Here is a 67785-nt window from a genome sequence, read left to right as displayed (position 1 = left end):
GTCATCATGCAGGTTCTGGAACTGCCCGTCACAGTTTTTTTGGTCACGAGTGGACGCATCGAACCGCCCAAATCTTGGTCCACCTTGCGAGTGGCCTACTTGTCCTGTAATAGAAGTATTGAAATGTAAATGTTGTTGTTAAATAAAGCAAAACAAACTTACCCGGCTATCCGAAAGCTCGAACTGTTAAAAGTTTCCCGAAACTACCGGCGGTTGCAGCCATCCTTTGCCCTCGATAAGGACACGGATTGTGCATCTCAATTCTTGTTCCGTTGGCCGGAAATCGCTCACAGCAAATGGGGAACAGATTTTCCCGACGCTCAAAATTACAAGTTTGAACGTGTTTGACGTTTCATTCAAAAATTGTCAGTTGTTCTTCACACACACACTGACAACAAAACCGCTTCGGCGAATCGCGGCGAAATGTCATCAAGGTTCCGCCGTACACCAGCAGGTGTCGCCCCTGTGCAAAAATGCTCAAACGGAATCGAAGCGGAACCCAATCAGACAATCCGTTTAGAAAATTTCGAAACAATTTTCGAAGCGGAATTCGAAGCGGAATGAACCCGTCATGCGGAAAACGATTTGATTGGGAATCTCCCCTAGCCTACTTTTTGTACACTGAAAATACGCCACACTTTTTAGTCAAGTGCCCAAACACTTGAATGATTCAATAAAGCCACATCTTAAATCTAATTTGTTTGTGTTTGAATTTCAATCCAATCCATTATCAAATTCAAGTGTTTAGCGATTGACTTTTTGGTATTTTTTGACACCTTATTTTCATTCGGGTGGATCAAACTTTTCAAGTGTTTTGCTCATGAATTTGCCCCACTGTGCTGAACTATTCAAAGTGATGAGGAAAACACTTGAAATTGATCTTGTTTTGATTTGAAATGCAGTTTCGTGGCAGCTTCGGCAGACTTTGCTTCGTTTCTTCATTTGTGTTTTGGCGGTCCGGTGTGTTCGTTTTTCGCAGGCTTGAATGACCGCGTGAGTTCGCTGCCGCCATGTTCCTGTCCAGCAAATTGCTTGCCCGGTTTGTGGCCGCGAAGACGAGCAACGTCACAAGGCTGTGTCCGTATAGCCAGCGGAAGGGCTCGGTCTCCCGGACCCGGAAAGAGGCCAACTTTGACGATAGAGGTGCTTTCCGCAGATTCACCCACTTGGTGAGTGGGGAGAAAGATTTTTTTTGTGGGGTTTTGTTTTGATTTTGGGATCTATTTTGTGTGATTTGCAGGAAGGATGCGATTGAGCTGCAGATGCCGTACCAGGAAGCGTTTGATGAAATTAAGGAAAACACCCGCCTGGTGCTGGAGAATCGGTGAGAAGCTGGATTCGAATGCATTCCACCCAGGGGCCAAGCAATGCGTCATTCAGATGGTCAAGGCACAGTTTGATTAGATGGAACCGACCGCGGTTCCGAATCAACAAGAAGATTCCCCGGGGGCCTCCATCTCCGCAGAAAGCGGTGGTGGCGAACAACCCGAACCTGACCAGGAGGACGATCCTGAGAGCAGGGACAACCAGAAGAAGAGACAATTCAACAACAAAAAAAACAAATTTCCATTTTTGACAAGCAAAGTTGATAGAAAATAAAAGCTGTCAAATTAATTTTATGACGCAACTTCTTCTATTTTTAACAAACCGAAATCCTTTTCTATTTCACACAAACATGGATTGATTATAGAAGGAAACACCATTTAAAACCGATAGATATAATGTAGTTTTTCATGTGACACAACACATCAAATTCAAGTGTTGTGCTATTGAATTGACAGCATCTTAAGGTGCCCAAAATTCAAGTGTTTTGCGATTGATTTTTGAGTGCTCTGTACAGCAGGGCCAGATCATGTGTAGAACACTTCGTTAAGCTGTGTAAGTTTTGCTCAGTGTAAGGGCCAAATCAACCCAACTGAAGCAAACACAACCCAAAATTTACAAAGGGCGAAGGACGCGCAAAAAGGCAACTACCTCAATCCGAACAATATCGCGGATTTGCTCGACCAGATTAACGTTCCGCTCGTCTTCCGCGATATTACGCAAGGTGCTCTTTTCCTTGGCACACAATCGACAAATGCTCTCGAAATCCATTATTTTATTTTTAAACAAAAATTTAGAAGGCTAATTTCGTTACTGTTGCCGATTCCGCCATTTGCGAAAAACTATACCAACAATAACAAATCGCTGTCAGATTCCTGCGTAGTGACAGTTAAAGGGGGTAATCCCCGACCGACAATGTCGACTCGGTTTTGCCGACCCGTCCCGTTGACCAGAAAGCGTCAAAATCAATTTGTTTGTACACAAAGTGTTTCTGGAGTGTTGTTTTTCCTAATTTTTACGGTAAAAACCCGGCCCCGTGATGGCCAATTCCAAGCTGCGGATGTGCCGGATGTGTCTGTCGACCGGCGCAATCTTGCGCAGCCTGTTCACCATTTTCCAGGATCACAACCTTGTGTTCATCATCAGGGACTACGTTCGGCTGGAGGTAAAAAATGCTATCTTTATATCTATTGGAACCGATTTAACTTCCGGCTTCTCTCACTGTATCCAGATCGATCAGAACGACAATCTGCCGCAGATGGTGTGCAAATCGTGCGCCGTCAAGCTGATTCGAGTGCGTGAAAACGTTTCGTTGTTCGTGGAGAGTGACCGGAAGCTTCGGGAGAAGCTACAGGATGGAACGGTGGCTGCGGAAGAGATCCACAAGCTGGGTCAGGATCGCCGGAAGTACGCCCGGAAGTCGGCGGACGAGGACGAGCATGGCTGGGGTGCTGATCCCAAGGACGGGGATGTTTCGAAAAAGGAACTCCCTAAAGAAGCGAAAGATCTTGGAGGTGGTGCAGATGTAGGGTGAGTGCCACTAAAGATTGTTTGAGAGTCGATCATTTTTTTTACTGGGTGTCGTTCCGATTTCTGGTTGATGTCGGGTCGACATACGCTTGATACGACCAAACACCTGAATAACCAACCCATTTTCATTTTTTTTTTTGTTTGTGTCGAATGAGTAATTTCGTTTAAATTCACCTGTGACCTGATTTAAATAAACAACACTGTTTTAATTATTTACTAAATCATGATTTAACAAATGATACATTTTCTGTATTTAAAATTAAATCAGCAGCATTATCTGGACAGCCGGATATAAACAGACTCCTCTACCTTTTAGCAACTTCGAATTCAACGAAGTCAAGCACGAACTGCTGGACAGCGAATCCGATGAAGATATTCCGTTGAAGATTCTTAAAAAAGTGGTAAACGATGTTGAGGCCGAATCCGATGTTAAACCACCGGTGATCCCGGTAGCACCGGCCGTTGTGGTGCTACAGGATCATAAAGAAGAACCGGAGGACTTTGATGAATTTGGCCCAGCCGATGCCCCTAGTCCGTTCCAATCCGATAGTGAATCGGAGGAGGAGAAACCACCTAGGAAGAAGGCTAAGAAGGAAAATGTAACTAATGATAGTGGTTCAAGGAGAGTCAGCAGGAGGCAAACAAAGACACCTAAAATTGAGGTACTGTCGGACGACGAACCGCTTAGCGATCATGACGATGAAGATACGGATAAAACGTTCGAGTTGAAGGACGCCAAGAAAGAGGAGGATCCGGATGAATCGTTTGATGCTCCTAAAATACCTAAAAAGAGGGGAAGGAAGAAGCGGGTCCATACAGACGGTGACGCTCCGAAGCCTAAGAAAGCTCCGAAGAAGCCGGGACCAAAGCCTGGGCCTAAACTGGAAAAGCCAAAACCTTCGCTGCACGATTTCAAGTGTTACGTTTGCAAAAGCGAATCGCTGGGCAGTCAACAAGCCCTTATTGAGCATCTCTCGACACATGTAAGTCAAATTCCGTACACGTGCAAGGAATGCGTGATGGAGACGGTTGTCCTGACGAGAGTTCGTACGTTGAATACACACATGAAGATGCACGAACAGCCGGTCAAGTGCGACTATTGCGATCGAAGATACAGTAACGCAGCTGGAAAGTACTATCACCTGCAAACCTTCCACCTGGGCGGCGCTGCACCATGTCTGGTGAATTGTGAAGTGTGCGGCAAAACTTGCGGATCTCAAAACGCGCTCAAGATTCACATGAAGTACCACACGACTAAGCTGAAGTGCAGTCACTGCGACATGGTGTTCAACCACCCGAACAAGAAACGGAACCACGAACGGACGCACGATCAGAATCGGGGCATCGAGTGCGTGGTTTGTAAGAAAATCCTGCTTACAGTAGAATCCTACGACGTCCATCTCAAGAAACACACCCACGAACGTAGCTACGCCTGCCATCTGTGCTCGAAGAAGTTCAACACGTCGTGCAATCTGATTACGCATTTGAAGGTTAGAGTTTGATAAATATCTTGATAGAATTCTTTCAAATTTATTTATTCGATCAACAGGTCCACGAAAAGAACGACAACTACCGGCCCGCCAAGTCCTGGGTCGATCACTACACCGTGCTGAGCCGCGATCCGCTCCACTTCAAGTGCAACCACTGCGACCGGTACAACACGGACAAGGTGAACAACATGATATCCCATCTGCAGGCGCACTTCAAGGAGTACGAGTGCGACCAGTGCCAGCACAAATTTGCCACCGCAAAACAGCTCAGAGCTCACTACACTACGCACACCGGAGAAAAACCGGAAAAGTGCAAGCACTGCGGGAAGGTCTTCTCCACCAAGAACAACCTGCGCATTCATCTGAAGGCGGCGCACCCGGAGTGGGCGCCACAGCGTTCGACGCCGGTGCCAATGGTGGATTCTCCGCTGCAGCAGCGGACGACGACCGAGGTCGCGTTGGACCAGTACGCCGGTAGTTCGTCAGCCATGAGCAGTAGCTCGTTCGGTATGGTCATTCCGCAGCAGCAGCAGCAGCCGCCGCTGGTTCAGGGAATGAACGTGCTGAGAAGCTGAACTGGGTGTGGGTAAGTGGCATTTGTTTGATTTAATATAGCTATATGAGTGATAAATCTAGCAAACTCTGGAACACTTGGCTTAGAAAGTGATGTATCACAGCCATAATTGTCTTAATTTTTCACATTCTTGGATATTGAAAAGATATTCATGTTGAAACCATGACGTTTCTTTATACGTCGTATCATGTCAAGAGCACAATTTTTCGTCGATTTTTGGCCATAGGGGAATTTTATAAAATCGTCGGAATAAAGTTCCGGTAAAAATCCAGTCATGTCTCGGATCCCCGTGATCCACCCAAGATGAAACCCCTTCCAATCGATTCCCAGGACTTTACTAAAATAAGAAACGTCCTGGCAGGGCTTGGGGAACTAGCCGCGTTCCAAGATGTGGACGTACCTAATCGTCTTTTTCCCGATTTTACTGGTTTTTGGCAACAACTCAACCAATCGAGACAATTCACTTTACAGAGATGTGTGCGGAGGTTGAACACTGAAACGCCCAACGCTTGTCCAACTTACACGGACGCCCAAGCCTCTCAAAAAAGTTGGAACGGTAACTTCAACTCGCTGGTTCTCGGACAAAACTCAATCAATCGGGACGATACTTTTTTTAGTGATTGTTAAGGATGTCAAGATGATCCTTAAACTTTGCAGAACTCGATTTGATCAAATTTGTAATTTTTAAGATCAAAAACATCGTTCCGACTATTTTTTACGCGCTTGCTTCCGCGGAATTTAGGCGAGTTTTTTTTTTTTACACCTGCAAAGATGTTTTGATCGTAAAAATTACAGCTTTGATCAAATCGAGTTCTGCAAATTCCTAGAATCATCCAGGAAAAAAATAATCGTCCCGATTGATTGATTTATATCCGAGAATCAGCGAGTTGAAGTTACCGTTCCAACTTTTTTAAGCGGTTGGGAGTTGGAATATTAAATAAGACTAGAGTTGGTCACATCAAGTTCTACAAAATTCTACACTAAGTAATTAAGTTATCTTTAGATAAAAAAATTATCCAGATTGGTTAAGGGTACGTTATCCATTAGTGGACCCCTTTCCTATCGTGGACCCTCTGAAGGGTTTTTGATGAAAAATTCAATAGAATCACAATTTCAAGCGTGTTGTTGTCTACAAATCTTTTATTTGGCATGTTCAGCATCATTTAAAACAATGTTGGTTGTCATTGACGTGTCCTTTCAGCCAAAATAAGTGTTTTGTGTTCGACATCTGAAATTAGCAATGGCCACTAGCATTTTCACAATAAAACTGCATTTATATTTTATGATTGAATTAACTATCCAATCATTTTTTGACTGATTATTCAACTTCAGCAAGTCGAAATAATGTAAGTTTAAGGAACTTTACTAAAATAAAGCGAAAAACTGCTCATTTTCTATCAAAAATTAAGGGGGTCCAATATAGGACAACGAAAATCCAAACTTTTCCAAAAGTGGACCCCTGTTAATTTAACTTACAAAAATAAAGAAAACTGTGTATTTAAGCAAAAGTTTCTCTTAAACATACAATAAATGCTTGTTGTTATCAACCTAAACGCATATTTTTTTCAATTATGAGTATAAATATAGCTGTTTTCATGTTAAAAGTACCAAATATGCTGAAGCCAAAAGAATTTATAATTAATCAAAACTTTAGTTAATGGTACTTAACTGAAGCATCATAGTTGCAGTTTGAAATGATATTTTATAATAATAAATCAATAACAAAACATTATTTTTAAATAAACATGCGTGGTTTTATCAGCAACTGTAAACAAATCTATTGTTTAGTTTCGGTCAATCATTTATGTAATTAATATGGAAAAATTGCATCAAAATTACTTTTTTAAATTATTTGTATGTTTACAGTGGTTTTTGAAACGTTTTCTCTGATCTTTTTCGGAAATAATGTCTGTTAGGTTTTTTGCTGTTTAAAGCCACATTTGTTAACAAAACATACTTGTTCATGATGAAAAGTGAGCAAAATCCATCTTTTATTCATTATATCTATCATTAGACCTACACCATGCATCAAAACATCAAATATCGGTTAAATTTGGTATAAAAATAACAGTTTGCCTATAGTGGACCCGGGTCCACAATCGGATTATGGACCCGGGTCCACTATAGGAAAAGTGGGTCCATAACAGGCAAAACAAACTTTTTTTTCAAATGGCTATTTTTCTGCTTAAAAACAAATAACTGATGAAACAAATACTTAAAATTGTTCAAAAGATTCCAGATTCCATTATTTTGTACAAAGGGTTATGAAAAAGTGCATAAAATATTGAAAATTTGTGATAAATGTGCTTCGGCTCTACTAGGGGGTCCACTAATGGTTAAAATACCCTAGTTATTTACCATTCCAAGTGATTCGTTTTGATTGGGTTTTGAAGTGTTAAACTGGATGCTGAGGTCGACATTAAACCCACCGCCATTCCAGTCGACAAAGTCGACGAACAATTTCCTACCGGGTTAGCGGCTTGTTTTGTTGTTGTCGATGTGACGTCATCGGGACGGGACGCAGTTGTTTTGAACCCCGAAACCAAGCGCGTCGCTTTTCGTTCGATTTTTGCACGAAATTCCACAGGTGGTTCCGTGTCGTTCCGGGTTCCGGACAGTGTGGGTGCGCAAAATGGCCCCGAAAAATACCAGGAGTACGGTGAGTTTGGGGGAGGTTTTTTTTTTCGATTTGGGTTTTGGATAATCAGCTTGGGATTGCTTCCAGATCGTCAACAAAGCTTCGCCGAAGGACAGTGCAGTCAGCGATGAATGTTGCGTGGTTCCGGGCTGTAAGGCCATCTCCGAGCGGTCCCAGATTGTGCTGTTTAGCATGGCGTTTGGGGATTTGATCCACTGGTGGCGGAGCACGTCCTGGGTCACCAAGTTTCAAACGGAGCTGCCGGAGAATGGCCGGATCTGCGAGGTGCATTTTGAGGAGCGGTTCATCGACCGAACGAGGAAGAAACCGAGGCTGTACCCGGGAACGGTTCCAACGCTGCAGCTCGGAGTGATGGAATACCGGCAGGGTGTCGAGGAAAAGGACGACTTTGAATCGAAGGACTACTTTTGCCGTTTCTGTGCCAAGAAGGAGGACAAACCGATGAAGCACTCGCTGAGTCAGCTGAACAACATGCCGGAGATTGTGGCCTGCTGTATGGGCACGCACCAGGAGCGGCCAGACCTGCCGAATGGGGTGTGCAATGATTGCATCGCGGTGATGCTTCAGTTTCAGAAGTTTGTCAAGAAATGTGACCTGGCGCAAAAGCGGCTGCTGAAGCTCGAAGAAGAGCTGCTGAGTACGGCCACGGCGGACAAGGAGAACGCCGACGAGAATACTGAGCCTCAATTTGAGCTGGTTGATTTGTCTATGGAGACGGAGGAAACGATTCCACAGCAGGAAGACGTCGAAGTTGAACAGGAAAACGTCGAAATTCTGCAGGAAGAAACGCTGAAGAAAATCGAAAAGGTCAAGCAGCGATGTCTCCGCTGTGACAAGGACTTCACCAGCCTGGTTCAGTACCGTAACCACATGAAGACTGGCCACCGCGAGGAAGGCTACGAGTGTCAGATCTGCAACAAAAAGTTCTCCGAACGAAGTCGCCTTCGGTTTCACCTGGAAAAGGTCCACGAGAACCGTCGCTTCAAGTGCCCCGAGTGCAAACCTCCGCGCTGGTTCAACTGGCAATGCTCGCTCAACACCCACATGAAGGTGCACCAGTACAAGTTCAACTGCGACGACTGCTGGAGAACCTTCCCGACCGACGAAAAGCTGCAGGAACATCGCGTAACGCACGACGATAAGAAGAACTTCAAGTGCCTCGAATGTGGAACCAAGTTCAAGACAAAGTGGCGCATGGAGGCACACAAGGAGCGCGTCCACAAGACGCTATCGACGGTGAAAAAGTACGAGCACGTCGGCGCGTCCAAGGAGGACATTACCGTGACTAAACGTGAAATTGTCGTTGCCGCCGCTCCGGTCCTCGCCGACACAACCCAGATTGACCTAGATGAGGAGAAGATCGAGTCCGTCCGTTCAGAATGATATGTATTTCCCTTAAATATTAATAAACGATTATTTTTTTAATAACATACAACAACAAAAACTTGATAACGATTCAACCCGCAACCTCCCAATCCTCCAGCAGCTGCTCCGGCATGTCCGCGCCAAACATTTCCTCCACCGTCGTGGGCGCCTTCTTGAAGAACAGCTTCGACAGCGGATGATCGCGGTGCTTCTTCGTTTTCAAATGCGTCAGCAACAGCTTCCTCACCGAGAACTCCTTCTCGCAGATCGGACACCGGTGCGCCTTCCCCTTCTCGTGTTCCGCCACGTGGATCGCGTAGCTAGCCTTCGACCCGAACTCGGCCTCGCACACACCGCAGCGATACTTTTGCGGAAAGTGCGCCGAAGTCATGTGCGGTCCAATCGCGCCCACGATCGCCTGGCACAGAGTGCACTGCTTCTTCTTGGCGCCACCCTCCCCGGAATCGATCAGCGTGTAGTACTGCGTCCACCGGTTGCTCGCCTGGTAACCTGCATCCTTCGCGTGCTTCTTCTCGTGAAAACGGCGCGATTGATCCGAGCTGTAGCTCCTCTCGCAAAAGCCGCACTTGAACTCCTGCTCCGAATGTTTGATCTTCATGTGCGACTGCACCGCCAGCAGCGTGGCAAACTCCTTCCCACAAACCTTGCACGAAAACTCCTTCTCCGTCGCGTGCTTCCGGCGGATGTGCTCGCGCAGCTTGTGCCGCCCCGTGAACAACTTCCCACAAAACTCGCAACCCAGCGCACGCGTGTGCAACTTCTCGTGAGTTCTCAGCGCCGGCAGCGAAGGACAAACCTTCCCGCACTGGCCACACTCCACCGGCTGGGCCACATTCTCCCCCAGATGGTGCAACTGGACGTGCAACTCCACGGCACGCGCATTATGATACCTCCGGTCACAATATCCACACTTGACCGGATTCTCGTGCATCCGCTTGTGCACGTTCAGCTGCGTAACGCTCCGGATCACGACCCGTTCCATCACGCAGCTCGAGCACGTGTACGGCAGCTCGTCGGCGTGTGAGTTCAAGTGGGCGTACAGGGCTTCCGCCGATCCCAGCGACTCACTCTTGCACACGTAACACCGGAAGTCGTTCTTGCGCGGCCGTTCCGGATCATCACGCCTTTGGCGCTTGCGAGGCGGCGGAGGAGGACTTACGAGACGTTTGCGCGGGCGCTTTTTGGGCTTGTCCTTGTTGGTCTCTTCGAGGTCGGTCGAAACGTGTCCCGAGTCGGACGATTCTTGCTGGACGATGGTGTGGGATTCTTCTTGATCCGTTGGGCAAAGTTCTGATTCAGAAGCGTGATCATCAGCGTCCGAGAGGATCCATTCTTCCAACACTTCCTCGATGATTACGTTTTCATCAACGATTCCCTCGACGTCCTCGCATGAGTCTATGAGTTGATCTTCGATGGCAAATTCAGTCAGAAGATCGACTTGCCTATACATAAAGTAGTAGAACAAAAAAAGAATGATTTTTAATAAAGTTTGTAAACAAAAAAGCAAGATGAGTCGATCACAAGATGATCATTTGGTGATCATCTTGAGATTGACTCATAGGTATACTCTCTGGAGCGCTCAGTAATCAGTCATTCGTGAGCAAACCTGAACAATCTTGCTGAAAAATGCCTCGAAATGATCATTTGCATCCTTCAGTAAAATGTTCAATCTACCATCGACAAATCGACGATTTATACCAACGAGAAATTACGCTCGACATTTCATTATTGAGAAATCTCGCTCGTGGATCGAGAAATTACGATCAAAATTTGTAATAGCAATTTTAAAAATATCAATACTATATAGATTTTCTGGAATTAAAAAAATACTGAATTTTCAATATTTCAAAGTTTTCAAAAAGTATAAATATTTTACAAAACTAAAAATTTCTAATTGATTACACAAAATTTGAAGTTTTGATGTTTTTTTTTTTTTGTTAAAAATATTACAAAAACATATTTATTTTTTTTAATTTGCTGATTTCCACAGATTTCAAAAATCTTAAAAAAAACTAAACTTAAAAATAATAATCTTAAAAAACATGATTTTTAAGGTTTTGAAAAAAACTTAAAAATTTTAGAAGATAATTGTTTTAATTTATAAATGTTAACAATTTTGCAATTCTTCAAAACAACAAAAAAAATTTTTGAAAAAAACAATTAAACATAAAAAATCTTTAAAAAAAAATTATGATTTTTAACACAGCTGAAAAATTTAAAGAAAATACACAATTAACCAAACAAAATAGAAAAAATTGCAAATTTTCAGGTTAAGAAATATGAATTTATTTAAATGTTGAAAATTTTATAAATAAGACAGATGCAAATATTTTTCAAAACTTTTCTCCCTCGGTCGAGGTCGAGACAAAAACTTTGAATAAAATGTGCAACAGCCTTATTTATAAAAATTTCAACATTTTCAAACTTTTCAAATTTCTGAACCTTTAAAATAAGCAAATCTTACTATTTTTTGTTTGTTTTAATTGTGTTGTTTAATTTTGAAGAATTATTAAAATTTTAACAATTCTTTTTGTTCAAGCTAAAAAGATTTTTTCAAAAATTTAAAAAATATTTTATTAAAGGTTTTTTTATGATTTATTTTTTAAGATTTTTAAAATTTGGGTCATTCCATCTGAAGCGGAACAGCATTTGAAAATTACCCTCTCCGATCCTGTTCAAATTTGGCAGGGCTGTTGATACTATCAAAACATGCAAGAATCCCGAATTTCATCCAAATCGGACCACCCCCTCCATTTTTGTACCTCCCCAAAAAATCGACTTTTTGGCGATTTTAGAGCGAACCTCCTAGTTTCAAACGGCGATAGCTCAGGAACCACAAATCTTAGAAGGTCGGTCTTAGACTTAATTTTGAAGTAAATTGGTCGTAGAATCCATTTCCGTGATCAAAATTTTGATTAATTTATTTTTTCTACCTGTATTGCGCAATTGAAAACTTTAAACGGCCGTATCTCAAAACACCCCAACTTATTTTTTTGATTTGACCTCACCATCGTATTCCCCGGGCAATTTTAAATAAGAATCACTTATCGACAGAAATGAATATGTTTCGTTCCAGAGATATCGAATTTCAAAGTTTTGAGTATTTGAGATTACCGAGATTACCTACATCAGCTTCATTGGCCGCATCTGCTAGAAGCACACAGGGAGGGTAATTTTCAAATTTGCACTTTTTCGTGCACAGTTGAGATGGAATGACCCATTTGTAAAATCAGCTAATTAAACAAAATTACTTTTTTTTATTGTAATATTAGGCTGGTACAAATTGTATTTAAAGTTTTTGTCTCCCCTCTCATTTTACGGCCTGAAAAAAATAGAGGGTAAAGACTTAGTAAATTTTAAAAGTTCAGAAATTAGAAAGTTTTTAAGGTGTTGAAAACAAAATGAAAAGTATTAAGGCCGTTGCAAATATTTTTCAAAGTTTATGTCCCTCGACTCTGACCAAAGTCGGGGGGGGAGGGCAAAAAAATAAAAAATATAAAAATTGAAATTACAAGCCTAGGTTTCAACATTTGGATGAAAAAAGTGTTTTAAAATGCTTTTTACAGGCGTACAGTTGCTTTCCAATCATTAGTTTTGCAAATATCGAGGTATTGACGGAATTTTTTTTCCCCAAAAAAAAATTTTTTGTGGGACTGTACATTGGTAATTTATGAAAATTTTAAATGTTTTCAAAGGAGTTCAAACATGCTTAAATAAAAAAAAACAATTAAAGGTTTTTCTTTAAAAAAAAAATGCAAAGTGGTTAAATATCTTCGTGATTTTCGTGGCGAGAATTTCGCGGATTTCTGCTAAATGTTCCTGTGAGTCTGTCTTCAAGAATACAACGCAGATTTCGATGGATAGTAAAAATGTATGTGTAAATCTAGTATTTCCCGAAGAAAGCACAAAGATTTATGTAAATCCTGCTCGGTGAGAGCAATTTAGATTTCCGTGAAATCCGCGAAATAAAAAAAAATGAAGAATTTGCTTATTTTAAAGGCTAAAAAATTCAAAAAAGTTATAATGTTTAATTTTTTTTATAAATAAAGGCACATGCAAATATATTTCAAAGTTTTTTTTTCTTCCTCGGCCAACAAAAAATAGAAAAATGTTTGCAGCCATATTTATAAAAATGTTCAACATTAAAAAAACAAATATATTTTTTTTAAGAAATAAAAAAAAATTATAAATCTTCAAAAAACATAAAAATTTACAAAAATGAAAAAATACACAATCAATACAAAAAAAATGCAAATTTCAAAGGCTCAGAAATTTTTAAATTTTTAAAATGTTGATTTTTTTAAATAAGGCAGATGCAAATATTTTTCAAAGTTTTTTTTCTCCCTCAGCCGAGCTCGAGACATTTTTTTTAAAAATATTTGCTACAGAGCCATATTTATGAAAAAAATATCAACTTAACAAAATCAAGTTTAATAAAAATCATTTAAGATTGTTTTCGGTTGATAGGACTTCTATTTCCATGGACATTTTTAAGGTTTTTTTTACTTTTTTTGCTCTCCATCCTGTCTAATATAATTTATAAATTTTCCTAACTATTTTTTTGTTTAAATTGCGTATTTTTTTATTTTTGCAAAATTATAACATTTTTAATATTGAAAAAAATATTTGTTGGCTTTTCAATTCTAGAGTTTTTTTTAATAGGTCCTATAAACCTAATGAAAGACAATAGTTTATAGGTCCTTTTCAAAAAATACTGAAGAATTCTTTTTTTTTTCAAACTTAAATATTATATTTTAAAGATTTTTTAAAAACATGAAATTAAATTTTTTATGGTGTTTTTTAATGTTTTATTTTTTCTAATATTTTTAAAATCTGTAAAAATCAGCAAATAAAAAAACAGTGTTTTTTTACAAAGAAAAACTTAGAAATTGAAAAAAATGTAATTCATTCAAAAAATTTTTAGGCTGGTACAAATTTTATTTTAAGTTTTTGTCACAAAAAACTGATGATTGCATATCATCTGTACGGTTGTTGAAATTTTAAAAATAATTTAAAATGCGTTTTGAAATATTCAATCCACTTTTGAATTTTATTGAAATTTGGATGTAGAAACCCGATAAGTTTTTTTTTACAAAAAAAAAAAACTAATGATTGTATATCAACTGTACGGGTGTATAATGTGAGCCAGCGATGGAATAATCATCATCAAAAGAAAATCATTGGACGCTCATCAAGAGAAAAAATCCGAAGGGAGCATGGCTCTCCTCTCTCGCGCAAGAAAAATCGCTAAAAGAAATCTAAAAAAATAATCATCTTGATTATTCAGCGGAACATCTTATTCACTACTGCACTTGCAAGTGTAATGTCACGCGTCGAAAACGAGCTGTCACATTTTGTAGATGGGCAATGTGTGTAAACAAAGTGAAATAAATATTTTTAAAAGGTGCTGACAAGGAAATTCACAAAAAATCATCAGCAGATTGATTTTCTTAAAGAATTTCGGGAGCGATTTTATTTTGCGTGATTTGCCTTCTCTCACTTTCGCGGGTGGAGAAAGTTCGCTAGCGAAATTGATTTTTTTTTGCGATTATTACATCCCTGATGTGAGCAAAATGATTGAAATAAGTAAAAAAAAAATTATTTTTTTTTAAGTTTTTTTAAATTCTTTTTGAAGATCAAAAATCAAAAATATAATTGAAAATAAAAAAATTGTTATCAACCATTAAAACCAATGAGCAATTCTCTACAAAACCGGCCGATTTCGACCATTTTTATTTTTTGTATTTTTTGATTTGGCTCAAACTTTGTGGGGGCCTTCCCTATGACCAAAGAAGCCATTTTGCATCATTAGTTTGTCCATATAAATTTCCATACAAATTTGGCAGCTGTTCATACAAAAATGGTACGTAAATATTCGAAAATCTGTAACTTTTGAAGGAATTTTTTGATCAATTTGGTGTCTTCGGCAAAGTTGTAGGTATTGTTAAGGACTATTTAGAAAAAATAGGTACACGGAAAAAAAAATTTCCCGATTTTTTTTATAAACTTTTTTTTTACAAAAACTCAAATTCCCAAAATACGTATTTTTTGATTTTCGAGATTCGGGACAAAAATCCGCAACTTTTGAGCTATAGAGAAACATGGTCAAAAAATCTGCCGCCGAGCTATGATTTTTTGAAAAACTGGTGATTTTTGGAAAAAATCGAAATTTCATACATAAAATTTTTTTGACCTCATTTTTTTATGCAAAATTGAATTTGCAATCGAAAATTACTTTACAGATTTTTCGATAAAGGGCCCCGTTTTCAAGATATAGCCACCGAAAGTTTGATTTTAGCGAAATATTTGCAGTTTTTCGATTTTTAAAAATAGTGACCATGAGTGACCATTTCTAAAAATATTTTTTTTGAAAAGTTCAGAAAATTTGCTATAAAATGGTCTAAGAGACATTGAAGATTGGACCTCTGGTTGTTGAGATACAGCGGCTTAAAGAAAAAGAAACACGAAAATTGAAGTTTTCTAAGTCTCACCCAAACAGCCCACCATTTTCTAATGACGATATCTCAGCAATTAATGGTTCAATTTTCAATGTTAATACATGAAACATTCGTGAAATTTTCCGATCTTTTCGAAAAAAATATTTTGAAAAAAATTAAATCAAGACTAACATTTTAAAAGGGCCAAACATTGAATATTATGCCCATTAAAAATGCTAGTATTGATTTAATTGTTTTCAAAATATTTTTTTCGAAAAGATCGGAAAATTTCACGAATGTTTCATGTATTAACATTGAAAATCGGACCATTAATTGCTGAGATATCGTCATTAGAAAATGGTGGGCTGTTTGGGTGAGACTTAGAAAACTTCAATTTTCGTGTTTCTTTTTCTTTAAGCCGCTGTATCTCAGCAACCAGAGGTCCAATCTTCAATGTCTCTTAGACAATTTTATAGCAAATTTTCTGAACTTTTCAAAAAAAATATTTTTAGAAATGGTCACTCATGGTCACTATTTTTAAAAATTGAAAAACTGCAAATATTTCGCTGAAATCAAACTTTCGGTGGCTATATCTTGAAAACGGGGCCCTTTATCGAAAAATCTGTAAAGTAATTTTCGATTGCAAATTCAATTTTGCATAAAAAAATGAGGTCAAAAAAATTTTATGTATGAAATTTCGATTTTTTCCAAAAATCACCAGTTTTTCAAAAAATCATAACTCGGCGGCAGATTTTTTGACCATGTTTCTCTATAGCTCAAAAGTTGCGGATTTTTGTCCCCTAAAACATATCAAAAAATCTCGAAAATCAAAAAATACGTATTTTGGGAATTTGAGTTTTTGTGAAAAAAAAAGTTAATAAAAAAATCGGGAAATTTTTTTTTCCGTGTACCTATTTTTTTCTAAATAGTCCTTAACAATACCTACAACTTTGCCGAAGACACCAAATTGATCAAAAAATTCCTTCAAAAGTTACAGATTTTCGAATATTTACGTACCATTTTTGTATGAACAGCTGCCAAATTTGTATGGAAATTTATATGGACAAACTAATGATGCAAAATGGCTTCTTTGGTCATAGGGAAGGCCCCCACAAAGTTTGAGCCAAATCATAAAATGCAAATAAAATCCATTTCCGGTTTTGGTAGAGAATTGCTCCAATGAGAAAACATATAGGTATCAACTTACAATTCCGCCGTGACCTGGCGTTCTCCATCGCCTCCCCGCGCCAGCCGTTGCTGTTGCTTTCGCAGCATCGCATCGTTCGCGCGGGCCATCGCGATCGTTTCTTGCACATTCCGCAGCGTTTCCCGGCACAGCGTGCAGACATTCTGCGGCAGCCCATCGTCGGCGGAGATCTATACGAAATTTGGAGATGTTTACCACGGAGTTACCCCATGCTACGGTAGTAGAGAGCGCTCGAGGCACGCGCGCCAACTCTCACACGCGCTTACCTCCAACCGCAGAACTTGGTGAAACAGTTGGTGCAAGAAGTCGTCGTCGGATTCCAGAATTGGACGCAGGTCCGGCCGGATCTCGCAACAGATGCGACATATTTCGGTGAAATCCATTGGGATTTGCGGGGGCTTTCACCGAAAATACGACGATTAGGCGAGTTACTGGCTAAAAGTTAAACCAGTTGGTACTTTTGGTGACCTACTTTCAAAAATTGCTGTCCCCGCGCAGCATCCGCGAGAGAAGTTCGCACGATAGCAGACCAACAAAAACTTGGTTGAATGCACTTAAGTTTTGGTGGTGTGATGTGTATTGTTACGATTCAAATACTTTTGGTGGCTCAGCCCGTCTTGGTGATGAGCTCATCAGTTTTGTTAGCCGACTTTCAAATGTTTTGAATGCGGTGATCCATTTCTTCCAAAGGCTTATTTGAACAGCTGTTGTTATTTCCGTAACCACCTGAATGTGTTGTTCTACACAGTATCTGGACCACCGAACCAGAACTCCACGAAACGCGATATCCCACGCACCTTGGCCAAAAGGCTGACGACAACTGACTGACTGACTGACTTTAGTTGGTGGCTTGGCGGGCGGTGGGGCCGCCAAGTGCCCTTTTGTCCTCGTGCGTTGGCTCCCTCCCCCCTCAACCCAAAGCCGGTCTTGCGGTTTCTGCCCATATACGTTCTTCTTTCGACGGCGTCGGCGATAAATGCTTGTCGTCGTCGTCGTCGTCGATCTCCCAGTCAGACGGCACTATATTAAATTTCAGCTATTGCACTTCCACCCCTTACTTGATCGTGAACGGGAGAGGGTGCCTTGGGTGAATGTGTGTGGCGCGGTGAGAGTGAAAGGGCCCTTATAAGAGTGATCGCGGTTCAGATCGGGGCTGAACGCGTCGTCCAACTTCGATGATCAATTAGTAACATCAGTCCACAGAAATATTCTTAAATAATTATGTTGCTTAAAATATAGTTCTTGAACCACGTTGGCATAGATTTTTCCATAAAACAACGTCCATGCTATACCTAACATTGTAACATTGCATGATGTGCTATATATAAGATGTATTGATAACATACAATAATTTGTTGGTCAGTGTTAAATTGATGATGGGCGATTCAAGTCGTCATGCGTCCTCCGAAGGCTAATAGCGGTGATAATTTGTGGAGATCGTTGGATGCAGAAAGTTGATTGTTTTGTGTCCTCTTTTAATTTCCATGATTGATTACTTTTGTCCATTCATTTAGCCTCAAAACTAAATGTCTGCTCATTTTTTTTTTTTGTTGTTTTTTTATTGTTGGGGTTACAAAAAAAGCACCTTTTGGCCCTTTCAATCTACTTTCATGTGAAAAAAAATCGGCAATTGTACAACTAATAAACTATTTTCCCCTTTTGACGTAGTTCTGGTCTTCCACTATCCACATCCAGTCTCCGCCATTACAGCATACTGTCCACTGTCCTGATGCTCCCTCCCCAATCCCCGGCTTTGATTCTAACTACTGATGAAAAGGAAAATCATAGATGAGAAAAGGTCAATGCGGATGGAGAGCAAATCGAGCTCAGTATCCCCTCACAAAGACTGGAAGTAAGTGTGAAAAAGACAGTAAAAAATATGAAGAATGGCAGAAAAATGAAAAGATAGTATGTCAATGCGGATGGATCGATGATCCCCTCACAGATGAATTGCAAATTAAGCTCAAAATTCCTCACAAGTTAAATACTTTAAATACTTTAGATATTTTAAATACTTTAAATACTTTGAATACTTTAAATACATTAAAAACTTTAAATACTTTAAATTGAAGTCTTTAAAGTATTTAATGTATTTAAAGTTTTTAATGGATTTAAAGTATTTAAAGTATTTAAAGTATTTAGATATTTTAAATACTTTTAATACTTTAAATACTTTAGATACTTTAAATACTTTAAATACATTAAATATTGAAATACTTTAAATACTTTTAATACTTTAAATACTTTAAAGACTTTAAATACTTTAAATGCTTTAGATACTTTAAATACTTCAAATACTTTAAATAATTTAAATACTTTATATAATTTAAATACTTTAAAGACTTCAAATACTTTAAATACTTTAAATACTTCTTTTATTTCAAATACATTAAAATCTTGAAATACTTTAAATACTTCTTTTATTTCAAATACTTTAAACATTTTTTATACCTAAATATTTTAAACACTATAAATACTTCAAATATTTTAAATGCTTTAAGGCATTAAGATTGAAAGTTGAGGGCTGAATGGGTAAAAAATGTTTATTCCAGTCTATTCGAAAATATAGCGCTTTTGATTTTAAATTATTTAGAGCATATTGCATAAAGTTTTCTGTAATAATGTATAAAGCATTTTGTGATACTTTTTGCTTCAAAATTTTTACTTTTATTTTTATAAAGTCCAGTTTCGATTATCCGAAAGTTTGCTTGGGACTTCGGATAATGGAATCATGAGCAAAAAAAAAACTTATTTTTTATTTTCTTGCTTTCGATTTGATTTTAGTTCTGCGAGCCCATTTTAATAAAATTTTAAGAATTGGTTGCCTATTAAAATAAAAAAATGTTTTTTTTTTTTCAATATTTCATCACAAGACATTATTATTTTACTGTCAGTTTGCTTTTAAAGGGATAATTTGGATAGTTTTCCTGGATTGCCTCAGTTTAAAGTTTATTATCAATATTTTTTCTTTCCGAAGTCCTTGAATAAATTTCCTTCCTTAAAATACAAAAAAAAATCAAATTAAAATATACAAAGGCTTTCTAAAATCTGTAAAAAAAATTAAAATAACAAATGATTCCGTGCAAAACACTCGGAACGATATTATTCGTAAAAACAAATTTGACATTTCGTGAACTTTTTAAAGCACAATAAGAAACATATGGAAAAACAGCTCTAAATACGACACACTTTTATATTTTTAAGTTACAAATTTCAGATTTATCTAAATAATTCATTAAGGCCGTTGAAAATATTTTTTGAAGTTCAATTTTTATATTTTTTTTTATTCGTTTGAAAGAAGGAGGGTAAAACATGGTGGTTCAGCGATTGTCCATGCTCCATAAACACTTTTTTTTTGTAAATTATCCACGAGGTGGGAGAGGTGGGGTCTGAGATTGAAAAAAAATGTCCTCGTGTTTTATGGATGGTCCCCACCGTCGTTTCTTGACAAAGTACGACCGACGATCGAAAAAAAGAAACAATAAAAGCAGCCAAAATTCAAAAAAAAATAAATTGAAAAAACACAAATTTTCTAAATTTTGAGCTAAAAATTTTATCAAGCCAGAAATAAGAAAATTTTAAAAATATATTAAGTTTAACGATTTAAAAACTTTAAACCATTAAAAAAAATATTAAAAAAATCAGGAAGCTTAAAAAAATACAATCTTACGAAAAATAAGAATACAGTGAATTGTTAGTTTTTATTGTGTTTGATATTTTTGAAGTTTTTAAATATTTATTTTCATCTTTAGTTTTTTTTTTTAAATTTCAGTTCCGTTATATTTTTATCAATTTGATAAATACAAAAAACAAAAAGAGGCTAAATATCAATGTTGATCGTGTGGTGTTCTTTTTGTATGCTAGTTCGGTCACGACCGTATTTTCCACAAGGAATCGGACTTCGATTGACTTGAGGCCGCGTCTGCTACCTTGCTCCGTAAAACGAAAACAAAACGGAAACTTTATATATTTTTAATTTTTTTATTTTTTTTTGTGTTTGATAATTTTGAAGTTTTTTAGTTTTGATAAATAAAAAAAAACAAAAAATGCTATCAAAAATGTTGATAGTAATTTCTCGATCTACGATCGTGATTTGACTTTGATGACTCATCGGAGAGTTTTTGAAATCTCTTGCAAAATATTTTGTATGTTCCGTATTCAATCCAAAATTGCTATGTGTTAATTTGCTGTCGAATCTTTCAATAATTTTAAACTTATCTAATTTAATCGAACACTGACTGTAGTCTTGACTGCAGTACATTCGAGCAATCCCGAATTGTTTTATTTTTATGAAAGCGGCCAGGGCCTACTGCGTTGCATTAACTGCAGAGAGGATTCTGCGAGCGGAACACATTTCACCGAATCTTACAAGGGAGTTGAACTGATAAAAGAAAGAGGAAGGTCTTTTCATAACAGGATTGCAAAAATAATATTTTCAAAATTTCAATAATTTGGGGTTGTTCTTTCGCTGAATCAAGTTATTCAATGTTATTCATTTTTATTTACGATTAACTGTTATATATTTGCGGGTTGCACGGAAATGAGAAAGTCATGTTATAGATTGATTTACGGCTACTATTGCTAATAGTATGCTAAATTATCTAAATATCAAATGTACGTTACTTTGATCGAAACACATTCCCCACCAAGCCGGGTTAAATCGAAGAAATTTCCGACGAATGCAACACCATCCCGTTGTCGCTCTTCATCGGCACCGGTACGACCATTTCCGGACTGCGCACGTCCGGCGTGTGGGTTTCCACCACAACGGACGGGTACACGAGCACCCCGCTTCCTCCGACCTTGAACATGTCCATCGGGGACGGAGCCGCCGCCGTCGCCACAGCTGGTCCACCACGTTCCATCACTTGCACGGTTGGAGTTGTTGGCGTCGTGTAGACGGTCTGCTCGACGCCGGTCACGATGGTCGTTTCCCGTTTGACGACGTGCTGAGGCAGCGGTTGAATTGGCGGCGGTTGCTGCTGTTGTAAATGCTTCGGTACGCGTTCCCGCTTGGTGTACAGCCAATCGAGGGATTGGGCGAGCGGGTGATCCCGGTGCTGTTTGGTCTTGAGGTGGCAGATGAGTAGCTTGCGGCTGGAGAATTCTTTGCCGCAGATTGGACACTTGAACGCTTTGCCGTGCTCGTGCTCCATGACGTGCGATTCGTACGTTTCTTTGCGTTTGAAGACCGCGTCACAGAGCGTGCAGCGGAACTCCTTGGGGAAGTGGATGTTGCTGAGGTGGGTGCCGATTTGCTGCACGACGGCCCCGCAAATGTTGCACCGCTTCATGCGCTGGGCGCCCTCCTTGGCGCCGGGTTCGGGCTCCAGCACGGTGTAGTATTGGGTCCACTTTTGGGTTGCTTGGTAGTTTTGGTCATTTTCGTGCTTCTTCTTGTGGTAGCGCAGGGACAGCTCGGACGTGTAACTGGAAGAATGAAGAAGTTTTGGGATCTCAGGGTGACCACTCAAATTCCATTTTGAAATTTCCGATATTTTCCCGACTTTTCCATAATCTCAAATAATGGGCATTTCTTATGTAAAGAATGATCTCAAACAAAAAAACTCTTTGTAAAAAGTCAACATCAACCATCAAAAAATAAAACTATTGACAATTTTCGTAAAAAAGAAATTTAACAACAAATTAAAAAAAAAATCCTTAAAAAATGGAAGCACTCATTATTTTGATTCAAATTAGAAATATAAATAATTAGCCTTTGAAAAATAACCGAAAGCTTAATAACAATTATAATTTCAATGCTGATTTTTAAAATTGCCAAAAGTATAGTTTTTGATACTTCGTTTCAACTGGAAATGACAAAAAGTTAAAACCAACAATTAAAATTTTTATTAATAATTTAAAATATGATTGCTGTTATCAGTGCTGAAAATGTCAGGGGTCATGACTCGAAAATCGACGACGCTGACACGAATTTTTGAGATCCATTCACTGAACCGCAAAACCGTGACATAAACAAACCCGGCGCAGTCGTGAGTGCCCTAGCTCATTGAGCAGCTGCGATGCGAGGCAGTAGTCGACCAACGCTCATTCGACGTTGCACGCACACACATAAAGAAACAAGTTTTTACACAAAAAGTTCGTATTTATGCGTGGAAATGTAATTTTGAATATAGGTTATGGTTGTTTTAAGTGTTTTGCACAGTCTACAACCATTCAAATATTTGAAAATAGTCAAAATAATGTTTAAAGAGGATTTTACGAGTCAGTCATATGACACGAATTGAGTGATTGTAGCTCATTTTTCACGTCTCTCATTCTCCAGCAGCCGACCGGCACAAGTCAGGCGGCAGTGGTTGAATAGACACAGTACACTCAAAATCAGAAGTACCCTTCAAAAAGGGTTTTATCTACCCTTTATCTGTCATCCCAAAGAAAAAAAACCCTTTTTGAGGGTTACTTCCACCCTTTTTTCAAGTTCACCCGTCGTCACCCTTTTGAAAAGGGTTACTACCGGTAAACTTGAAAAAAGGGTGGAAGTAACCCTCAAAAAGGGTTTTTTTTCTATGGGATGACAGATAAAGGGTAGATAAAACCCTTTTTGAAGGGTACTTCTGATTTTGAGTGTAGGCTTGCACTCACATGCTAGCAGTGAACTGACATTTTGGTTTGCTTCATGTGTACGCTGGGTTGGAAACATTTTGCAGGCCTGGCTGTCATTATTCATTCAATGAGTTTAGAAAATGCCTAGAAATTCGTAAAAAAATATTTTACTTAGTTTCCTTTTTAAATGTTGTTATTGAATTATTATTGATTTATCTAGTTGTCAGTATTAACCCTCTACAACCCAACCCTGCCTTTAGACGGGCTTCGATTTAAAAAATCGCCAAAAATCATTTTTTTTACCAATTTTTGATCTTTAAAAAGCATTGGAAAGAAGAATTCTTAAAATTTTAGAAAAAATCAGGGTGGGAAGTTTTACTTGTTTTATGTGACTTTGCCAATGTTTTTAAAAATGACATTTTTTTAGGGGTCAACTTTGGTTGTGTTTTTTCTAACATTTCCTATAGTTTAACTAAAAAGAAGTATGCAGTAATTTTTGTAGTGTCCCAGACTATGCCTTTATGCATTTTTTTTCAAAATTAAATGATAACGGTGCCATTTTATGACAGAAGATGTGAAAAACAAGCAAAAAATTGAAAAAGTGACTGTAAAAACATTAAAAAAACGTTACTTAATCCACCTTTAGGTAGTTGGTGCCTTCCTCACATTTATAAGTTCATAAATATAGCAACATTCCCCCTTAACATGTTTAACAAATCAACTTTATTACTCATTTCTTTTGATAGGGTTCGCAGACCTTCAATATTTCTAGCTCATCGGCAAGGTCTGACAAAAAAACCTATCCAACGATAGTTCGCATGGAAGATTCAGACAATATTTTTATCACAATATCTGAAATCCGACCTCTAAAAAGTGTATAAATAACACTTAAGTGCTATTAACTTTTGAAAGGGTTGTCAGATCCTCGATGTTTTAGGCTCATTTGAAAGGTCTTTTGATTATCTAACTAACGACAGGTCGCATGAAGGACCCGGACATAATTCTCATTGAAATATCTGAGATCCGGCCTCCAAAAAGTATATAAATAACACTTAAGTGGTAATAACTTTTGATAGGTTTGTCAGATCTCCAATGTTTTGGGCTCATTGGAAAGGTCTTTTTAATACCTTTCTGAAAATGTATAACATGATAGGGTTTCTTGCAAAAACCACCCTTTTTACAATCTTCCGGACATACGCCAAAATGGTTTTTTTAGCATAACTTTTAAAGTACTTAACTAAACTTGCTGATTTTAAATAGAGACCTATGGGACCCCAAGACGGATCGAATGAGACTAATACGGTCAAAATCCGTTCATCCAGTCCGGAGATAATCGAGTGACAATTTTTTTGTCCACCCTCCTACACACATCCACACAGACATTTGCTCAGAACATGATTCTGAGTCGATAGGTATACGTGAAGGTGGGTCTACGAGGTCGAATTAAGAAGTTCATTTTTCGAGTGATTTTATAGCCTTTCCTCAGTAAGGTGAGGAAGGCAAAAATAGATAGGCAAAACGTTACACTTTTTTGAATGGATTTTTACTTTTTAGGTTTTCCGATAATTACAAATCAAGCTTTATGTAGAGTAATTTACCCAAACTGACAAAAAAGTTCAAAGGAATCATTTGGAAAAAAATATGTTAAATGACTTAGTTCAACAATCAAAAATATTTACAACATTGCCAAACTCAAGTTGGGATTTTTTTTTTCAAATATTTAATCGATGTGATAAAATGAAACAGAATCCTACGTTTATGCTAGCCATAATCTTTAAAATTAGGCTCAATTTTTAGATCAGTTTTTCATTAACATTGTTGATGTTTTAAATTAGAGTAAGAATAAGGGGTAATGTTTGATAAACAAAACAATAAAAAAAATTGATTCATAAAAAAATATTACAAAAATCTTTGTAAAATACATCCAGTGTCTATTAGGAATTTTTAATGTTAAAAAAAATCATTCTCAAATAGGAAAGGAACACTAAATTTAAATTAAGTTACTAAAGAAGAATTGAGAGTTAAATTTGAAAACTACAAAATTTTAATTATTCAAGAATTAGATTTTTTCCAAGCATGTATGCTTGTGATTCCCGACTTTCTGACAAAAAAACCCAAATTCCCGACTTATTCTCGATTTTTGGCGGATTTTAGCGAATTCCCGACTTGAGTGGCCACCCTGGATCTTGGTGGGAAGGAGGTTTTCAGCGAAATGACTTACGTTCGACTGCAGTACTCGCACTTGTACTCGTTGTTCGAGTGCATCGTCCGGATGTGGGTGTGAACCGAGTCCAGCGAGGAGAAGTTCTTGTGGCACAGGTGGCACTCGTGCTCGCGGATCTTTTCGTGCTTCCGGCGGATGTGCTGCTTGAGTTTGTGCTTCTCGGCGAACAGTCGGCCGCAGATTTCGCAGGCCACGGCCGTCTGGTGACTTCGCTCGTGATAGCGCAGGGACAGCCGCGTCGGACAGATCTTGCCGCAGTACGAACAGGGCGACGGACACGGATCGTTGGCGCCCGTGTGCTGCATTTGCATGTGCAAATCGACCGCGTTCCGGTCGCTGTAACGACGATCGCAGTGGTCACATTTGTACGGATTCAGGTGCATCCGTTTGTGGATGTTCAACGTGTTGACACTGGTAATTACGATCGTTTGCATGACACAGATTGGACACGTGTACGGAACTTCGGACGTGTGTTCGTTCAGATGAGCCACCAGGGCTTCTGCCGAGCCGAGCGGTTCCGAACCGCAGATGTAGCACTTGTGGTCGTTTTTACGTGGCCGACTCGGATTGTCCACTTTGGTTTTGCGACGGCCACGCTTTCCGCCCGATCCCCGCGGACGTCCTCTATTGGTTTTGCCCCGTGGACGACCTCGCTTCTTGGGCTTGATTTCTTCCGAAGCGTCCGAGTCGGACGTGTCTCCGTCGACCGAGCCATCGCTGCTGTCGGAAGACGACGACGACGAAGATGAGGAAGATTGCCGATCGTCTTCGTCCTCGTTGCCCGGATACAAACTGTCCCCAAACTCCCAGGTCGGATCGTCCTCATAATCCTGCTCGAGCGTCTGTCGCTGCTGTCTTTCGCGATATTCGCTCTTCACCGGCGCTGCTGAAGGTTCGCTGAGCATTTCAATTTTCCTGTAAATCATAAAATTTCATTCATACAGCAGTTGCTCCAAACCATCCCCCAACCCAACTTACAGCTGCTGTATAACGTTGGGCGAGTCCATGTCCACTTCCTCCTCCTCCTCCTTGATCTCCACCGTTCCGACCAGATGCTTCCGCAGGGACATGTCATTCGCCCGATAGTACTCGACGGCCTCGAACATCTTGACGATATTCCTGGCGCACTCCTTGCAAACCTTCTGCGGCAGCCCATCGTCGGGATAAACCTTAAAAAGCAAAAACAAACACATTTCAACCCAAACTAGAGAAACTCCTTCCCCCCTCGCCCGCACCTCGATCCGGAGCAGCTCGCTGAAAATCTTCCCCAGCGCGTAGTCCCCCTCGGTGGCGAGAATGGTCCGCATCCGGAAGCGCTCCTCGCAGCAGAGGCGACAGATTTTCTCGAAATCCAGCGACTGTTTCACGTCCGGAAGCGCCTCGGCGGCGGCGGCGGCCACCGCGGAATCGTCCTCCATCGTTGGAAGAAAAATCTGGTGCTGCTGCTCTGTTGGCTCGACGACGACGATGGCGAGTGACAGATGAATATAAACACACTGGCGTGATCTGTCAGTTGGAAAGGGTGACGTCGGGGGCAATCGGGGTGCAATGGGTTCTCGGAGAGTTAAACAAAGTTTGTATTTAAAAAAAAAAAAAGACAATTTTGTATTTTTCTCTGTATATATTTAAATTGAAACGAATTATTTCTATATATAAAAAAAAATATATTACAATCAGGGTTGTTACGGACGGATCTGGCGCGGATTTGCTGGCTAATTTTGCTCAGGCGCGGATTTCGCGCGGATGACTATTTTGATAAATAAATTAATTGAGAGAGAATTACTTTCAAGTTATTAAGAAAAATATAATCAGGAATTACGATAATTTGTCATTTTCCTTTCAGAGCAAGAATATCATATTTTTTATCAATTTAATTTTCTTGTGAAAATGATTGATTGTATTTTCTTAGTACACACAAAGAAAAAATACTCTATATTTAAAAAGATCGTTCGTTGGATTAAAAGTTCGCGTTGGTGAATATTCGTAGAAAGGTCAAACTTTTTAATTTAAAAGTTGGAAAGTTTTTGATACTACCATGCACTTCTGGAACAAAATCGTTGTATCGGAAAAAGTTTTTTACTTTTATTATAAGAAGAAACTTTTTATGGCAACAATAAATAACATTTAACATTACAGTGATGATTTTCGAAAAATGTGATGAATTTTATTTATATTTTTATTTTAATATTAAAACTGCTGCTTATGCTGCTTAACATCGCGGCCTACATTTTGGAGCGCGACAGCGATGTAGAGAACAGGGTGGTCTCGTTGCCGGCCATCATCAGGACTGGCTTGGAGGAGTTGGCCATTGGATAATTCGGGAAGGTAAGTCGACGTTTTTCGACTGGGAAGTGAAGCGCCTGAACCGATAGTTCCCGATCACATCGTCCTCCTTCGAGAATGGCACAGATGTTGCCAGTTCATCCGGCCGAAGCTGCGCCGTCGCGAGTTGAGAGTTTGCGGGCGGGAGTTGCTGAAAGAGTTTGAAAGTAAATTAAATTGGCTAGACACTGAACACATTCTCAATACTCACCGGTGACTTCTTCGGTATTCCAGGTAGATGTTCTTGATCAGGTTCGTCGGATATCGCTCCAACCTCTGGAAGTAATCCAAGTACGACAGCTTCAGGACCTGCGGCTTTCGTACCCACGGTTCTTCCAGAACTGGTGCAAACTGTTCTTCCGGATGTTTATGTAATACTCGTCAAACATGTCCCGCACCAAGAAATGGACTGCGGACCCTCAGGACATCCCACACTGTCCCGTCATCACTTCCGGCACATAATGCTGCTGATGGTCGTAAACCGCCGGCACCGCGCTGACCACCTCCGATCGCTTCTCGTCGTTTCCCTCTTCCGTCGGATCCTTCTCCTCACCGTTAAAATTAACTTTATCGAATACAACCGGTGCAAATTCACATCCGCATAAACGGCGTCCTACAAAAACAAACAAAATCAAACACAAACGCCACCAGACACCCAAGCTTCCTTCTAACCCATTTCGGTCGTGAAACAGCTGCAGATCCGGCAGGAAGCTGGCCTCATCCTTTTGAAAACCAACTTTCCCCTAATCCCCTAACCTTGTTCCGCACCATCCTCCTTCGAAGGTATCCGCGTCCAAGTCCTGGCTGCGGACACGTTCTGTTTTGATTGACGTCGTGGACCCCCACGACGTTTGTTTACATTTTGGACTTAGACGTACACGGTTTCACGAGAACGACAAAATGAAAGAAATTATACAGTCGAATTAAAAGTTAAAACTTTTAAATAAGTTAGCAATGAGATTTTCACTCTATTGGAGTGTGTAACAAAAACGATTATTGGGACTTGTTCTGATGGGCGCCAAATATGAGCTTGATTGGACGTGACAGAAGCTGACCTCCACTTTCGAATTTTAAATGGGATTTAATCCGCAGAAATATTTTTTTTTCTAAATTTAAACATTCTTGGCGAAAATAAAAAGATCAAAACATTCCAAATTCAAAGCTTCAAAAATTAAAAAATTCGAAACTTTTTTTGTTTTAATAGTTTTTTTCAAACAACAAAAATCAAAATTCATATTCAAAATTTTTCGAATTTTCTAAAATTGTAATTTAAAAAATCTGAACATCTGAATTCAAAATTTTAAAAATCTGAAATTCAAAAAACCAAAAATTTGGGAAAAGATTAAAAAAAATCAAAAATTGAAATCTAAAAAATATCAAATTCAGAACAATTTAGAAAACAAAAAAAAACTCAAATCTCAAATAATATTAGAATTCTTAAATTCTTAAATTGACGCGGATTCTTAAATTCTTAAATGCTTAAGTTCTTAAATTCTTAAATGCTTAAATTCTTATTTTTTTTAATTCTCGTATGCCAAAATTTTTGAAGTAATATTTTATGTTAGAGATTTCGAAATTATGAGAAGACAATATTTTAAATATCGGAAATGAAATTTCTTTCGGAGTTAAATTTTAGCGAGGATTTTGGAATACAAACTGTATAAAATTTCTTAGATTTTGAATTTTAAGACTTTCGAAATTTCAATTTTATCATAGCCAAGTTTTAGTTTTTTATTTATTTTTGAGCTTATATTTTTGAAGTATTTTTTTTTAGATTTTTAAATATTGTATTTTCTATTTTGAAGATTTTTTTTCATGATCCTTGCCTTGACCGTCTCTTGAGGTATTTTTTTAAAAAGGGATTTATTGCTTTCATTCTTTTGGAGCCTTGAAACATAAAACGAGTTTGTTTTTTTTTTATCAAATACTTTCTGAATTAATTTTTCTTCATTAAAAATAAAATTTCTTAAATGTTGGTCGCGATAATTTTTTATATGGCGCGGATTTCGCGCGGTTTCGGGTTTTAGGTCGGCGCGGATTTTTTTTCGACTCTCCCGTAACAAGCCTGCACAATGGATCATCGAAAATGCCTTTGCTCTTTGCTTTGCTCTCTAACTAGATTTGCTTTCTGTTAAGAAAGGACGTGCTCATTTTATATTTTCTAAATTAGTTTAAAATCCATATTTCACATTTTGTTTATGCACAAAGTTGCAATGTTCTCAGAATAACAAGCTTGATCGTTGTGTTTTCTAAAGTAAGGCAGTTGCAAATATTTTTTTAAGTTCATGTCCCTCGACTCCGACCAAAGTCAAAGGGGGGTGGGGGGGGGGGGTCATTATACACATGTCCAGTTGTTTTGCAATCATTAGTTTCCAAAATATCTAAGTATTGACGAAAATTTTATTTTTTACGAATGATTTTTTCTTGCGGTGCATCGGAATTTAATTAAAATTTTAAACATTTTTAAACGAGCCCAAACATGCTATTGTTTGTTTTCAGTTGATTAAACTTCTGTTTTCATGGAAATTTTGAAGTTTCTTGAAAAAATATTGTGTTTGCCCCCTGATTTTTCGAACCAATTTTGAAGGGGGGGTTGGAAATTTGAAAAAATACAGAAAGTCTCTTCTTTGACCAGGACTCCATAGTTCGATACATCGCATAATGGCGTTAAGTCTATTTAGATTTTTTTTTGCATTTGAAAAAAAGTTATCAGAAATGGATTTTTAGCGTATTTTACAAAAAAGAGATTGTAATACATAGGTAACTGTGGTCAAAATAGTAAAATAATTTGGTTCATCAAAATTTTATTCATAATCATATACAATTATTAAAACATTAACTCAAGCGCAGAGTTCCCCCGCCCACTTGTTCACTCCTGCACAAACGCCCCAATGCTTTCCACCGCGCTCTGCACCTCCTGCACCGCGCCACCCTCCGACTTGATCCGCTTCGGCACCGTCGACGGGTACTTGGCGTCGAGCCAGTCGGTGTTCTGCGCCAGCGGATGGTCGCGGTGCTTTTTGGTCTTGAGATGCTTCACCAGATACTTTCGCTCGGTAAACTCGTGCTCGCAGATGGGACACTTGAGGAACTTCCCGACGCTATGCTCCAGCATGTGCACCTCCAGCGCCTTCCGGTCGCTGAAGTTTGTTTCGCACTGCGCGCAACGGAACTCCTTCGGGAAGTGGCGCTTGGCCAGGTGGGTTCCGATTTGCAGCACGGTGGCGCCGCACAGGTTGCACCGCTTCATGCGGGCACTCGGCTTCAGGTCCTCGTTGCCTTCCACGAACGTGTAGAACTGCTTCCAGTCGTTGGACATTTCCTTACCCTCCGGGATGGTTTCGTGGCGCTTTTCGTGCAGGCGGAGGCTCGTTTTCGAGGTGTAGCTGGAAGAAACGTATTTTTAAGGATCTTTTCTGGGATAATATTAAATGTAACACTTACGTCTTCGGGCAGTACTTGCACTGAACCTTCTCATTTGTGTGCATAATATTGATGTGACTTTGAACCGCATCCAACGAATTCAGCATTTTGTGACAAATGTGGCACTCCACTTTGCCGGTTTTTTCGTGCACCCGTCGAATGTGAACACGGAGCTTTGTTTTCGAGTGGTACATTTTGCCGCAGATTTCGCACGCAATTCTTTGATTGTGCGAGTGCATGTGGAATCGCAGAGCCTTTTCCGACAGGAACACCTTGCCACACGTGGGGCACGGTGCGGGGCTTTCGTCTTGCGGTGCGAGCTCCTGGTGCAGCATTAATATGTGTAGTTCGATGTTGTGTTTGCCGCTGAAGCGTTTGTCGCAGTGCGGGCACTTCTCCGGCAGTAGGTGCATCCTTTTGTGGATGTTCAGCGTGGTGACTTGATTTATTACGACCGTTTCCTGCACGCACACGGTGCACGTGTACGGCAGCTGGTCGGTGTGTGAACTCAAGTGGACAAAGAGCGCTTCGGAACTTCCCAGCGATTCACTCATGCAGATGTAGCACTTGTGATCGTTTTTACGTGGCCGGTTTGGATCTCTAAAGTTAGTTCGGGGCCGACCGAAGACGCCCTTTCGCCGCTGTTTCATCGGTCTAACCCGCGGTCGACCCTGCTTTCGCTTGGGACGTTCCAGTTGAGAATCACTCTCGTCTGTTGGCACCTTCCAATCAGCTGTAATGTCCAAATCAGATTCGTCTTGATCCTCGTTTTTAGTGAAGCCTTTAAGGTCCTCGTATTCTGGACTTTTGATCTCACTGGGATCCACGAGTAAATCCTCATCCAAGTACTCTGCCTCCGGCAGTTCACCGTTTTCCTCCTGTTCATCTTCTTTTTTGCTAAAAAAATCAGAAATATTTTTACATCATCCAAATTCTAGTTTTCCTTAAACTTACGGATTTGGTAACGGTGCCGGTTCCACCGTTTCCTCAATGATCTCCGTTTTGACCTCAACAAATCCGTACAACTGATTGCGAAGCTTTAAATCGTTCGCCCGGAACAGTTCAATCGTGCTGTGAAGTTTTATAAGCGAAGTTACGCACGTTGCGCAAATGTTTTGCGGCAGTTGATCATTTGGATACACCTTTCAAAGAAAAAAATAATTATTCTTCAAAATTATTGAAAACGTCCACTTTACCCCACACAACCCACCCCCGATTTGTTTACATTTAAATTTTGACACAACGCCAAACCCCCCAGACATCGCCCCAACGTCGGTCAACCATTTCTCACTGGCAACCCCGCACACTCACCTCAATCTGCAAAATGTTACGGAAAATGTCACGCAGAAAAGTGTCCTCGCCGGCGGTAATCGGCCGCAACCGCTCCCTCTCCTCCAGGCACAGGCGACAAACTTTCTCGAAATCCATCGTGGAGCACAATTTGACCTGGTTGAGCAGGAAATATTCGGAAAATGTTCGACGAAACGAAAACAGCTCCGCGGCCGCTGTCAAATTCGAGCTGCACTCCGTACACGGTTGCGGGAAAATGACTATTTTGAGGGTTAATTTAAGCTACGCAAAGTTGGGTAGGTCCGCCTTGTGTAAACATTCGTCCCAGTAGAAATTTTCGCGGGGTCGCATTTGAACAGTTTGTCGACAAAATTATTTAATTTTATGTCGACTTTATTTTAAGCGAAACGCAAGAATTCCGACGGGACACAAACAGCACAGGACATGTCTCAACAAAGGATCGGTTTATTCTGATTTTCTCTGCATCAAATTTGTCCGCCGTTTTTAATAAGTTTTATTCAAACAAACACGAAGACACACTAAAAAGCTCAAATTGAATCACTCCAGTCTTGCTCAAACATTTCAAGCCCATCCACTGCGACTTGGTGTTCATCTTCTTGCGGCGGCCTGGTTGCGGTCTTCAATTGCGTTCTTTTGGGCGTCTTAACAACCGAAGAAGTCATTTCGTTAAGCCACTCGGTGTTCTGCGCCAGCGGATGGTCGCGGTGCTTCTTTGTCTTCAGGTGGTTCATCAGATAGCGAGGCTCGGTGAATTCACGATCACAGATGGGACACTTGAGGAACTTGCCCTTGCTGTGCTCCAGCTTGTGCACGGCCAGCGCTCTTTTGTCGCGAAACTCGGCCTCACACAGGTCGCAGGCGAACTTTTTTGGGAAGTGAACCTGCGTTAGATGAGCGCCGATGCCCAGCACCACGATGCCGCACAGGTTGCACTTCTTCCGGCGGACACCGTTGGTGCTTTCGTCATCGACGTACGTGTAGTACTCCTTCCAGTCTTTGCTTATTTCTTTCCCCTCGGGCAGGGTTTCGTGGCGCTTTTCGTGATGCAGCAAGCTTGCCTTGCATGTATATCTGAAAAATAATATGCTTTTAGTTTAACTTGAATGACACAAAACAAAAACAACTCACGTTCTTGGACAGTACTTGCACTGCATCTTTTCGTCCGAATGCATATGTTTCATGTGACTCTGCAGTACATCCAACCCGTTTAACGTTTTGTGACAAATTTGACACTCGACTTTGGTAGACTTTTCGTGAACTCGCTGAATGTGTCGTTTCAGCTTATGTTTCGCGTAGTACACTTTTCCGCAGATTTCGCAGCTGCCCTGCTGGTTGTGGGAGTGCATGTGGAATTTGAGCGCTTTCTCAGAGAGGAACTCTTTGCCACACGTAGGACACGGCATGGGTGCGGCACTCGTTGCATCGAGTTCCTGATGCTGAGTTGTCAGGTGCATCTTCAAGCTGGAATCGGAGACGAATCGCTTGTCGCAGTGCGAACACGCCACCGGCAGTAGGTGCATCCTTTTGTGGATGTTCAGCGTGGTGATCTGTTTGATAACGACAGTTTCCCGCACACAGATCGTGCACGTGTACGGCAGCTGATCGGCATGTGAGTTCAAGTGGTAAAATAGTGCCTCTGCGCTTTCGAAGATATCACTCATGCAGATGTAGCAGCGTTTCTCATCTTTGCGCGGCGCTTTCGGATCTCTGGGATGAATGGGCCGACGCCCAAAAACTCCCTTCCGCCGCACTATTATGGGTCGCACCCGAGGACGACCAGGCTTTCCCTTGGGATTTATTATCTCGGGGATTTTGTTTTGCACAGATCCTGCTCCGTTCACCGTTAAATCAACCTCAACCAATTCACTTGGTTGGTACCCCTCGTGCTCTTCATATGCAGGGCTAATTACATCGTCTTGCTCATCGGCGTCCAACGTAGCTTCACTGTCCTCATCCTGTTGTGTTGTGGTTTCATCTGGAGCCACCTCAACAGCTTCACATTTTCTATCAAAAGAAAAAAAAAATCAAAACCCTCAACTCCCCAAATCAACCCTAAACAATCTCACATGATCGAAATCGGATCCACTTCCTGCTCGTCTTCGGCGATTTCCACCTTGACCTGAGCCATCTGACGCAGCTGGTTGCGCAGCTTCAGATCGTTGCTCCGAAACTCCAGAACCGTGTTGTTGAGCTTCGTTAGCGCAGAGATGCACTGCCAGCAGATCTTTTGCGGCAGCTGGTCGTCCGGAATGACCTGATTTAAAATAAAAGTCAGAGAAGCTATGCCGCGACATATCCGGGATGGCATTGAATAACGTACTTCATGCTATTTTATGGTACGTTCGTTTGAACAGCCGGGGCGGCACTGAGTGCCGCACTCGTCGGTGCCAGTTTTGGTTCAATCGAACGTCATTTTTCAGTGTGCGTGGAACTCGCATGAAACTGAAAAAATATCGAGTGCGGCACTAGAGTTTCAGTTCCAAGATGGCGGCGAAACTCGTGCGGAACTAGCGCGAGTTTCTTCAAACAAACACTTTGACAGCTCTGAGTGCGGCACTCAGTGTGGAACTAGCCATCAAACGAACGTACCATTAGTTTATCCAAAGACATGGTTTGGTAAACGCTAAATTCCCTTCAAAACTTTATTCATTCTAGGTACTTGAAGTTCACATCCTTGTTAGAGAAGCACTCATTTTACTTGGCTTTTTGAAACATTTCAAAATAATGCTTTTTTTTCAATAGTAAAAATTGTTTTGCCAATGTTGGAATTCTAAAAGAAAATTGCTATACCAATTTAGAATCGAATACTGCTAAATTTGTACCATTTCTATTCCTCTGAAGGAAGATGAAAGCGTTTGAAATCTAACATGTCATTCTCTCGAGTAAAACGTTATTCAACGTCAAAATCGACCAGGACTACAGCTTTGTCGACCACCCCCACAACGTCAGCCCGACATCCCACTCCCATCGCCCTAGCGTTCCTCACCGGGTTGCGCGTACACTCACCTCGATTTGCAGGATGCTGCTGAAGATGATCTTGAAGAAGTCACTTTGGTACTCCGACACGTTCCGCATCCGGCCTCGTTCCTGCAGGCACAGGCGGCAGATTTTGGCAAAGTCCATCGTGGTGACTGGGCCGCGGCAACTTCCGGTAAACAAGGGAGGAAACTTCACGGCAAAGTGCACTCTTTCTTCACGAAAACAGCTGTCAAATTGGGTCGGTACACGGCGAGGGGAAGTTGAGCAGGTTGGTATTGTTTTTAGTTGCGGGAGCTTTTGCGGTGAACAATGCGTAAGTTTTAGGCAGAGCATTGACTACTTTGGGACCTTTTCAACGAATCAACTTTTAGGGCTTAATTTTGGATTTCAAAAGAATCGAAAGTCGAATGAGGAAAAATGCGAATTAAAGTCACTTTATTTAGCATTTTTAAACAAAGAACAATTCAATGTGCCGACTCACAGCTGATGATAATTGGGATACGGATGGGACGGCCCATTTGGGTTGGGCCTTTCTCGCCAATGCGGATGGTTAAAATGTTGAGCAGGCACAAAGTGTTGTGCGCCTGCAGAATCAACGCCGGGTTGCGGTCTGTAGCTCACCGGGTTCGGTAAGATCGCCTCGACAGCGACGCGATCTACCTTTCTGGCCACGCGGAGCTTCGGCGACGGCAGTTCCGAGTCGATCCAGTCCAGCGATTGCGCCAGCGGGTGATCCTTGTGCTGTTTGGTTCTCATGTGCAACAACAGATAGCGCTTTTCGGAAAATTCTTTGCTGCAGATCGGACACTTCAGGAACTTCCCGTGCGTGTGCTCCAGCACGTGCACCTCGAGATCTTTTTTCTTCTTGAACACGGCGCTGCACTGCTCGCAGCGGTACTCCCGTTTAGGCTGGGGGAAATGCTTGGTCGTGTAGTGTGTGCGGATAGGATTTGCTAGCACTTCACCGCACAGGTTGCACGTCTTGACATTGCCTGCCACTGTGTAGTATTGTTTCCAGTGGTTGGACATGGTTTCGGTGTAGTTCGGTTTGAGTTCGTGCTGCTTCTCGTGGTAGGTCAAGCTGGTCTTGGATGGGTAGCTGGAAAAGACGTCATTTTAGAACATTTCAACTCAAGAAAGGCAAACTAAACTTACAGTCTTGGACAGTACTTGCACTGGAACTGCTCGGTAGAGTGCATAACAGAAATGTGCGCCCGAAGGGCGGTCAAAGTGACAAGTTTTTTGTGGCAGATGTGGCACTCAACTTGTTCTGCTTTTTCGTGCACTTTGCTAACGTGTCGCCCGAGCAGTTTTTTAGATTTGAAAATTTTCCCACACACCTCGCAAGGTGTTGGAGGGTCGTGCGAGTTCATATGCCATCGCAGAGCTTTCTTAGTAAGGAATAGCTTTCCACACTCGGAACAGTTGGACGGGGTTGCATCCGGGGCCAGATCCTGGTGTTTCATCGTGAGGTGCAGGTCAAGGCTGCTTTTGTTGGAGAAACGGCTGTCGCAGTGCGGACAAGGCGTGGGATTGTCGTGCATTCTCTTGTGCACGTTTAGCGTCGAGACGTTTGTGATGACCACAGTGCTGCGGACGCAAAGTGTGCACGTGTACGGAAGTTCCCCGGAATGCTCGACCAAATGAACCAAAAGTGCTTCCGGGGTATCAAACGGGGCACTCCGACAAACGTAACACCGGATGTCGCCCTTGATGGGCTTGACTGGAAACTGATCCTTTTTCTTGTCCTTTTTTCTTTTCTTTACAGGCTGAACTTTGACATCAACCTTCTCCTTTGAATTCTCCGAGCTTTCCAGTTGATCAACCTCTTCCGCTTCCTTTTGCTCGTTTCCCTCCAACTCTCTGAAAGATACACAAGTTCTTCAAGTATTGATTTCCGTACTAATCTCAGTATCTAACTCACATTTCTGGTTCCAGCAGATACTCGGCTTCCATTTCCGCCAGCTCTTCCTTGACCATAACATGGCCTGACTCGTACAGCAGCTTCCGCAACTTTTCGTCGTTATCCCGGTACGTCCGGATCGTTTCGTCCAGTTTGGTGACCGTGGTGATACATTCCTCGCATAGCTGCTGTGGCAGCTGGTCATCTTCATAGATCTGTAAAAAACACACTTTTGTTCTTGATTTTGTGGAAAAGTGGCATTTTCTGACATGCTATTGAGAGAGAAAGGGCTTTTCCATCCAAATTCTAACTCGGAACCCTCACACTTTTATACTTCGTTCAACCACCTTGCACGTCGTGCCTCGCATGTTGAAGCCCGCCCGCCTCATAACACCTTCGATCGGGTCGTACAATACCCCTGATTTTTTTTTTACGCTGCACCGTGCCCCATTCATCTTTAATTCACCAGTCTGATCAGCTTCCCGGATAAGCCGTTCTCGTACATGATCCATAGCTCTTCGCGATCGATCGAGTCGTACTCTGCTTTGAAATCGATAAACAGTTAGCGCATCGGGATCTGGTACTTGCGAAAATATTTGATCCGTCGTCGATTTCCCCTCCACGAAACCGACCTGGAACGCACCAGCAAAATCCTTTGCTCACTCCGACAGACGACAGAATTGAGAATTGTGATGGTTGTTCTGTGTCCCAGATCTTGACAATCAGCTGGTACAGACAGGTCGCCAACTTGTCGGCAAACGGCTGCTGCTACCTTCGACCTAAAGAAGATGGACTGGGTTTTCACTGTGTTCAGCTTGATGCTCCACTTCCGCTGAAACTTTTGAGGTTGTTCTGTGCTCGAAGCTAGCAATGCAGTATCATCCGCAAAGAATGCTGCGACCAGGTTAGGACCGAGGGTCAATGGTACAAAAATAATAAAAGAAAAAAAAAACGTAACTGAAGTAGATGATCATTTTCCCGCGCCATGTGTCAACAAGTGTGCGATCACATCAATCTGTTCCTCGGGTGTCTTGCACTGCCTCAAGCGTACTCTGTATTCTCGGTAAATGGCCCACAGCTCCGACTCGCTGTACAGCTTCCGTTCGCCTTGTTGCTCCTTCGGGGTTGCACCGGCGCCGGCGCCAGTATCTTCTCGACTTCTTCCTGCGGGACGAGGATGTTTATTTTCCGGTTCAACGGACGGCACCGCTCCAGGTAGCGGAGGAAAATCCGCCGCGGTAAACGCGGCTCCTGCCGGAGTCTGTTTGTCCTTCTTCCATGCTGGCGGCTTCGGCGTGGACGCCTGCTGCCTCGACTGGATGAACTGCGCACGTTTTGCACAGCCCTCGTGAGATCCAGAGCAGTTTACACACTTCTTGGCTTCCGTTTCTCCTGCTTTGCACTTTTCCGTGCTGTGGGCACCTATCCATCGATCATTGGTACACCGAAGATGAGGATGGTGTAGACTGTAGAGAGTCGGGTTCATGGCTGTTGATCAACAACGTCGGTCTTTACCTGAGTCCGCCCGACGTCGGGCATCCGTCAGAGGCGCTTACCTACTGGGAGGCGTAAACAGCAAACCTACCTCGATCTGTAGAATTTGGCTGAAAATGTCCTTCAGCGAGTCATTTTCATCCCGCAGCGACGCTTTTTCCTCCAAGCAGAGGCGACAAATTTTCGTAAAATCCATCACGATTTCGCGAGAAATTTGCGTTTTTTTTTTCGGAACAGCGATGCTTGGCAAAGTTCAACTTGACATTCTCGTTTCGCGATGACGATCTGTCAACACGGTTAACACGGGTTGCACGTTGAACTGGATTTAGTGAAAACGGTGAAAACCGATATGAAGATGAAACATGCTTTTTGGGTAAAATTTATTCATTTATCGTTAATCTGCGGTTGGTCATGTCCAACCAATCCAGTCGATTTTTCCAAAAGAACATTAGGCGATTATAAGTTCGATGAGATAATTTAAGAAAGTTTATTTGAAATTTTCAGCTTAATCTCTACGGAGGATTTATAAACGTTTTCTTTTTCTACATGCAGAAAAATAAAGCATATTTGAATAAACAAAACGTTTAGTAGATTTGAAAATCAAGTTTTTTGTTGAATCAACGCTATCAAAGCAACTTTTTCTCAGCAACAAAAGATTTTTGTGGAATTGAGAAAATCAAAGTTTTTTTTTTTCAATGCAAACTTTTATTGAAACAAAACCTCGTACAGGTTTTTATTCTGCTTTTATTAACTTTATTTTCCACTGCAAAACATAAAACAACTCAATACATCAAGGGTCTATAGCTAACCGTCTGGTCCGGTATGATCGCCTCCACAATGACGCGTTCCTCCCGACTCTCCTCCTTCTTCTCCACTAGATTCGGCAACGGCGCCGGCAGGTCCGACTCGATCCAGTCCAGCGACTGCGCCAGCGGGTGGTCCTTGTGCTTTTTGGTTTTCATGTGCCACACCAGATAGCGCTTCTCGGCAAACTCTTTGCCGCAGATCGGACACTTCAGGAACTTCCCGTGCGTGTGCTCCAGCACGTGCACCTCGAGGTCCTTTTTGTGGCGGAACACGGCGCTGCACTGGTCGCAGCGATGCTCCCGTTTGGCCTGGGGGAAATGCTTGTTCGTGTAGTGTTTGCCGATGGCTTTTCCCAGCACCAGGCCGCACAGGGTGCAGGTCCTGACTTCGGAGCCCTTTTCGCCTTCCACGGTGTAGTACTGGCGCCAGTGGTTGGACATGGTTTCGGTGTAGTTCGGTTTGAGTTCGTGCTGCTTCTCGTGGTAGGTCAAGCTGGTCTTGGAGGGGTAGCTGGGAAATGGGTTCAATTAGAATATTTTCAAAACAAGTTTTACGATTCAAACTTACAGTCTCGGACAGTACTTGCACTTGAACTGTTCGTTGGAGTGCATAGTAGAAATGTGCGACTGCAGGGCATGCAAAGTAATGAGTGTTTTGTGGCAAATGTGGCACTCAACTCGGTCGGCATTGCCGTGCACTCTGTTAACGTGCCGCGTGAGCAGCATTTTAGTTTTGAACACCTTGCCGCAAACTTCGCAAGCCATTGGTTGATCGTGCGAGTTCATGTGAAACCTAAGGGCCTTCGCGTTAAGGAAAACCTTTCCACACTCCGAACAGGTCGACGGAGTGGCGTCCGGGGCCAGCTCCTGGTGCTGCATCGTGATGTGCAGATCAAGGCTTCTTTTGTTGGCGAGACAGTTGTCGCAGTGCGGACACGGCACCGGATTGGCGTGCATTTTCTTGTGCACGTTGAGCGTTGAAACGTTCGTGATGACCACAGTTTTGCGGACGCAAATTTTGCACGTGTACGGAAGCTCCCCGGAATGCTCGCCCAAATGAACCAAGAGTGCTTCCGCGTTACCAAACGAGTCGCTCCTACAAACGTAACACCGAAAGTCACCCTTTTTGGGCGTATCTAGAAACTCCTCATTTTTCTTGCGTCGCCCCAACACGCCCTTTCTACGCTCTTTAACGGGCCGAACGCGTGGACGACCGGGTTTTCGTTTGGGTTTCGACTTTTTGGTCTCTTCCTTGATAGCTAATTCGACTTTAAAATCTTTGTTCTCGAATTCGCTTGGAGTCTCCAAACTTTCGACATGCTCCTCCCCCTTCTCCGTTTGTTCAAGCCCGTCCGAAGTTCTAAAAGATACATAAATTTACAATTAATTTCCCTACAAAAGTCAGACCCAACTCACACTTCCGGTTCCATCAGATACTCGGCTTCCATTTCCACCAGCTCTTCCTTGACCGTAACCGAACCTGTTTCGTACAGCATCTTCCGCAACCTTTCGTCATTCTCCCGGTACGTCCCGATCGTTTCGTCCAGCTTGGTGACCGCGGCGACACACTCCTCGCACAGCTGCTGTGGCAGCTGGTCATCTTCGTAGATCTGTGAAATTTTAAAAATCCAATTTTCGTAAGTTTTAACACAAGTCCGACCGACGTCGGGCGTCTGTCGGAGTGTTTGCTTACTGGGGGGTGGTGCACAACAAACCTACCTCGATTTGTAGGATTTGGCTGAAAATTTCTTTCAGCGAGTTGTTTTCACCACCGCTGAATATTTCCCGCATCGGCACTTTCTCCTCCAGGCACAGGCGGCAAATTTTCGTAAAATCCATTTCGATTTTGCAAGAATTTTAAATTATTTTCTGGAACTACGATGTTTTGCATAGTTTAACTTGACATTTTAGTTTGTCGATCTGTCAACAAGGTTGCACGTTGAAATGGGTTTAGTTAAGAAACGAGGAAGTACATTTTAGGTTAATTTTATTCATTATTTTGCCTAACCAATCCAGTGTATTTTTTCAAACGAACATAAACGGGATTTGTGCCAATTTAAAACTTGATGTTAGTTTAAATTTCAATTAATGTTTAAAAAATATTTAGATGCATATTTGAATCTAATTCCGATCCTCATCCTTAACCAAATCGTCCCCAAAAGGCACGTCGATAACGACCTTGAGCGGCCCCTCACTAAGCGGCGTTCGCCCCGCCGGATACATCGCGTCCAGCCAGTCGAGCCGCTGCGCCAGCGGATGGTCCCGGTGCTGTTTCGTCTTTAGGTGCGACAGCAGATTTCGCCGCTCGTTAAACTCCCGGTCGCAGATGGGACACTTGAGAAACTTCCCCACGGTGTGCTCCAGCTTGTGCACCGAGAGCGATTTTATGTCCCGAAATTCCCGCTCGCACTGCTCACACGGATACGTTGCCCGCGGGAAGTGCTTGTACTTGAGGTGCATGCTGATGTTGCTCACTACCAAATCGCACTGGTTGCACTTTTTCTTGGGCGGGCCGCCGTCCGCGGACTCCACGACCGTGTAGTAACTGCGAATGTTGGACTTCATTCTGGCGTTGAAGTTGGGAACCTCGGCGTGCTTTTTCTCGTGCTGGCGCAGAGTGGACTCGCTGGTGTAACTATTGGAAAAGGATAATAATTTTAATGGTGAATACATTCTCAGAACTATGTTCAAGTTTAAAACCTACATCTTAGAACATTGCGAGCACGGAAATTGAACGCTTGAGTGCATGATTTCGATGTGGCGTTGCACAGCATCCAGACAGTTGAGCTCCTTCTGGCAAATGTGGCACTTTACCTTGTTCGCCTGGCTGTGCATCCGTTGGATATGCAAGTTCATCTTGGAAGGGCCATTAAACCGCTTCCCGCAAAATTCGCAGCTGTACGCTAGCGTGTGCTTTTGCGCATGTATCTTGAGGGCCATTTTGGAGGGAAATAATTTGTCGCACTGTTCGCACCGCGAGGGTTGCGGATCTAGACAATGTTTGATTTTGATGTGCGTATTGAGAATACCCTTGTTAATCACGCGCATATCACAATGCGGGCACTGGACAGGCATCGCGTGCATCCGCTTGTGGACGTTCAATGAGGTAACGTTCTTTATCGTCACGGTTTCACGAACGCACAGCGGACACGTGTGCGGTACCTCGTCCGCGTGATTTACGTTCAGATGTTCCAGCAATGCCTCGCCGCTGCCGAGCGACTCGCTTTTGCAAATGTAACATTTGTGGTCGTTCGTTCGCGGCAGATTTGGATCCCGTTTGCAAATGCGCTTCTGCGGCAATTCCGGATTTTTATTGCCACTTTCATCGGAATTTTTCTTACTCATTTGGCGTCGCTTTTTCGGTTTAGCAACAACCTCACGCTCAATCTCCTCCACCGTTTCCTCCAAAAAACCATCACCTTCTAATTCGGGTTCAACTTTAGCCTCCTCCAGCTGACACGTTTGCGTTTCCGGTTCCATTAGGTGCTCCTCTGGCTCCGATAACAACACTTCATCCTTGACTTCGCAACCCTGAACCAGCTGTTGGCGCAGCCGGAGATCGTTCTGCCGGAAGTGCTCGATGGTTTCGTGCAGATTGACCATCGTGGCGGTGCACTCTTCGCAAACATTTTGCGGCAGGTGATCGTCGGCGTAGACCTGGAAAGAATGTTTTAAAACTGCATTGAAAGTCCACAAGACTCGCAATTCAAAGGCCGAAGGTTCCCTGGATTAAAATAAGGTTTAAACTCCTAGGTTCGAGCAGAATCTTGCAATGGACCACTTCCATTCGAACAGTTTTATTCTTTTTTCTACAATGTATTCCTTACTTAAGGCTAGTACGCAGATCGGAAGGAAGGGGGTCAAGAAACAGCTTTACGAACAGCAGAACAAAGGAGACGGAATTATTTCTTGGGGCTTTTCTTCACCCTCTCTGACTTGCTTGCGCTGCCGCTGCTGCCCATTTGATTTTTTTCTTGACCGGTTCCTTCCGAAGTGCGTATACCGCTTTACGGAAGAACTGTCATTTCTACTATTCGAATCAATTGTCTGAATGATTTTTATAAGGTTTTTTTTTTCAAGAAATATTTTTTTTTATAATTTGTTTCAAAACTCCATTTTTTTCAAACACTAAACTGGCAGAACTACCAGCTTTATACGAGTCGTTTTGATTCGAGATCGATCCAAATCGACCGTTTTTATAGATAATTATTGACTCTTGAGAATATTTCAATTCAATTCAGTTTGAAGTTTTTGAAAAGGTCCAATAAACCAAATTTTCAGTTTTTGCTTTTTGGGTGTTTTTTAATACCCCAAGGCGATTTCAAAAAGCAAAAACTAGAAATTTGGTTTATTGGACCTCTTTTTTTTAAAAAAAAAAAATACTCCAGCTTTCTTTAGTTAATCGACTAACAGTAGTTTTGTAAGTGCAGTACAGAGTTTTGGGGGATCCTTTCAGCTGTGTATAAGCTTATACACAGGCATTTATCACAATGGATGCAAATAAAGTTGGTTGTAAAGGAAACAGGAAAACAACTCGCAAAAAACCTGTCACTATTGGGAATCACGTCACATGGGAATCTTGAGACCATTTTTTTTTTTTTCAAAAGAGTGCAATGTTCTTTTTTACAATTATCTCATAAATTAATTTTAAGATATGAAAAGACGATAAAAAAGAAAATTTTACATCAAAATGTTTATCCGATTTTGGACTTTTTTTTTTTACAGATTTTCAACATTGTTTTATTTCACTGTGTTTCATTAGACCTTTTGAAATCTGCAACTGCTTTTTTTTTTCTTTTCCAAACCCCCGAATAAAAACTTACCACGATTTGCAGTACATTGCTGAAAATATCCGCCAGCGGGCTGTGCTGACTGTTTTCCAATATTTGCCTTAATGGGCTCTTTTCCACACAGCACAAGCGGCAAATTTGATCGAAATTCATAACTTTTTATTAGTTTCTTTAACTTTTGCAAACTCTTTTTGTCGAACCGATTCCTTCGTGCACGGTTAATGGTAGGCACCCGAAAGATTTCAGAAGTGCACGCCAGTGTGAAAGTACTCTAAATTGAGTTTAAATACTTGTTTACGTGTTTGACATCGCTTTAAAAGTCAACACAGTTTTCACACAATTTGACGCCAAACAAACATTTTTCCAAAGTTTTGATTAAAATTCAAATTGCAAAATGCTACGCCGCAAGTTAAACGTTAGCTGCATCGTCGAGGGTTGCAATTCCAGAGCGTACTCCGACCAGCCGGTGTTTGCCTTCCCGCGGGTCCCCGAAACGGCCAAGGCCTGGAGGCGGGCCATCGGAATTCATCCGGAGGCCGAAATCCTCCCGGACGAGGGCGTCTGCAGTTTGCACTTTGCCGCAAATTTCGTAAAGAAGGACAAGGAGGATCCGCGTATCGTGTGGCTGATTCCGGGGGCCGTTCCGGATTTGGGCGGTGGTGGTAACTCGGAGACGCCGGCGACCCCATATCATTGTCGGATGTGTGGTTCGGCGCAGGAGACAAGACTCGACAACGCGGTCAGTGTAATGCGCCGGGACAAGCACATGCTGCCGGTGTTGGACATTTGCTTGGATTTGAACAGCGAAATCCACTCGCTGCTTCCGGACGGAGTCTGCGAGTCGTGCGCTTCGACGGTTCGCTACATTACCCAATTTGCCGAAAGTTGCTGGAAGGCACAGTGCAGTTTGGCCGAGAGTTATGCTCCGGGCAGGGACTTCAAGGTTGAACCTTGGAAGAGACTTGCTTTCTGTGAGGACGAGCCACCGGAAAACGATCCGTTGCAGACGGAGATGAAACCGGGTGTAGAAGAGGAACATTCGGAATCCGAGATGATTGAGCTGATTCCGATGGAGGAGGTCAAGCAGGAACCTCAGCTGGAGATGTACGAACCGGAAATCCCCCAAAATACAACTATTGAACCAGAAGAGGCACCACTAGTTGAGCCCCTACCGTACGACCCACCCGAACCAAGCGGTAGCAAACCTCCGAGAAAGGCCCGAGAACCACCTGCCAAGCGTCCCCGCCCATCCGAAGGGTTCGACACCAACGAGAGCGATTTGTGGGCGTGTGACTTTTGCAACCAGAAATTCGCCATCAAAAAGCTCCTGGATCAACACATTCGAACGCACGTGCGCCAGCTGGCCGAGCTCGAGAAGAAACGCCAGCTGCAGCTTACCGGACAGTTTCGCTGTCTCAAGTGCCAGACCATGTTTCCAACGGCGGAAGAACTAAAGGTCCACTTTGCTGCCCAGCACCAGAAGAAGATCGAGTGCAAGCTGTGCAACGTTACGTTCAAGTTAGTTCAAAGCTGGGTTTAAAAAACTTCTTCTTACTTAACCGGAATTTTCAACTTGACTTTCAGCTTCGCCGGCTTATTGGATAGACACAACGCTCAGATGCATCCGGAACTAGTTAAGAAAAAGAGAAAGTACTGAAACAATGGTTTTCCGACGCTGGAATTCGATCCGATTTGTATTTATGATTAACTTATTCAAATAAACTTCCTTCAAACCGAATAAAGGAGCTGGCTCAAGAAACGGTGGGTCACGAAAAGCTTTCTCTTTCTTTTTTCCTCCCGAATGGCTGCGGGGGAACAGCATGTAATTCCATCGTAGCCTCTAATCTTGACATAGGGGCAGGGGGCAGAATGGGCCACCCTTGGTTTTGGGCTTTAGAATGGATTTAGACCAATTGTAAGGCAAGGGTCTTATAAAGGACGTCAAAAAACTTCACCATACCGAAAACGACGTTTGAATTCTTGTATTTTTAGAATTATAAGCAAAAATGTAAATTTATTGACAAAACCACGCAAATGTTGTTTATTTCGAGGTTCTTGAATAAGCTTTCTGAAAAGTTGGATTGTTTGAAAAAGTTTGCTCATTGCGTTACTAGATGTTACTACCAAGGTATAAAAACAACAACGGAACCTTAAAATCATTTAGAAACTTGGTGGTGGCAGTGTTAAATTAAAATCCACTTGGGGGCAGAATGGACCACCCTTATCCTGCCTTATAAAAACAATCAAAAGTTATGAAATTTGGATCAAATGGATTATTTCACTCCTGGTAGCTTCACAAATCACGTTTAATGCAACATTAATTGATTTTTTAGTTGTTTTGATGATTATTTGTAAAAATAGTGTCCTTGTTCAACATTGTTTTTTGTTTTTATTGGCGCTACACCATTAGCTTGGCCTGCTGCACGATTCTCCGCCAACAAGCTCGGTCCATGGCTGCATGTCTCCAATTTCGCGGTGCACCCACACTTTCTAAATCGCTCTCCACTTGGTCCACCCACCTCGCACGTTGCACCCCCCTACGTCTTGTTCCTACCGGCTCCGACACAAACACCAACTTCGCAGGATTGATCTTCTGGTTCCGTTGGCTCAATTGCTCGGCTCGTTCCGGCATTCTTGCAACATGACCGGCCCACTGCAACCGTCCAGCCTTCGCGACCTTCCGGATGCTTGGTTCGTTGTAGAGTTGTGCAAGTTCGTGGTTCATTCTCCGCCGCCATCCGTCGTTCTCATATACGCCGCCAAAGATGGTCCTTAGCACTCGACGTTCGAAGACGCTTACTGCCGTTCTACGCATAATTGTCCCATGTCATTTTTGGACGATTTTGACTTTATGACATTTTTAAGTTTAGTTTGATGTGTACTTTAAGAAAAACACATAAAATCTGGTACTTTGTTCGGAAACTCATCAAAAACAACACCAAGTCTGTTTGTCCCATCGTTAAACTTCTACGCATAATTGTCCCACCAAGTATTTTCTTACACGGAATCATTAGTTTTACTGAGCATTATGTCTTGTTTACCTATTGTATAGCAAGAGAATCACAAATAAGGGTGATAAAATGCTAACTGGGGTGATTAGGGACACATAGAGCGAATAGGAACCCACGGGACAATTATGCGTAGAAACACAGAAATCGGTCGAAAAATTTCAATCGCGTTTTTCTCAGTTGCACTTTTTTGAACATGGGACAATTATGCGTAGAACGGCAGCTTAGTGCTCGTAAGTCCTCCTCGAGCATTGTCCACGTCTCGTGCCCGTAGAGGACGACCGGTCTTATCAGCGACTTGTAAATGGAACACTTCGTATGTAGGGAGAATTTCCGGGACCTTAGGCTCTTGTGAAGACCGAAATAGGCACGACTTCCAGCGATGATGCGCCTCCGAATTTCCCTGCTGCAGCTGTTGTCCGACGTCACCAACGATCCGAGGTATACAAACTCCTCCACCACCTCGAATTCGTCCCCGTCGATTGTAACGCTTGGTCCAATGCGAGTCCTAAGGGACTCGGTTCCTCCTGCCAGCAGGTAGGGTATTTGTCCCTATTTTGGGCCTACTAAGCAGAGCGCACTTTTAATTTGATGTATTCTCAAAGACTGCTATTGGCAACCTAGTTTGTTATACATGAATAAGTTGGATTTTTAATGCTTAAGCTCGTACATTATCAACATTTTGATAAAAATACCTTATATCGCTGTAAAAGTACGAAAAACTAAAATACTTTTTGCCCCTATTTTGAGGACATTGCTCCTAGCATACGACCTTCTTTGTGCATATTTTCGGCTTACCTTCTGATTGGTTGAAATCTTGAAGCACGTGGCGAACTTTTTTGACGTACTGTTCAGCCCCGGCTCGTACAGTACAGCCGCACAAATTTGGTCGACAAATATGCTAAATCATTGTGATGTTTTAAGCCACAAATAAACATTAGAATGATTGATTTCACTTGCATTACGTGCATAATTAGCTTGGACATGATTTATATCATTCTTTACGAGTTTTAAACATAATTAAACAATTGTTGCGTAGCCAAACAACGAGCTCGTAATATGCAAGAAAGACTGTAAAATTCGAGAAGCGCACACACACTGGCACAGTTTGTAGAATTGTCAAATGTACCGAAAATATATCCATTTCTCTCCGATATGGACGAAGCAACTTTAATCAGTTATTTTGTTGATTTGGTGGCAGTTTTGTGATTGCTTTTGCAATGGGTTTGTGCAACCCACCAATAAAAACACATTGCCGGTGGTTGAAGATTCGGGGGACGGCTCTCATTCATGTGCTGAGCGATGAAAGCCGTGATGCTGAGTGTCAACAAGTGGTAAGCAAAAGTGGTGAATATTTTGGACCTAATGGGTACCTAGCGATTTTCCAAGAAAAATGTGAAGAGTGATAAATGTTTTGCTGTATTTCTAATTTAGGAGGAAAAAGTGAATGATCCTTGCCCACCAAAATGAAGATAATGACTGCATGTATCATTCTCAAGTGGCAGATCCCTGCCAGATTTGGTGAAATGCTCAATTTCGTTGAATTAAGTTTGGTAAACCCAAAATACGTACTAGGCCCAAAATAGGGACAGATACCCTACTTTGTCTTCGCCACATTCACCCTTAGCCCAACCTTCTCTGCTTCCCGCTTCAAGTCGGTGTACGCATCCGCAACCGCCTTGAACGTTCTGCCAACAATGTCCATGTCGTCGGCAAAGCAGATGAACTGGTTGGACTTGCTGAAGATCGTGCCCCGCATATTGAAGCCCGCTCGTCTCATAACACCTTCTAGCACGACATTGAAGCAGAGGCAAGAGATCCCATCGCCTTGCCGAAGCCCCCCAAGTGAAGTGAACGGGTCCGATTCCGCACCCGAAATCTTCACACAACACCGAGCCCCATCCATCGTCATCTTGATCAGTCTGATCAACTTTCCGGGAAAGCCGTTCTCGTCCATAATTTTCCATAGCTCTTCGCGATCGACCGAGTCGTACGCGGCTTTGAAGTCGATGAATAGGTGGTGCGTGGGAACTTGGTACTCGCGACACTTTTGGAGGATTTGTCGCACAGTGAAGATTTGGTCGGTTGTTGATCTCCCCATGACGAATCCGGCTTGATAACTTCCAACAAAACCCTCCGCTATTGGCGATAGGCGGTTGAAGAGGATTTGGGAGAACACTTTGTAGGCTGCGTTGTTCAACATATTAACACTATTTTCAAAAATCTTTGTTTTGGTAAGTGACTATTTTTATTAAAGTGGTCTAACTTCATGGAAACTATGTTAGAAAGGTACCTTAAGTCATTTCTTATCTCCCTTCAACGTTGTATTAGACAAAATGGCTTGTTTTCTAAGGTGGCCCATTCTGCCCCACAGGGTGGCCCATTCTGCCCCGCACCCTGGAAAAAAAGTCGAAAAAACTTTTTTTTTAAAGTGGCTCAAAAACAGTTTTAAGCTAAAAAATTTCATCAACCAAGTATACAACATTGAAGGGAACATCCCAAAGCATAAGCCTACTACACTGAATTCATAAGTTTTCATGTTTTTCTATGGTTTTTGGCGCATTTTACTTAGGCGGGCCATTCTGCCCCCTCCTGCCCCTATCAGCACTTTGACGTTCAATTACAGCTCATTAAATGCGTTTTCAACTGAAACCGAGTGATAAGTAGCTCAGTAGAGAAAGTGAACAAAGAAAGTTTCTATCAAAAGTTTTGCAAAATTAGTTGCATGAATGGTGACAATCAGCAAATTGGTTGGAGTTAGGAATTTTTAGAACGAACATTACTATTATTATTGATTTGGGTTAAAAAAAACACGACTAGAGTTTTTTTTTCAAAGGGGTCCTATAAACTATTGTGTTTGATATGTTTATATGGTCTTTTCGAATAAAATGTTTATAGGATCTTTTCGAATAAAACCATAGATGTCAAAACAAGATTCAGTTTATCTTAAAATTGACAAAAATACATAAAGACGGACTTGCTTGGAGCGGCAGAAATATATTGAAAGTTCAGAATTGCCTCATAAGGCCAAATCCTGAAATTAAAAGTATGGATTTTTTTTAGTACAAGCATTCAAAAATTTAAAAAAGTTCCAAATTAAAAAACTTTAATTCAAAAACTGTAAAATAAAAAGGTTTAAAAATCTAAAGAATGAATCGTGCTTACTTTTTCAAAAGGTGCTATGTACAGGAAACCCATGACGCATAAGTTGTTTTGAAAAAGTAATCTAAAAATATTGATGATTACAATTACACATAAAAAAAATTAAAAACCTAAAATTCAAAATTCACAAGCTCAAAGATAAAAATAATCTTAAAATTCAAACACTTTGCTAAAATATAAAAAAAAAATTCAGTATTATCTAAAGATTTGAAATTTGAAAAAAAAACACCTTTCGTCAAGGAAATTAAAATCAAAATTTGGGTTACTTAGCTAAAATATGACTCAAAAAATGCTCTTTCTGTTTTTCTTTTATTTGAGATTGTGGCATTGAGGAATTTGAGAATCTATGGGAAGATATCTGTCAGGGGGAGAGGGGGTAATATGCAAAACTGTGATTTCTCAGCCATTACAGCATTACTGTGGAAGAATTTTATTCGATGTTCTAAAACAACTATTATTCTTCGTCATCCATGTGAAAAAAGGCTTTAAAAACCTAAAAATTGTTCGAAAATATCAAATTTGTAAAAACATTTTTGATTCATTTCAAACAACCAGGCGGGGCAATATGCACCGCAACATTGGGGCAAAATGCACCACAACAACGGGGCAAAATGCATTACAACATGGGGCAAAATGCACCAGGTAAAAGCAGTTTTCACTAGTCACCACTAGATGACACCGATGTTTTTACAAAGGAGCATCACAGCGGTGCATCTTGCCCCGATCACGCTTTTTGCAGAAAATTTAATTAAAAATGCATTTTTTTATGTTTTTGGACTATCTACAGAATAATTAAGATTATGGCAAAAACTTATAATAAATGCATTGTATATTGTCTAAAAATCATAATGAAAATTCAATGAAAATTAGATGAAAACACAACATTTTAAAGATTTGCAAATAACTTAAGCTGTTTCTATAATGCGATGCTCAAATTTTCCAGCATGGTTTAGCAATGTTAAGCTTCCAATTTCTATGATTTTTTTCCCCGGAAAATTCTTCCGAATACCGAAAAAAGCAGGGGGTGCATTTTGCCCCGGGAGTGCATATTACCCCCTCTCCCCCTATCTACATTTGTGTAATTTGAGATGAGGGCATTTGAGTTTTTTTTAGAATTAAAGAAATTGATGTATTTAAGGGATTAGAAATTTTATAATTTGGGAATTTTAAATTTTGAGATTTTTTTTATATTTGTAATCCTGAATTTTAAAATCAGAGAATTTTTAAATTTTAGAGTCTTTTAACTGCAGAGCCCTTTAAAATTTTGATTTTTTCATTTTAGACTTTTCATTTTTTTAAATTAATTTTGCCAAATTATTTTTTTTAAATGTTCAAGCACAGACAAGCTGTGTTTTAAGCAACGTAACAAAATGAAAAAATGAAAAATAAAAATACATATACGAATCTAGATTTTCAAACATGCTGCCATACTCTCTAAGCCTTTTTAAAATTTACTCTGGGCTTGACCGAGCCACGTAGCCTAGTGGTAACGCTCCCGCCTAGTAAGCGGTAGATCGGGGTTCAAATCCCGGCTCGGACCAACACAACTGGTGATCGTTTCTCTTCTGGATTCGATTGCTTAGTAAAGGGAAGGTAGTGTATCGTCACAAACTGGACCTTAGCACGACACCTTAGGAAGGCGACCTATGGAATGTTAACATCAACCTTAATATGTTAACATTAAGTTGAGAATGAAATTGCCACTGAATCCGCTTTGTAAATGCCGGCCCCGATACTCTTCAAGGGTGTTCCCCTCAGCAACTGGGAAAGATTTACTTGGATTTATTAACACTCTTTTCTTCTTTGTAATGACTTTCATTCCGATTTGAGCGGAATCTCATTGAAATTTTTATAATTCCAATTTATTTTTTACACTTTAATTTGTGAGAAATTACACAAAAAAGATAAATTTACACCTTCAAATGACCTTTAGTATTTTTATTGGCAAAAAATCGCGAAATGAAGAAACCCCGTCTTACATATTTTTCGAAAGGTAGGGGCAGGGGGGGGGGGGGGGGGGGTTGGTGGGGTCAGAATGGTCCGCCTAAGTAAAAAGTACCGAAAACCTTACAAAACTTAAAAAAATATGAATCCAGTGTAGTAGGCTTATGCTTTGGGATGTTCCCTTCAATGTTGTATACTTGGTTGTTAACAATATTCAGATTATAACTATAAATGTGTTTTTCGACTACTTTTTCCAGGGTGCGGGGCAGAATGGACCACCCTGCGGGGCAGAATGGGCCACCTTAGAAAAAAAGCCATTTCGTCTAATACAACGTCGAAGGGTGATAAGAAATTACTTAAGTAACCTATCCAACAAAGTTTCCATGAAGTTTGATCACTTTTATAAAAAAAGTCACTTAACAAAACAAACATTTTTGAAAATAGTGTAAATATGTCGAAATAAGACACTATTTTTACAAATAAGCGTCAAAACAATTAAAAAATCAACTTTTGATGCATTAAACGTGATTTGTGAAGCTACCAGAAGTGAAATAATCCATTTAGCTAGAATTTCGTAACTTTTGATTGTTTTTATAAGGCAGAAAAATGGTGGTCCATTCTGTCCCCAAGTGGATTTTTATTTAACACTTCCACCACCAAGCCTCTAAATGATTTTAAGGTTCCGTTGTTGTTTGTATACCTTGGTAGTAGCATCTAGTAACGTTATAAGCATTGAGCAAGCTTTTTCAAACAATCCAACTTTTCAGAAAGCTTATTCAAGAACCTCGAAATAAACAACATTTGCGTGGTTTTGTCAATAAATTTACATTTTTGCTTATAATTCTAAAAATACAATGAATTCTAACGTCGTTTTCGGTATGGTGATGCTATTTGACGTCCTTTATAAGACCCTTGCCTTACAGTTGGTCTAAATCCATTCTAAAGCCCAAAACCAAGGGTGGCCCGTTCTGCCCCCATGGTCCATTCTGCCCCCACTTCCCCTATTTAGTATTTTCGTTGACGGTAGGTAATTGAAAGGTAGTTGAGTCCAAAAGATCAAAAATATCAAAAGTTATAAGCACTTAATAGTCCAATGTATTGAAGACGAATCTCAGATATTTTTACATCAAAATTATGAGTAATAAAAAAACCTTTCTAAAAGCCAAAGCGATTGAAGATCTTACAAGCATGCGCCACCAAGTGGCAGCTTGGGGAACTAGCTTAAAATATTTAAAGACTTACAATTCCCGAGGCTCGCTCTAGTTGTTGGTTGACTGCCGAAGCGAGCTCCTCCTACTATACTTAATATTTTTGATAATTATAGGCTTGAAACGTGCATTTCTCAAGAACTCCGTTCGCCACATTAAACAATGTCAAGGGACCGTTTCTTTCCACAAACTTCACCGAACCCCGTAACCTTATTGCGATGTTCTGTTTTTATTACCGAAATAGACATGTTAAAATAGAGACGAATGCTTAAAAACTGGCACTACTCACCAATCGCACACACGCTAACCGCTGTAACTGCCGGGTGGAAGCATCATGGCGGCCGGCGCTGTGGCCGCGTGACCACCGGGAGGATACCCGAACCCAGCCGGATAGTGGCCCGGATGATACTGCTGCGGATGATGGTGTTGCTGAATCGGATGCGACTGGGAAGACTCGGACGACATCATCGAGTCGTGGCTGGGTTCGAGCATGTGCGGAACGATCACCTCGACGGTGGCGGGCGTTGTTGATGGCGGTGGTGGAGGCGGTTGACTTGGTTCGGCTGATTCCGCGGGCTGTTGTTGCTGCTGCTTCGAGGCGGCACTCTTGCGCGATCGGTTGCTGTTTTTGTACAGCTTGACGCCCTTGAACTCCATGCCGTGCTCGCGCATCTTGTGCTGGGTCAGCATGTAGTTGAATCTGGAGGAGAAAGAATAGCGTTTAGGAAATGTTAATGTTTGAACAAGACCGCTTTCTCACCTGTAGCCGGCGCCGCAAATCTCGCACGTGATTCGATCGCCGGTGTGCTTCATCACGTGCAATCGAAGTTGGTTCGGCAGCAGGAATGCCTTCCCGCAATAGGTGCACTTGTGCTTGAGCGAACTCTCGTCCGAGTGTTTGTTCTTCATATGGCGCTGTAATCCCTTCCTCCAGGCACACTTTATTCCGCAGATGTTGCAGACAAATGTCTTTTTCTCGTGCAGGGACTCGATATGCATCTGCAACTCTCGCCGGATGTAGTACTGCTTCCCGCATATATTGCAAACGTAGTCCTTCTTCTCGCTGTGAATTTTAAGATGCGACGTAAAGTTGCCTTTGTGGATCAGAATCTTGCCACAGATCGGACAGATGCGACTCGTTTCCTGCGACGTCGCCGAAGTCGACTTCTTCCGACCTCGACCAACTTTCGGCTTCGTCTCATTCTCGTAATCCTCGAGCAACTTTTGTTTCGGCTTTCGGCCACGCTTCTTCGGCACCAAAACCTGCCGCTTCCGCAGTGGCTTGTCGTCTTCCGAGTCCGACTCTTCGTCACTCTCCACGAAACTGTCCTCATCGCTCGTGTCGCTCACGCGGGATTTTCTCCTACGCCTTGGACGCTTCTCCTCCTCCTCCGCAGCTGACTTCGAGTCTTCGTCCGACTGCGCCGAGTCGGAATCGCCACCCCCGTCGTCGAACCCGTCCGGCGGATCTTCGCCGTAGTCTTCCGGCGGAGGATCATCGTTCGTAATCAGGTCAACCGGCTTAACGTCCTGCGAGGAGTCCTTGCGCACTGACGATTGTTCATTTTAGTACTTCCGCTGTCGCGTCAGTTGTGCCTCGATTCACTCTCCGTCGCCTGAAGTTTCTGCGGATGACATTGTGTCTATAGATTCGACACGCGGGAGTTACTCTGGCTATTGTCAGTGTCTTTATCATACCGGAGGCTGCAGCGTGTGAGCGCCCTTCCATATCACACTGACGATCGAGATCGCTCCAGTCTGTGTAGATCGTGTGTACATCAACTCGTCAGACATTGTGCACGCATCTCTGACTTCTCACCGCGCGACGCGCTGTGTCTCGCGCGCCGTCTTCTTGATGCTGCTAGCATGTCTGTCTCGCTAAGTCTAGTTCGCCTCGGGGCTCTAAAGTCTCGCACCCTACCGATCAATAGTTGCTCTCCAGATCAGACTATACTAAATCACGCATCGTGCGCAGATGTCGTCTCGCCAATGTGCATATTCAGCTCTACAAGTCGCGCAGCAGAGTCCATCGTGCCCGGATCGCTTTCTACGCGATGTGTCGTCTCCGACTACTAGAACACTCGTTTCGCATAGAGAAGTGAGTACTTCGGGGAGTGTTCATGTCTCGATTCCGAACCATCCGGGGGCTGCGGCCGCCAACTCGAACGTAAGAGCACTATCCACTACGTGACTGATGGGAAGCCTACCCTTGCGATTCAGTGATTCCTCGGCTGCTGCTTGACCTATGCGTGTGCATTGTAGGATCCATGTGGTGTCCTCGCAGTGGAAATAGACAGCCGGCTGGCACGACTTGTAGTCGCTGCGATCGCGAACGTAGAGCTCACTATAGACGACTCTATCTAAGAGTGGCTGACGCGTTCTATCACCCTACGGATATTTCGTACGCGCGGGATGGTCTTGAGTTCTTGTCGCGACTGGATTGTCCGTAGTTTTCCGACTTCGAATCTACAATCACTGACTGGAGGCGCTCGTCAGATTTTGTGCATAGTCTAGCTCGTTTTTATACATGATCAGCAACGTCTTTGGCCGTCTCTTCGGAGGTGCAGTTGTCGGGATAGTATAGTCGATAGTGCTGTGTGTTACTTTAGGGTTGTATTTATGCGTATAGGTGCGCCAGTGCAGTGCTGTGAGATGGCAACTTCGCATATGAAGAGTGTGAATATTCCGTGCTCGCATGTTGTTACTGTGGAATATTCGCGTGTAATGTAAACTGCGAGAGTGAAAAAGTGTAAGAGTCAATAAAATAGCAAAAACACGTAATTTCGCGAACTATGTTGACGGTGTGTGTAAGGTGTTGGTTGGATAAAAGAGAGAATAACGGATGCCGAGCCGTGGTCTGCGCAGAAACTGTTTCTATCGTACGCTCACTAGTTCTGATTCTAGAGTAGACTGATAAAGATAGTATGAATTAGATACGCAAGTAGTTCAGTTCATGTCTAGTATCATATGTGAAGACTTCAAGTAAAGCTCTACACCAATTCTCTCATGCTGTCTATCGGCTTTCAAAACAATATTTGGGTACACCGTATTGGATGCAAAAGTTAAGAAAATGATAGACTCTTACATAATGATCTCAACACATTGATACTTAACCTTCCGCAGATGTTTCTACTAAGATCTGTAGTCAGCCACAAGTAGTCGTCATAGGGTCCAGGGTAGTTTAGATCGTGCGAGGCGCACGGTAGAGTCGGGAGGCGCGCGCGTCGGATGAGTTAGGTGTTGTAATTGTGATACGGGTTTTTGATGTTTTCTAGGGCGGTCACGCCGCGCAGGGTGCGCCTGTCTACTAGCTGGCGCTCGAGTTTGCGTATATGCACGGAGATCCGTCTCCTGCTGTTGAGCTGCTATAACCGATTGGGCGTGTATGCGCTCCGTAGAGGGCGGATTCGCGTGCTGAGTTCGCCATTTTGTGTGTGTTTCGGCTTTGATCTTTTCCACAGTCCGGCATGATCTTCTAGATCTTAATATATATCTTGTGTGGAAATACTCGGTGACACTAGGAATAGAGAAAGAATATTGGTCAGTCTGCAGTATCTCGATACTGTTGTGCACGTTGGAATTGCAGTAATACATTCACATCTATCGCAAAGACTATAGAATTGAGTTTGAAAGAGAATAGTGATGGGGCACATCGAAGAATCTCGAGACGTGATAGATATAGTAGTTGATCCTTGGATCCATATATACACACGCTGAGAGCATACTGTGATGGATAGCAGAAGAGATGTCGCCGCGATATGGATGAGGTATGCGATGTTAGACCGGCTAGACGCACTGTTAGATGGAGGTGCGTTGGTAGGATAGATGGTAGTAGAACACACTCCACTTTGTGTAGACAAGCCTTGGCTAGATGTGACTTGTCCGTGACCGCATGACTCTATCCCACGCGTAGTAGTCTAGCAAACTGAGCGTATGTATGCGGCGTCGATACGACTCGTGGCTAATAGAGTGCTGCTATGACTATGATTGCAGTAGTGATTGTGGTGCGTAATGTTTGATGTGATGGCTGGTTGTGTGTGTGTGTCTAAGACAGTAGGTACGGTGCTGGTGCTGTGTAAATAAGGAGCAGAAGTGTCTTACAACGTTGTATTATGAGTCGTTGTAAGTTTGCGTATGGTCCGACGGGTGTGTAGATAGATGACATCGCTTCAGATCGACTTACCGATGTTCGTATTGTAGTTTCTAGAGAGATACCGTATTGGCAGCGATGCTATCGCCTTCTAGAGTCACCTTTCCATCGTGCACCCTATTGATGCTTGCTTAACTGCGCGTAAGAATAGTATCGCCGCGATAACCTTGCTATGTTCGTGGCTATATAGCGACTGTGTGGAGTGAGGCGCAGTGTCTTGCACTCGCAAGAACTAGACGCGATTTTTGTGGGACAGTCGTATGAACTCGCTACTAGACAGCGTGTATGACGTGTCTCGAGCTGCCTGTGTATCCACGCTCGCTCGCATGCTCTTGTTTCGCTGATATGATGCGGGTGTTAATATAGAAAGCTTCGATACCGGTCAAGGAAGTTCCGAGCTTGACATATGTCCGAGTATGCAGACTGAGAGATGCGCTTTCTCAATGAAACCGCAACTGATCGAGAACCTCGCGCTATGAAGAGATGTTCACCAAAGGACTGCGGTTGAATGCGAGTTGAACTCAGTCACTGTGTTTAATCTGCGCTAGATGATGGGAGGTCTCTCTAGTCGAGTGCACAAGCCGTTGTATGAGCGCTACAGACCCAGAGCCAGCCTGTCGGGGTGGGCGCCGGAGAAAGCGATGAGAAGTGTGCATCAGCGCACTATGGTGTGAAGTCGGCTCTCGACGCTACTACGCTGATGATTTGTGATCGTGTCTAGGGGCCGTGGAGGTGGATCCTGTTCCGCTTTGTCTTCCGTACGCTAGTGAGAGTTCGTTCCGGAGTGCCAGAGTGTGTTCGCGCGCGCATCGTGTGAAAAGCCACTTCGCGCCGAGTCTATGCTATGAGATATCTATGAGTGAGAAGTTTTCGTGACCGTGATGGCTGACGTTGGTAACCGAGATGGACCATAAGTGATCACTGGCGATTAGACCGGCCAGATTCATTTGTATGGTCCGAACGCTCAGCCTCATGATCTGATTCGAGGAGTGAGCGCGAGAGATCAAGCGCTCGTGAGCTGTGGTGTCGTCTGGGACGCTGCGCCGCGGGACTGGTGCACACGTGACGTGCGCACCGAAGTAATTACTACGATTTCGGTGGCGTTGCTGGCAAGAGCCGCATCAGTCTCCGGCTTGGTTGCTAGCTGAGACCGCGTTATTATGCGTGTGTCACGCGCGAGTGTGCGCTCTTCTCTAATATCTCTGCGACGCTAAGTAGTTGCGTACATGATGAAGCTGATGGCGTGTGACTGTTTTGAGTTGGTCGTTTCTCCGTTTGCTCATGCCGGGCGCAAGAGAAAAGAAGAAGAAGGGCCGTGAGCGATGGGCTCAGTGTTTGCGAGTTGAGAGATACTCTCGCGCTCTCGCGAGTGCCGAGTGTGGTTGTTCTAGAGTCTCTGGATGCGCAAGTGAGTTCGCGAGTCGTGTACTAAAGCATCAGTTCCGGTGATTCGAAGTGTCACGTTGCGGCTGCGCTATGTTATGGTTGATCTAAGAGTATCTCGATTGTGACAGCAGCCGGTGTAGCAAAATTGCTGAAGTAATTCGTATGGTAGAGAAGATTCTCTCTTAAAAGTATGGCTGTTGGAATTGATTTAGTACTCTGACAGCTGTATTTTTCAACAGAAGTCAGATGATGTTGAGTTTGGTATTTTAAAGTCTCAAAATTGTCTCAGCTGTCAGTTATCTCTAAATGTCTTAGTGACTATAAGTGAAATATGAATATCAGTGCAGTTAGGAATAAGTGCAATTTGAAGTTGTTATGGGTTGAGGTTAAATAGGCTCGAGAAAAGAAAGATTCGGTAGTCAGTTTGTACAGACCGGCTGAGTTAATATGTTTTTTTAGTGATGTATTAGATATCTTGAAGAAGTTTCTTCGGTGTTTCAGTCTCGTAGATATTGCGAGCTCTAAGAGTCTAAGGTATAATAAGAACTGGTTCTCTCTTGTTGTGACCAGTATCTTGATTGTTATATCTTTGTGTTCAGTATCAGAGATTTTGTTTACTGATGTACTCATATCCGATTACGCTTGTAGTGATGTACAATGCAGGCGCATAAGTCTTAGTGGTTTTCATCGTATAACGAAATCATGTTTGTAATGTAGACATGAAGTTCGTATGTACAGTTAGTTGATGTGAATATATGTGTTTTTAATTTAGCTACATTGTGTGGATAGAGAAGCTGGAGGCCGCAAGTTGTCTAGTGCATGATGAGTGTGGCAGTCTAATCTATGAGTTTTACGTTGAATAGACAACAGAATACTTCGCTCTCATCGCAGGAGTACAGTTAATTTATGCTAGGTTTATGATTGTTGGGCAATATGTTTTATTGAGTAATTTGCATCGATGTAGAAGTTTTATAACAGATGCCTACTATCTAGAGATAGAAGAGGCGTGTGAGATGATTGTTCTCTACTATTTCGCGTGCTATATGATGTTAGATTTTGAGTTGATTTCTCTAGATGCTTTATCTTCTCTCGTAATGTTATACTCTTATCTGTTAACAAAGCTATCAACATACAGTCTCTGCGTGTGAGTATTCTTCTTATGAAGAGTGTAGATGGTAATCCGGTCTAAAGAGTTGTCTCACCACTTTTTGTGTAAGCTGGTATATTTGTTGTTATGGATCGTATGTATTGTAGAGAAGTAGTTAGATGTTCGTCGCGAATATTGCAGATACTTAGCCATGCACTGTGTGAGATAGATTTCGTATTCGTGTGATTGTCGCCTTGTCGCGATCTATCCATAGCGAAATCATCTCAGTGAGAATCTAGGTGAGCATCTAAGACAGTGTTTCTCAATACTCCAGAAGATGTTGTATACCTTTTTGCATGTGCAAATGTATGATACTCAGATATGGAATTCGCTCTTATGTTAATTTGAAGCTACATAAATTGCTTAATTTCGTTGCTGTATGAGATCGCGGAAGAAAAGGGTAAATAAACTGTAGAAGTATACTAATGAGTAAGAAGATGAGTTGAATAGATCGCAATTAATGTACGTAGCTCAAGCTGTGCCTTCCTATTTATAATACACTACGGCTACTTTTGGCAACATCCACTTTCATGCATATGGTGCGATTCTTCGATTATTCACTCGTACTCCGATTCCGGTGGGACCATCAACAATAACTATCTCTTGAGGTTTCAACCCGTTCAGTTCGTACTTGCAGCACAGGTCGTCGTATTTTCGCGACCACAAAACTCTTCAATATAGTTTTCTATCTTTCCTCTATCATGTATTTTTCAACCTACTCTTTTTCTGTTATTTCTACTTCATGTACTCTACTTTCGTTACCCCCCCTCTTCTATGTGCGTCATCGTGTGCTCGCATCGTCACTGTATTTTCTCTTAATTGCTTCGTGATCCTCTGAAAAAATAACCACTATTCCTCTACGCTCGCTCTTCTAAGCTGTGTCATAGATCCGTTGTGAGCCGTGAGTGTATTGCTCAGAATAGATATTCGTGTTTTCTCTCAGCTATCAGTGGATATATTCACATCTCTATGTAGATGAATTTATTGTGGCAGGAGCTAAACCCATACTGTATTTGTGCTTATGAACTAACATTTAGAGTTGAAATTTGCCACGGGATGTCCTAGTGACTGTGTGCAGTGATAGAGAAGTTGGTCTCTCGACGTTCCGTCGCTGACTAACCTCGCCTACGCTTTCCCTAGAAACATTCTGGTAGATAACGTGTATCATATGCTGACTACTCGCATGTAGGGTCTCCAGGCGTCCGTGCGTAAGAACTGGATGTTGGTGCTCGAGATTGTGCACGTAGTCTGTCAGACATATGGTTGCTATAGATGCTAGAAACTGATGCATTGAATGTTTTGTTCGCTTTAGGCCGGTGAGTTTCAGAGTGAACTGATATGTGTCAGTGTACAGTAGGTATGTAGATCGATACTATGTGAGGCGTCTGGCATGCAATGTGTCTTTTATTGGAGTAGCTGTCGTTGCTATGGCTATCAGTGTCATGTAGTGTTGTTGTCGTCGGAAAGGAGTCCAGGTGCTAGTAAGGTTTGACTTCTAAGAGTGTTTTGGCTTAGATGAGAAACGTGAGCCTTGTGACTTCGTAGTATGAATCTAGAGTATATGTTCATGCCCCTGCTGTTACTCTGCGCTGTATCTAGAGTCATCTAAGTGTAAAATGCAATTTCATCAAGCAAGCGAGGCTTGCTGTAGGCGTGTCGCGATGTAGCGTCTAAGGAGACTCGTCCCACAGAGATGATCTCTAGTGTTGTGATATGTTGTCGTGTTTAAGTTCCAAGTCCTGTTCAGCTGTATATCTAACTTCTATGTCTTTACACGCTCAAGTAGAATTATTAGCCTGGTATTTACAGTTCATTGTCGATCTATCAGTATTCGTAACTCATTAGACTTAAAACTGATCGTCTCTGAGTCGTTTTACTCCTCTAACTTATATGGCAAATCTTTTGTTTTGTTTATCAAGTGTTTTGTTATCTCTAGGATCACCCCCCTGAAACTCTCGCTCTTCTCGCCATTACTCACATGCAGTATGAGTGTCCGGTCACAGTGTGGTCATGTCTAGCTGTGTGTGTTCTGCTCCGCACGCAATATCGCTGCATTTTGCTCTCTTGTTGCGTGCGATTCTTGATATATCTAGTGCAGTTTGTAGTAGAGTAGGCATAGCGTAGACTTCTTGATGGCTAGTGAGAGAGTGTTTGTTTGATAGTGTGTTTCGGAGACCGTTGTTATAGCGGCATCATCTTGATGAATTGACGCCCGATTTTATTAATTAAGACGATTCCTGCTCTCACAGTGCTGTCTGTGTCAGAGCTAGGATGAAAGGTTAAATGCGCGCACTATGTTGTAGAAGCTACGACCTGAGATAGCTCCTGCGAACTAGCGTAATACGCTGATGTAACAGTTATATAACGTCTGTCACTCTACACCTCCTCACCTCCTCGCAAATATATCTTTTACAGTCTGTTACTGTGTAGAACTGTGTGATCTTATGTCCGCATTCTAAGGCGTGAGATCTGTACTTCGCGTCGTGTAAATATTGAATAAGTGGATAGATTGGGTTGTATGGGGTTCGGTAAGGTCATTGCTGTAGTGATTAGATCTTAGACTGGCCCTTAGATTTTCTCTCTGTACGGCGCGATTAGTGTGTGATACTAACCATGAGGTAGAGATTTTCTATGCTCTACATGGCTCATATGCTCAGGTATGATCCTGACGTGCTCGCACTAAAGTCTAAGGTGTGATGTATCAGTGATTCGGCCCTCCCTGGCATATAGGCCTGTGTGTGATTGGTCTCTGCTCTGCAGGTTGTTCATATGCAGTACAGCGAAGTATGAATCTCTCTGGGATGAGAACTGCTTATCATGTCTATTAAAGTAACGCAATATATCAGATGAATGATAACAATCTCATAGAGTAGAGTTTGCCACTAGGTCGATATAGAGAGATAAGTGATATCAAGTGATATGTAATATAAGATCTTGTAAACGTTTACTTTGTAGACTAGACTGAAGTATAGTAAGTGTGGTGAGCATTGTCTTAATGTCTCTAGTAGCTGAGATTAAGTAGAATATTTGTGTAGAATGTAAAGAATTGTTATAGATATTGTTGTAAGAGTGTACAAGCTGACACTTCGTAGATTCTGAAGAGATTAAGAATATTTGAAGAAGTTAAGGAATAGATAACAGAATATTGTAACTCAGAGAGAAGTTCTCGATAGAATCTCGTAAGAATATGTTGAGATGTAATGTTTATGACATTTATAGGTAATAGAAGAATAAGAATGTATAAGAATTTAAGAGAATTGTAAGGATTTTATAGAGAATGCTCTAGAAGAAGATTCTTAAGGAATTTTAAGTGCATGTGTCAATGAATGTATTTGGTGATTGTTGTACTCGCATAATATTGACCGCAATATGACTAGTAATATATTATGATTCTATGTGTAGAATAGTTAGTAGTTAAGAGTTAAAGGAAGTTTAAGGAAGATTTGTAGAGAGAAGTTTATAGAATTATAAGCGTGTTTTATAGAACTCTTAGAGAATAATTTAACGGATATGTTTAAGAAACGCTTACAGATAGATTTAGAATTTATGAGTGAGTGAGTGTTCGCTGAAGAGATTACTAAGAATATGTGTAGAATTCTAGGTATCGAATGTAGACTATATTGTCAAGAGGTGTAGTAGAATTGTTTAGTAAGATGTGTATGAATTTGTGGAGAAATTTTAATAGCAATTGAGATCGAATTATGTGTGATAGTCTCTGATTTGTAAGGAGTGTTGTAAGCTAAGATTATAGAGATAGTTTAAGCAAGCTAGATGATATAGACGATAGTAGAGATTGTTTTCGAATTGTGATGCTCATAATTGAGTAAGATGTGTTCAGATACTTTAAGAATTAAGAATTTGAAGAGAGTTAAGGATTATAGAAGTTAATTTAAGATGAAGTTGCTCAGTTGATGGTCTATGTGGTATAAGATAGCGTTAGATGAGTTAGATGTGATTGTTTGTGATCAGCTGTACGCATAAGGTCTGAGAAGAGAGAATGTCTCGAGTACATTTGAGAACCCAGTTTGTTCGTGGCCTCAATGTAGAGTTGTATTTATAAAAGAAAAAGAGATATGATGCAGACAAGTCGTGATGTTAGTGAGATGTGTCGTGTTTAGAGTTGATAAGTAGGAAAGTAGAACCCGCCGCTAAGAAGGCTGCCTTCTTGACATGAAAAGTCTCCTTTTCGTGACATGCTCTGTGCAAATGCATCTCCAGATGGCGTGACCTCAGTTGTAAGATCCCAATCTCGAGTGTAAGAATTTTGTGCTTGCCGAATATTTTTGTTTTGCGTCCTGAAAATGAAAGAGTTATAAAGTAGGTACTAGAGTGAGTGGTTTTTATTGTGTGTTGTTTACCGCTCTCATACGATAATACATATCACTTGTGTTCAGCAGTCGACCTTTGTATCACTCCTCATTGGGTCGTAATAATGAGTAGCTTAGAATATTGCACTGAGTATTAGTTGTGTAGTGCTTTGCTAAGATCGATATAATGCTTATTTTGGTTGAGTAAAATGTAGTCACCTTGTTAGATCGACCACTCACGGTGTTTAGTAGTAAAGAGGTATTATATATGTAAAGCAAGTAGTGTGAAATAGTAATTAACATGTCGCTTAGTCTCGCTGTGCTGAGTGAGACAGATATGTGAAGCTCTACGTATGACAGTGTAGATCTATATAAGTGTAGGTACCATGTCATAGGGTCACAGAGCTAGTAAGAGAGTAGAAAAGAGTCAGTTGTTCCGTCATATTCGTTCTTAGCTGAGCATTTTATAAACGCGCCAAAAACAAGATGAGATATGAAATTGCTTTGCGTTACTAGAAGGCTCACTAGTGTCTATTGTTTATGCATCTACGCTCCATCTCCTCGCGCGCGATAGACTAAAACTCGCTGCATATGCTGAAAAAGCCATTCTGTGTCACTCTATTGTGAGAGTCATATTGTAATGCCAAGAAGGAAAAATGAGATGATAGAAGAATATAATTTTTATAGTCCGCTAATGGAATCTCACCGTGTGAGACACACCTTGGTATCGAGAGAGTGACTACGTACCCGGCAGCGTGTGTCTTTACGTACAAGAAGAGCACTCGGCTTGGAGGACTAATCTTGTTCCAAAGAATGTGATTGTCTCTATAAGTTCATTTAAACGTCTTCTCGTAGGTGTAGAGTCACTATAAGAGGTCCTGAGTTGTGTCAGAAGTAAGAGATTAGGTTGATCTCTGCTACGCTAGATACTATCGCAATAATAGATTGCAGCAATCTGATGCTTTCTCACGCAGAGAGTACGCCTAAGTTGTTTTTCGCACTCGTCGCGGCTTGCTATAAGTCGTAGCAGTGTGAAGAAGTTGCGAATAGTGAGGTGCTCCTCGCATGCTCGCGATCCCACTGTAGTGAAGAAAACGCCGTCAAGAGAGACGCGCTTATGTGAGATATCGCAAAACACAGAGGTTGATGACAGCAATCTGTCTGTCTTCGCCTTGAGTTTTTCAGGTTTCGTTAAAGCTGTGTCTCGATTTTCACGACTGCTGCGCCTATGTTCGAGGCTTGGCGATTACGCTGACCCATGAGATCTGTCGTAAGCGTGAAGTATGAACTCGGTGCGATTTCTTGTCCTCCTGCGCGCTCTATTGCTGTGCAATAATTGTAAATGCGCTCTCCAGAAAGAAGATAGATTAGATATATTGAACTTGACCTCAGTTTGTTGTAGTTGTGTATGAACGAACTATGTAAGGTTCATATGAGATGTGTAAAGAAGAAAGAGAACTACTCATATCTTATGATAAAGAATAGAGGCTCGCTATGAGTATCGAGATCCGTGTAGTAGTTTGCTCGCAGATACCACTGGTTGAGATTATGATAGTGGATCATGTTGACATCGAGAGAAGCGCGCGTCCAACTCGTTATCACTAGACGCGTGGACTGAGAACTATGAGAAAGTCGCGACTTCACTGGAAGGTTGTTGCACGCGCACAGTGACTCGTACGGCGTTTCTGTCATAGAAAATAGTGTATTTCGACGTATTTGTTAGTGACCTCAGAAGTTGGAAGAATGTGTGTAGATTATTCAGTACGAGAATGTTTTAAAATGATGCGATTGGATGCCACAACCGAGATGCAAAGACACCGTGTTCACTTCGCTATTTGTAGATCGCGATATGATTGCGCGACTAGGCGGGACATTGACCGTGTGCCCGCAGAACCGAGCTCCGGGTTGTGCTATCGTCAGCTAAATCTCGGCGCGATCGTGAGTACGAACAAATTCTGCAGGTTTGTTGTAAGCGCGCGCGATGTCTTCGTTCTGTCGGTTCTTGTGTTTGTGAGAGTCTCTAGACAATACTCGTGCTTGTCGTGATGTGGCGTATGCTTGCTAGATTCGACGACTTGATACTGTCACAGCGCCATGATCCGCTCGAATAGGTGTCTACGCACTCACGGCACTCTCAAACTCGACGCGGTCGAAAGCGGTGGTGGCCACAGCGTCCAGATCACCTCGACCCATTCGAATCCGATCTTCATCCGGACCGGAGTGGACGGCGTGCTGAACATTCTGGCTAAAGATTTAACGGCCACACTGCAGAAGGGGGACAAATTTGCCCTGCTGCCGGATCAGTACTGGTACGAGATTCGGTTCGGGGAGGTTGCCACGGGACCGGAAGTGCCGGCGAACGGCGAAGTCACATCTACGGGAGTAACGCTGCGCGTTCGAACCATGGAGGAGGTCAACAGTGGACCGATTCCGGATGCTTCAGTCGTCGTTGCTGGGGAGAAGCGGAAGAACAGCGGGGAAGATTCAGAGGCAGATTCCTCGAAGAGGCACAGAAGCGAGGCCACGGAAGATGGCGTCGTTACGTCAAATCAAAACCCGAAAGAAGAAGCGGCTGCCGCCGCTGCTTTGGAATCGCCGAGCTTCGAAGCGACCACTCCCACAGTTGTCAAACCTGATCCGGACGGTGAAGAAAATGAAGCTGCCGAAGGCAACAGCACCGGCACACAACCCGATGCAGCTCCCGCCGTGGAGGTCAAAAAGGAAACCGCCGACAGCACCGGTCCTCCGGTGCGGCCTTCGTGCCAGTTCGGCATCGCGTGCTACCGTCACACGGCGGACCATCGGGCCGAGTTTGCCCATCCGCACGACGTGGACTACCGGCGGCCGGCGTTTCCACCCGCGGCCGACGATGCGCCGCACTGTCCGTTCGGGGCCGCGTGCTACCGGCGGAATCCACAGCACTTTCGCGAGTACCAACATCCCGATTCAAGTGAGTATGCAGGTACGTTTCATTTTCATTTTCGTTTTCATTTATGGCACAATTGGAAATTCATATCGAAATCGTTTGTAATTATAATGAATATTCAAAAA

At 42.0% G+C, this 67785-nt stretch overlaps 10 protein-coding genes across 10 annotated transcripts in view; 4 read left to right on the top strand and 6 right to left on the bottom strand.

Moving 5' to 3' along the window:
- LOC120424250 (zinc finger protein 37-like) overlaps positions 1-2155 on the bottom strand; it is a 6033-nt gene extending 3878 nt beyond the window's left edge. Inside the window, exon 1 of the mRNA XM_039588314.1 lies at positions 1975-2155. Within this exon, the coding sequence (XP_039444248.1) occupies positions 1975-2094 (120 nt within the window). The 5' untranslated portion in view covers positions 2095-2155. The remainder of the gene's footprint in view (positions 1-1974) is intronic.
- Positions 2156-2342: 187 nt separating this feature from the next.
- On the top strand, positions 2343-4964 carry LOC120424249 (zinc finger protein 37-like). The gene is made up of 4 exons (XM_039588313.2): positions 2343-2488; positions 2555-2853; positions 3170-4343; positions 4403-4964. The coding sequence occupies exons 1-4, from the start codon at positions 2363-2365 to the stop codon at positions 4916-4918; spliced, it is 2115 nt and encodes a 704-aa protein (XP_039444247.1). The 5' UTR covers positions 2343-2362; the 3' UTR covers positions 4919-4964.
- A 2450-nt stretch (positions 4965-7414) lies between these two features.
- On the top strand, positions 7415-9009 carry LOC120424260 (putative zinc finger protein 840). The gene is made up of 2 exons (XM_039588322.2): positions 7415-7576; positions 7643-9009. The coding sequence occupies exons 1-2, from the start codon at positions 7550-7552 to the stop codon at positions 8957-8959; spliced, it is 1344 nt and encodes a 447-aa protein (XP_039444256.1). The 5' UTR covers positions 7415-7549; the 3' UTR covers positions 8960-9009.
- On the bottom strand, positions 8946-17627 carry LOC120424258 (zinc finger protein 490-like). The gene is made up of 3 exons (XM_039588321.2): positions 16873-17627; positions 16607-16776; positions 8946-10404 (listed from the first exon to the last, which is right to left on the bottom strand). Exons 1-3 carry the CDS (start codon positions 16987-16989, stop codon positions 9033-9035), a joined length of 1659 nt encoding a protein of 552 aa, XP_039444255.1. The 5' UTR covers positions 16990-17627; the 3' UTR covers positions 8946-9032.
- A 3467-nt stretch (positions 17628-21094) lies between these two features.
- LOC120424243 (uncharacterized) lies at positions 21095-35676 on the bottom strand. The gene is made up of 11 exons (XM_039588306.2): positions 35457-35676; positions 34517-34704; positions 33579-34454; positions 32982-33521; positions 32094-32210; positions 31161-32036; positions 30612-31102; positions 26630-26949; positions 26373-26563; positions 25392-26309; positions 21095-22036 (listed from the first exon to the last, which is right to left on the bottom strand). The coding sequence occupies exons 1-11, from the start codon at positions 35571-35573 to the stop codon at positions 21262-21264; spliced, it is 5409 nt and encodes a 1802-aa protein (XP_039444240.2). The 5' UTR covers positions 35574-35676; the 3' UTR covers positions 21095-21261.
- LOC120424268 (zinc finger protein 888-like) lies at positions 30500-32653 on the bottom strand. Its single transcript, XM_039588330.2, has 4 exons — positions 32451-32653; positions 32094-32281; positions 31161-32036; positions 30500-31102 (listed from the first exon to the last, which is right to left on the bottom strand). Exons 1-4 carry the CDS (start codon positions 32565-32567, stop codon positions 30586-30588), a joined length of 1698 nt encoding a protein of 565 aa, XP_039444264.1. The 5' UTR covers positions 32568-32653; the 3' UTR covers positions 30500-30585.
- A 3870-nt stretch (positions 35677-39546) lies between the features above and the next one.
- Positions 39547-41590, bottom strand: LOC120424244 (zinc finger protein 624-like). Its single transcript, XM_039588308.1, has 4 exons — positions 41352-41590; positions 41049-41242; positions 40201-40992; positions 39547-40143 (listed from the first exon to the last, which is right to left on the bottom strand). The coding sequence occupies exons 1-4, from the start codon at positions 41469-41471 to the stop codon at positions 39609-39611; spliced, it is 1641 nt and encodes a 546-aa protein (XP_039444242.1). The 5' UTR covers positions 41472-41590; the 3' UTR covers positions 39547-39608.
- An 83-nt stretch (positions 41591-41673) lies between these two features.
- LOC120424247 (zinc finger protein ZFP2-like) lies at positions 41674-44673 on the bottom strand. Its single transcript, XM_039588311.2, has 3 exons — positions 44456-44673; positions 42337-43289; positions 41674-42267 (listed from the first exon to the last, which is right to left on the bottom strand). The coding sequence occupies exons 1-3, from the start codon at positions 44573-44575 to the stop codon at positions 41754-41756; spliced, it is 1587 nt and encodes a 528-aa protein (XP_039444245.1). The 5' UTR covers positions 44576-44673; the 3' UTR covers positions 41674-41753.
- A 17-nt stretch (positions 44674-44690) lies between these two features.
- Positions 44691-46164, top strand: LOC120424248 (uncharacterized). The gene is made up of 2 exons (XM_039588312.2): positions 44691-45940; positions 46007-46164. The coding sequence occupies exons 1-2, from the start codon at positions 44817-44819 to the stop codon at positions 46077-46079; spliced, it is 1197 nt and encodes a 398-aa protein (XP_039444246.1). The 5' UTR covers positions 44691-44816; the 3' UTR covers positions 46080-46164.
- A 20664-nt stretch (positions 46165-66828) lies between these two features.
- LOC120424270 (aprataxin and PNK-like factor) overlaps positions 66829-67785 on the top strand; it is an 8640-nt gene continuing 7683 nt past the window's right edge. Inside the window, exon 1 of the mRNA XM_039588332.2 lies at positions 66829-67696. Within this exon, the coding sequence (XP_039444266.1) occupies positions 66829-67696 (868 nt within the window). The remainder of the gene's footprint in view (positions 67697-67785) is intronic.

Source organism: Culex pipiens, chromosome 1, assembly GCF_016801865.2.
Source record: "Culex pipiens pallens isolate TS chromosome 1, TS_CPP_V2, whole genome shotgun sequence".
In the NCBI taxonomy this organism is placed as follows: Eukaryota; Metazoa; Arthropoda; class Insecta; order Diptera; family Culicidae; genus Culex; species Culex pipiens.
The sequence above is the reverse complement of the archived record's forward strand: the minus strand, read 5'-3'. Positions and strand labels throughout refer to the sequence as shown.

Bases quoted from the DNA above. Each gene is read 5' to 3' on its own strand.
- LOC120424268 (XM_039588330.2), bottom strand. From the start codon at position 32,567: ATGGATTTCGAGAAAGTTTGTCGCCTGTGCCTGGAGGAGAGGGAGCGG. The intron at 32,282-32,450 runs GTGAGTGTGCGG...TTTCTTTGAAAG, and splicing joins GTAACATTTTGCAGATTGAG to GTGTATCCAAATGATCAACT. The intron at 32,037-32,093 runs GTAAGTTTAAGG...TGATTTTTTTAG, and splicing joins CCGGCACCGTTACCAAATCC to CAAAAAAGAAGATGAACAGG.
- LOC120424247 (XM_039588311.2), bottom strand. From the start codon at position 44,575: ATGAATTTCGATCAAATTTGCCGCTTGTGCTGTGTGGAAAAGAGCCCA. The intron at 43,290-44,455 runs GTAAGTTTTTAT...CATTCTTTCCAG, and splicing joins GCAATGTACTGCAAATCGTG to GTCTACGCCGACGATCACCT. The intron at 42,268-42,336 runs GTAGGTTTTAAA...CTTTTCCAATAG, and splicing joins TGCTCGCAATGTTCTAAGAT to TTACACCAGCGAGTCCACTC.
- LOC120424258 (XM_039588321.2), bottom strand. From the start codon at position 16,989: ATGGATTTCACCGAAATATGTCGCATCTGTTGCGAGATCCGGCCGGAC. The intron at 16,777-16,872 runs GTAAGCGCGTGT...AATTTCGTATAG, and splicing joins ACCAAGTTCTGCGGTTGGAG to ATCTCCGCCGACGATGGGCT. The intron at 10,405-16,606 runs GTAAGTTGATAC...CTTTATGTATAG, and splicing joins CGCCAGGTCACGGCGGAATT to GCAAGTCGATCTTCTGACTG.
- LOC120424244 (XM_039588308.1), bottom strand. From the start codon at position 41,471: ATGGATTTTACGAAAATTTGCCGCCTGTGCCTGGAGGAGAAAGTGCCG. The intron at 41,243-41,351 runs GTAGGTTTGTTG...AAAATTTCACAG, and splicing joins GCCAAATCCTACAAATCGAG to ATCTACGAAGATGACCAGCT. The intron at 40,144-40,200 runs GTAAGTTTGAAT...CCCATTTCCCAG, and splicing joins TGCAAGTACTGTCCGAGACT to CTACCCCTCCAAGACCAGCT.
- LOC120424248 (XM_039588312.2), top strand. From the start codon at position 44,817: ATGCTACGCCGCAAGTTAAACGTTAGCTGCATCGTCGAGGGTTGCAAT. The intron at 45,941-46,006 runs GTTAGTTCAAAG...CTTGACTTTCAG, and splicing joins CTGTGCAACGTTACGTTCAA to CTTCGCCGGCTTATTGGATA.
- LOC120424249 (XM_039588313.2), top strand. From the start codon at position 2,363: ATGGCCAATTCCAAGCTGCGGATGTGCCGGATGTGTCTGTCGACCGGC. The intron at 2,489-2,554 runs GTAAAAAATGCT...CACTGTATCCAG, and splicing joins GGGACTACGTTCGGCTGGAG to ATCGATCAGAACGACAATCT. The intron at 4,344-4,402 runs GTTAGAGTTTGA...TTCGATCAACAG, and splicing joins ATCTGATTACGCATTTGAAG to GTCCACGAAAAGAACGACAA.
- LOC120424243 (XM_039588306.2), bottom strand. From the start codon at position 35,573: ATGGACTTTGCCAAAATCTGCCGCCTGTGCCTGCAGGAACGAGGCCGG. The intron at 32,037-32,093 runs GTAAGTTTAAGG...TGATTTTTTTAG, and splicing joins CCGGCACCGTTACCAAATCC to CAAAAAAGAAGATGAACAGG. The intron at 26,950-30,611 runs GCATTGGGGCGT...TAACTCTCCGAG, and splicing joins GGTGCAGAGCGCGGTGGAAA to AACCCATTGCACCCCGATTG.
- LOC120424260 (XM_039588322.2), top strand. From the start codon at position 7,550: ATGGCCCCGAAAAATACCAGGAGTACG. The intron at 7,577-7,642 runs GTGAGTTTGGGG...GATTGCTTCCAG, and splicing joins CGAAAAATACCAGGAGTACG to ATCGTCAACAAAGCTTCGCC.